Source organism: Triticum aestivum, chromosome 4A (assembly GCF_018294505.1).
Source record: "Triticum aestivum cultivar Chinese Spring chromosome 4A, IWGSC CS RefSeq v2.1, whole genome shotgun sequence".
In the NCBI taxonomy this organism is placed as follows: domain Eukaryota; kingdom Viridiplantae; phylum Streptophyta; class Magnoliopsida; order Poales; family Poaceae; genus Triticum; species Triticum aestivum.
In genome coordinates this window covers 543584108-543656196 of record NC_057803.1, presented here as the reverse complement: position 1 = coordinate 543656196, position 72089 = coordinate 543584108, and the positions used below count along the sequence as shown (strand labels likewise).

At 43.4% G+C, this 72089-nt stretch overlaps 2 protein-coding genes and 2 long non-coding RNA genes across 5 annotated transcripts; all 4 read left to right on the top strand.

Annotated features, from left to right (window-relative positions):
• Positions 1–53638: 53638 nt before the first annotated feature.
• Positions 53639–57821, top strand: LOC123086839 (protein FAR1-RELATED SEQUENCE 5). 2 transcript variants are annotated; one of them, XM_044508656.1, is made up of 7 exons: positions 53639–53893; positions 54004–54258; positions 54785–55049; positions 55169–55859; positions 56000–56457; positions 56563–56850; positions 56940–57821. In XM_044508656.1, exons 4-7 carry the CDS (start codon positions 55292–55294, stop codon positions 57600–57602), a joined length of 1977 nt encoding a protein of 658 aa, XP_044364591.1. In that variant the 5' UTR covers positions 53639–53893; positions 54004–54258; positions 54785–55049; positions 55169–55291; the 3' UTR covers positions 57603–57821. The 2 variants fall into 2 exon arrangements, with proteins under 2 accessions (XP_044364591.1, XP_044364592.1); XM_044508657.1 differs by lacking the exon at positions 54785–55049.
• Positions 57822–57884: 63 nt separating this feature from the next.
• LOC123086840 (uncharacterized) lies at positions 57885–58989 on the top strand. The gene is made up of 3 exons (XM_044508658.1): positions 57885–58189; positions 58292–58378; positions 58470–58989. Exons 1-3 carry the CDS (start codon positions 57971–57973, stop codon positions 58716–58718), a joined length of 555 nt encoding a protein of 184 aa, XP_044364593.1. The 5' UTR covers positions 57885–57970; the 3' UTR covers positions 58719–58989.
• A 657-nt stretch (positions 58990–59646) lies between these two features.
• On the top strand, positions 59647–62639 carry LOC123086838 (uncharacterized). The gene is made up of 8 exons (XR_006441144.1): positions 59647–59843; positions 59997–60168; positions 60313–61203; positions 61328–61462; positions 61549–61633; positions 61751–62008; positions 62113–62456; positions 62569–62639. It is a non-coding gene; the product is annotated as an uncharacterized lncRNA (long non-coding RNA).
• Positions 62640–63507: 868 nt separating this feature from the next.
• LOC123086836 (uncharacterized) lies at positions 63508–66504 on the top strand. The gene is made up of 9 exons (XR_006441143.1): positions 63508–63669; positions 63793–64019; positions 64113–64418; positions 64499–64805; positions 64943–65134; positions 65247–65345; positions 65441–65694; positions 65840–65915; positions 66027–66504. It is a non-coding gene; the product is annotated as an uncharacterized lncRNA (long non-coding RNA).
• The last annotated feature ends 5585 nt before the right edge of the window (positions 66505–72089 follow it).

The following is a 72089-nucleotide window of genomic DNA, read 5'->3' as shown; positions in this document are numbered from 1 at the left end:
GCTTGGGGTTGATCTTGCTAGACTCAAAGAGGAGTTTGATCTACTTGACAAGGCTCAAAAGGTCTTGAAGGGTGCTCATGCTAGCCTCGAAGAGTCTCATGATCAACTCCAAGTAAAGCTAACCAAGGAGAAAGCCACCTTCCCTCATATGGTCTTAATTGATAATGCAAATGCTACTAACCCATGTTGTGAGCATGTGCATCTTGTTGAGGAGAATGCAAAGTTGAAGAAGCAACTTGAGAAAGGCCTTGTGTCATGCATACAAGGTGAGAAGAACCTCAATGACCTTTTGAGCAATCAAAAGGGGGTTGTGGCCAAGGAAGGAATTGGGTTCACACCCAAATCAAAGAACAAGAGGAATGATGACAAGGCCAAATGACCTCCCCTCTCAAGCAAACTTTTGTGAAGAAGGAAGATGGTGCTTCGAAGAAGAAGAAGAAGAAGAATGTGAAGGGTAGTGATGCTAAGAAGGGTAATGCTACCCCTCTCAACAAAGCCAGCGACTTTAACCCTTCTTATGTCTTATGCCGTGCTAGTGATGGACATGTTTATGCCAAATTTGTTGGTTCTTATTATGAGTACATTGAATGGTCTATTTGGGTTCCTAAGACCCTTGCTACTAACATCAAAGGACCCATTACAGAATGGGTACCTAAAACCAAGCATTGATTTCTTGTAGGTGTTTGCTTCCGGTGGGGGATCATGGTTGCTCGATAGTGGAGCCACTAATCATATGACCGGAAGCAAGGACTTGGTGGTGGACGTTCACAAGATTCCATCCATGCCCACCAATGTCGAGTGGGATGATGCCTCGTCCTCTAAGGTATTGGGACTTTGCAAGGTTGTCATTTCTCATGATCTCATGATCGAGAAGGTCATGCTTGTTGAGTCCCTTGCATACAATTTACTTTCCATTCGTCAACTTGCACTCATGGGATTTGCCACTTTCTTTGATGTTGATACCGTGGCCCTCTTGTGGAGCAAGACTCTTAAAGTAGCCTTTGTTGGGCATGTCGAAAACGGTCTCTATGTTATTAACTTTTCGGAGCGACTCACTAAGACCGCGACATGCCTAATGACTAAAGTTGACGTGGGCTGGCTTTGGCATCGCTGTTTAGCCCATGTCAATATGAGATCTTTGCAAAGTCTTCTCAAGGGGTACCATGTCCATGGACTAACAACTGTTAGTTTTGCTACAGATTGTGCTTGCAGTGCTTGTATCGAAGGAAAGCTACATGAAAAGTCTCACCCTCCCACGACTATCATTTACTCGAAGAGGCCTTTGGAGCTCCTTCACATGGATCTCTTTAGGCCTCCATCTTTCGATAGTCTTGGGGGTAGGAAGTATTGCTTGGTGATTGTGGATGATTATTCAAGATACACTTGGGTATATTTCTTCAAGAGGAAGAGTGAGACCCAACAAACCGTCATTGACTTTTCAAATGAAGCTCAACGTCAACACAATGCAAAGATCTTGACGATAATAAGTGACAACGGCACCGAGTTCAAGAACTACACCTTGGATGAGTTTCTTAGTGATGAGGGGATCAAGCATCAATATTCCGCACCTTACACCCCTCAACAAAATGGTGTAGCGAAGAGGAAGAACCGGACGTTGATGGATGCAGCAAGGACCATGATGGCGGAGTTCAAGCCTCCATCCAACTTTTGGGCCGAAGCCATCCATACCACGTGTCATGCATCCAATCGGCCCTACCTCCGCAAAGGCTTGAACAAGACTCCATATGAGATACTCACTGGTAACAAGACCAACCTCAAGTACTTCCGGGTGTTCGGGTGTAAGTGTTCCATTCTCAAGAAAGGTGTTCATTTGTCTAAATTTGAGGCTAGAGCTCATGAGGGCATATTTGTTGGTTATGCTAGAAACTCCCATGCTTACCGTGTCCTCAATAAGTCCACGGGGCTTATTGAGGAGACATGTAACATGGAGTTTGATGAGAATGACGGCTCCCAAGTGGAGCAAAGTGGCACTTGTGATGTAGGTGATGAAATTCCTCCCCAAGCCATAAGAAGAATGGGTGTTGGTTTTATCTAAGTATGGCAATGGGTCGGGTTTGGATCGGGTTGAACAATATCAAATCCATATCCATATCCATGAAGTCAGTCTTTGCCCGCCCATGGAAAAATCCATGGGTGAAAAATTGTGTCCATGTCCAAATCCGACGGATATCCATATCCACCGGATATCCATTGGGTCCTCTCGAGACATATAAATAAAAATTAACACAATATTAACACAAACTCTTCCATTCTTCACCTCGTGGAAGGCTAGGCTTCACTTATGGTAAGTCAACATCCAGTAACAACCTAAGATCATTTAGTATTTTTCTAACAGTTGAGAATGATGAGTCATTTAAGAAGGAGATAAAAATAAGGGAACGGGTGTTGGAGTATGTTACAAAGGGGATTGATTGTCAACTTATAAAAGTTATGATGGGGATTGTGTGATTTCTTATGCATGTTTTAGATAAAAAAGTGTAAAATTATCTTGGGACATGTGAACGTGGGGCAGGGATGGTAGATTTTTTCCCATTAAGTCATACTATCGGGTCGGGTTTGGGTATATCTATGGGTACAAGATTATATCCATGCCCTACCCACGAACAATCTGGTCGGGTTTGGGCGCCGCCCATGGACACAAAAGCATATCCAAACCCTTTCATTTGGGTCGGATATCCATGGATATCCATGTCCATGGATAAAATTGCCATCCTTAGTTTTATCCTACCCATTGAGGATCCCCTTGTGGCCGAAGGAGAAGGACAATGTTCCACTCACGTGGAGCCAACACCAACTCAAGGCCCACACGCTTCCGAAGAACAAAGTGAAGGCCCTCAACCTCATGAACAAGACCAAGGGCAAGATCAACCTCAAGATGGTGTTGAATCACCAAGTGATGCCCAAGGTCAAGTTCTATCATCCAAGCAAGTTCAAGATCAAGAGCAAGCTCAATATCAAGAACGAGCTCAAGATGATGCTCAAGATGATCAAGTGACCGCTCCTCAACTCTCTCCAAAGGAGGAATTAGAGCGTCGTGCCGCCAAGATCGCATCCAAGCTCTCCACCAAAGATCATCTCATGACAAATGTGTTTGGAAGCTTAAGAAAGGGGGTAAGCACTCGTAGACAATTAGCAAACTATTGTGAACATCACGCGTTTGTCTATTGTGTTGAACCCCAAAAGGTCTATGAGGAGCTCGAGGATCCGAATTGGCTTAATGTCATGCACGAAGAACTCAACAACTTCGAGCACAACAAGGTGTGGAGATTGGTGCCAAGGCCAACGGGGAACCATAATGTCATTGGAACCAAGTGGATATTCAAGAACAAGCAAGATGCTCATGGGATTATCATTCGCAACAAGGCTCGTTTGGTAGCTCAAGGGTACTTCCAAGTTGAGGGGTGAAACCTTTGCTCCCATTGCTCGCCTTGAATCCATCCGCATGTTGATTGCTTATGCTTCTAATCATAACTTTATGCTACAACAAATGGATGTGAAAAGTGCTTTTCTTAATGGTCCTATTAATGAGTTGGTATATGTCAAGCAACCCCCCGGGTTCGAGGATCCCTATTTTCCCAATCATGTGTATCAACTCGATAAGGCACTCTATGGCCTTAAGCAAGCCCCACGTGCGTGGTATGACCACCTTACCGAGTTGTTGCAAGATCGTGGTTTTGAAATTGGGAAAATCGACCCACTCTTTTTACTAAGAAGGTCAAAGGGGAGTTGTTTGTGTGACAACTATATGTTGATGATATTATCTTTGGTTCCCCTAACAAAGCTTTCAATGAGGAATTTGCCACACTCATGACCTCCAAGTTCAAGATGTCCATGGGAGAGTTGAAGTTCTTTCTCGGGTTCGAAGTCAAGCAACAAAGAGAAGGAACCTTCATCAACCAAGCCAAGTACACTCAAGACATGCTCAAGAGATTCAAGCTAAGTGATGTCAAGCCGACTTCCACTCCAATGCCCGTTAAATGCCAACTTGACATAGATCCTAATGGTAAAGCGGTGTATCAAAAGGTATATCGCTCCATGATTGGCTCCCTGCTTTACCTTTGTGCATCTAGACCAGATATCATGTTGAGTGTGGGAATTTGTGCACGGTTTCAAGCCACACCTAAGGAAAGCCACTATGTGGCGATCAAGCGAATCTTTCGATATTTGGCTCATACCCCAAACTTTGGCTTATGGTATCCAAGAGGATCTAACTTCAATCTTGTGGGCTATTCGGACTCCAATTCGGCGGGAGACAAAGTGGATAGGAAGTCAACTTCCGGAGGGTGCCAATTTCTTGGTTGCTCTTTGGTGAGTTGGTCTTCCAAGAATCAAAGTTGCACGTCTCTCTCGTCCATGGAAGCAGAGTATGTGGCTGCCGGTGATGTCTACTACACAACCTTCTTCTTGTAGATGTTGTTGGGCCTCAAAGTGTAGAGGTTTCTAGGACAGTAGCAAATTTCCCTCAAGTGGATGACCGAAGGTTTATCAATCCGTAGGAGGCGTAGGATGAAGATGGTCTCTCTCAAGCAACCCTGCAACCAAATAACAAAGAGTCTCTTGTGTCCCCAACACACCCAATACAATGGTAAATTGTATAGGTGCACTAGTTCGGCGAAGAGATGGTGATACAAGTGGTATATAGAAGGTAGATATAGGTTTTTTGTAATCTGAAAATATAAAAACAGCAAGGTACCTAAAGATAAAAAGTGAGCGTAAACGGTATTGCAATGCGTTGCAACAAGGCCTAGGGTTCATACTTTCACTAGTGCAAGTTCTCTCAACAATAATAACATAAATGGATCACATAACTATCCCTCAACATGCAACAAAGAGTCACTCCAAAGTCACTAATAGCAGAGAACGAACAAAGAGATTATGGTAGGGTACGAAACCACCTCAAAGTTATTCTTTCCAATCAATCCGTTGGGCTATTCCTATAAGTGTCACAAACAGCCCTAGAGTTCGTACTAGAATAACCCTTAAGACATGAATCAACCAAAACCCTAATGTCACCTAGATACTCCAATGTCACCTCAAGTATCCGTGGGTATGATTATACGATATGCAGCACACAATCTCAGATTCATCTATTCAACCAACACATAGAACCTCAAAGAGTGCCCCAAAGTTTCTACCGGAGAGTCAAGATGAAAACGTGTGCCAACCCCTATGCATAGGTTCATGGGCGGAACCCACAAGTTGATCACCAAAACATACATCAAGTGGATCAATAGAATACCCCATTGTCACCACAGGTATCCCACGCAAGACATACATCAAGTGTTCTCAAATCCTTAAAGACTCAATCCGATAAGATAACTTCAAAGGGGAAAACTCAATCCATTACAAGAGAGTAGAGGGGGGAGAAAACATCATAAGATCCAACTATAATAGCAAAGCTCGCGATACATCAAGATTGTACCACCTCAAGAACATGAGAGAGAGAGAGAGAGAGATCAAACACATAGCTACTGGTACATACCCTCAGCCCCGAGGGTGGACTACTCCCTCCTAGTCAGGCCGGGATGATGAAGATTGGCCACCAGAGAGGGATTCCCCCCTCCGGCAGGGTGCCGGAACGGGTCTAGATTGGTTTTCCGTGGCTACGGAGGCTTCTGGCGGCGGAACTCCCGATCTATTATGCTCGCCGATAGTTTTAGGGTATATGGATATATATAGGCGGAAGAAATACATCAGGGGAGCCATGAGGGGCCCACGAGGGTGGAGGGCGCACCCAGGGGGGTGGGCGCGCCCCCTGCCTTGTGCTCTCGTCGTTGATCCCCTGACGTGCACTCCAAGTCTCCCGTATTGCTTTCTTTCCAAAAATAACTTTTCCGAAGGTTTCATTCCGTTTGGACCCTGTTTGATATTCCTTTTCTGTGAAACACTGAAACAAGGGAAAAACAGAAACTGGCACTGGGCTCTGGGTTAATAGGTTAGTCCCAAAAATCATATAAAATAGCATATAAATGCATAAAAACATCCAAGGTTGATAATATACTAGCATGGTACAATCAAAAATTATAGATACGTTGGAGACGTATCAGCATCCCCAAGCTTAATTCTTGCTCATCCTCGAGTAGGTAAATGATAAAAACAGAATTTTTGATGTGGAATGCTACCTAACATATTTATCTATGTAATTGTCTTTATTGTGGCAAGAATATTCAGATCCATAAGGTTCAAGACAAAAGTTTAATATTGACATAAAAATAATAATACTTCAAGCATACTAACTAAGCAATCACGTCTTCTCAAAATAACATGGCCAAAGAAAGCTATCCCTACAAAATCATATAGTATGGCTATGCTCCATCTTCACCACACAAAGTATTTAAATCATGCACAACCCCGATGACAAGCCAAGCAATTGTTTCATACTTTTGATGTTCTCAAACTTTTTCAATCTTCACACAATACATGAGAGTGAGCCATGGATATAACACTATAGGTGGAATAGAAGGGTGGTTGTGGAGAAGACAAAAAGGGAGAAGATAGTATCACATCGACTAGGCGTATCAACGGGCTAAGATGCCCATCAATAGATATCAATGTGAGTGAGTAGGGGTTGCCATGCAACGGATGCACTAGAGCTATAAATGTATGAAAGCTCTACAAAAGAAACTAGTGGGTGTGCATCCAACTCGCTTGCTCACGAAGACCTGGGGCATTTTGAGGAAGCCCATCATTGGAATATACAAGCCAAGTTCTATAATGAAATATTCCCACTAGTATATGAAAGTGACAACATAGGAGACTCTCTATCATGAAGATTATGGTGCTACTTTGAAGCACAAGTGTGGTAAAAGGATAGTAGCATTGCCCCTTCTCTCTTTTTCTCTCAATTTTTTTTATTTGGGCCTTCTCTTTTTTATAGCCTCTTTTTTTATTTGGGCTTCTTTGGCCTCTTTTTTTCGTCCAGAGTCTCATCCCGACTTGTGGGGGAATCATAGTCTCCATCATCCTTTCCTCAGTGGGACAATGCTCTAATGATGATGATCATCACTCTTTTATTTACTTACAACTCAAGAATGACAACTCGATTCTTAGAACAAAATATGACTCTATATGAATGCCTCTGGCGGTGTATAGGGATGTGCAATGACTCATGAGTGACATATATGAAAGAATTATGAACGGTGGCTTTGCCACAAATACGATGTCAACTACATGATCATGCAAATCAATATGACAATGATGAAGCGTGTCATAATAACGGAATGGTGGAAAGTTGCATGGCAATATATCTCGGAATGGCTATGGAAATGCCATAATAGGTAGGTATGGTGGCTGTTTTGAGGAAGTTATATGGTGGTTTTATGGTACCGGCGAAAGTTGCGTGGTACTAGAGAGGCTAGCAATGGTGGAAGGGTGAGAGTGCGTATAATCCATGGACTCAACATTAGTCATAAAGAACTCACATACTTACTGCAAAAATCTATTAGTTATCGAAACAAAGTACTACACGCATGCTCCTAGGGGATAGATTGGTATGAAAAGACCATCACTTGTCCCCGACCGCCACTCATAAGGAAGACAATCAATAAATAAATCATGCTCTGACTTCATCACATAACGGTTCACCATACATGCATGCTACGGGAATCACAAACTTCAACACAAGTATTTCTAAAATTCACAACTACTCAACTAGCATGACTCTAATATCACCATCTCCACATCTCAAAACAATCATCAAGTATCAAACTTCTCATAGTATTCAATGCACTTTATATGAAAGTTTTTATTATATCCCTCTTGGATGCCCATCCTATTAGGACTAAATTCATAACCAAAGCAAACTACCATGCTGTTCTAAAGACTCTCAAAATAATATAAGTGAAGCATGATAGTTCATCTATTTCTATAAAATAAAACCACCACCGTGCTCTAAAAAGATACAAGTGAAGCACTAGAGCAACAACAAACTACTCCGAAAGATATAAGTGAAGATTAATGAGTAGTCGAATAATTATGCAACCATGTGAAGACTCTCTAACATTTAAGAATTTCAGATCTTGATATTTTATTCAAACAGAAAGGAAAACTTAAATAAAATATAATGACGCTCCAAGCAAAACACATATCATGTGGTAAATAAAAATATAGCTCCAAGTAAAGTTATCGATGAATGAAGACGAAAGAGGGGATGCCTTCCAGGGCATCCCCAAGCTTAGGCTTTTGGTTGTCCTTGAATATTACCTTGGGGTTCCTTGGGCATACCCAAGCTTAGGCTCTTGCCACTCCTTATTCCATAGTCCATCGAATCTTCACCCAAAACGTGAAAACTTCACAACACAAAACTTAATAGAAAATCTCGTGAGCTCCGTTAGCGAAAGAAAACAAAACACCACTTCAAGGTACTGTAACGAACTCATTATTGATTTATATTGGTGTTAAACCTACTGTATTACAACTTCTATATGGTTTATAAACTCTTTTACTAGCCATAGATTCATTAAATAAGCAAACAACACATAGAAAACAGAATCTGTCAAAAACAGACCAATCTGTAGTAATCTGTAACTAACACAAACTTCTGGAACCCCAAAAATTCTAAAATAAATTGCTGGAAGTGAGGAATTTATCTATTAATCATCTGCAAAAATAATTAACTAAATATGACTCTCCAATAAAAATGGCAGCAATTCTCGTGAGCGCTAAAGTTTATGTTTTTTACAGCAAGATCAACAAGACTTTCCCCAAGTCTTCCCAACGGTTCTACTTGGCACAAACACTAATTAAAACATAAAAAAACAATCATAACACATGGTAGATGATTAATTTATTACTAAACAGGAGCAAAAAGCAAAAAAACAAGAATAAAATTGGGTTGCCTCCCAACAAGCGCTATCGTTTAACGCCCCTAGCTAGGCATGATGATTTCAACGATGCTCACATAAAAGATAAGAATTGAAACATAAAGAGAGCATCATGAAGAATATGACTAGCACATTTATGTCTAACCCACTTCCTATGCATAGGGATTTTGTGATCAAACAACTTATGGGAACAAGAATCAACTAGCATATTAAGGTAAAACAAGCATAGCTTCAATACTTTAAGCACATAGAGAGGAAACTTGATATTATTGCAATTCCTACAAGCATAAGTTCCTCCCTCATAATAATTTTCAGTAGCATCATGAATGAATTCAACAATATAACCAGCACCTAAAGCATTCTTTTCATGATCTACAAGCATAGAAATTTTACTACTTTCCACATAAGCAAGATTCTTCTCCTTCGAAATAGTGGGAGTATCATAAGAGACACGAATACTATAAATTGTTTCCACATTAAAAGAGTAATGTTCAGAAAAAGGGTAACATAATCATGACAAGTTTTATAAATATAATCATCACTACTTTTTATAGCGTATGTATCATCACAATAATTATCATAAGTAGCAACTTTGTTCTCATCATAATCAATTGAAACCTCTTCCAAAATAGTGGAATCATTACTAAATAAAGTCATGACCTCTCCAAATCCACTTTCATCAGTGTAATCAACATAAGTAGGAGGCATGCTATCATCATTATAAATTTGCATATCAAAACTTGGGAGACTAAAAATATCATCTTCAAGCTTGGGACAAACATTAATTGCAGCAAATATATTCTCAAAAACATCATCTTCTTCAAACATAGAATCCCCAAGCTTGGGCCTTTTCATATCATAAGCATAATCACTTTCATCATCAATAGTATGGATAGCACCAATAGTATAGCAATTATCATATTCTTCCAAGCAAGTGCCAAAAATATTTTCAAGATCATAAGAAGTATCATTATCTTCCCAATCATAGTCATCACAACAAGCAATAGGCATAACGAGATCATCATCAAGTGCATCATATTCCACAATTATATTTTCATGAGGCACAACAATAATAGGGGCAGCATTATTTGGGAGAGATATCTTTTTACCTCTCTTCCTTTTTCTTTTCTTCTTCTTCACCACATCATGTGTGGGTTCAATCCTCTTTTTGGAGCTCCTTATTAATGAGATTGGTTGAATAGAAGGATCCTCCTCATTACCTGATTCATCATAAGAAATAATAGGAGGGTATTGGGAAGTCTCTTCCATTTCATTAGTATTCTCTGCATCTTCTATTTGTTTTCTTTTCTTTATGTAGTTGGCAATATAAGGATTTTCAATACAATTCACCGCACAATACATATAAATTTCCTCTAGATCAAAGCCAAGAAGTTTATCACGGGCAAATACTGGAATATAGTTCGTTATACGGTTCATTTCTTCTTAACCCATAAGCAAACTAAGTTCATTATGATGTGCAAGAGAAATCAAGTCATCACAATTTTTGGAAACGATTAGATCATGAAACAATTTGCATCGGATGGTTAAATGACCATGTTCATTGCAAAGCTCACAACTATGGCCAAGAAAATTTAAATTTTCAGCACAAACATCTAGCCTTTCTTGCAACAACTTAGTTTCTAAGTCCTTATGCCTTTTGCAATATCTATCTTCCCTATTTGATGTGTACTTTCAAACCCAATGCACTCCACAAAAATTGACAAGTTTATAGGAGACATTTTCATCATAACTAGTGCAATCATCATTAGTACTATGGATATTCAAGGAGTTCATACTAACAACATTGCAATCATGCTCATCATTCAAAGATTTAGTGCCAAACATTTTAATGCATTCTTCTTCTTCTAACACTTTGGCACAATTTTCCTTTCCATCATACTCACGAAAGATATTAAAAAGATGAAGTGTATGAGGCAAACTTAATTCCATTTCTTTTTTGTAATTTTCTTTTATAAACTAAACTAGTGCTAAAACAAGAAACAAAAAGATTCGATTGCAAGATCTAAAGATATACCTTCAAGCACTAACCTCCCCGGCAACGGCGCCAGAAAAGAGCTTGATGTCTACTACACAACCTTCTTCTTGTAGACGTTGTTGGGCCTCCAAGTGCAGAGGTTTGTAGGACAATAGCAAATTTCCCTCAAGTGTATGACCTAAGGTTTATCAATCCATAGGAGGTGTAGGATGAAGATGGTCTCTCTCAAGCAACCCTACAACCAAATAACAAAGAGTCTCTTGTGTCCCCAACACACCCAATACAATGGTAAATTGTATAGGTGCACTAGTTTGGCGAAGAGATGGTGATATAAGTGGTATATGGATGGTAGATATAGGTTTTTGTAATCTGAAAATATAAAAACAGCAAGGTAACTAATGATAAAAGTGAGCGTAAACGGTATTGCAATGTGTTGAAACAAGGCCTAGGGTTCATACTTTCACTAGTGCAACTTCTCTCAACAATAATAACATAAATGGATCACATAACTATCCCTCAACATGCAACAAAGAGTCACTCCAAAGTCACTAATAGCGGAGAACGAACGAAGAGATTATGGTAGGGTATGAAACCTCAAAGTTATTATTTCCAATCAATCTGTTGGGCTATTCCTATTAGTGTCACAAACAGCCCTAGAGTACGTACTAGAATAACACCTTAAGACACAAATCAACCAAAACCCTAATGTCACCTAGATACTCCAATGTCACCTCAAGTATCCGCGGGTATGATTATACGATATGCATCACACAATCTCAGATTCATCTATTCAACCAACACATAGAACCTCAAAGATTGCCCCAAAGTTTCTACCGAAGAGTCAAGATGAAAACGTGTGCCAACCCTTATGCATAGGTTCATGGGCGAAACCCGCAAGTTGATCACCAACACATACATCAAGTGGATCAATAGAATACCCCATTGTCACCACAGGTATCCCACGCAAGACATACATCAAGTGTTCTCAAATCCTTAAAGACTCAATCCGATAAGATAACTTCAAAGGGAAAACTCAATCCATTACAAGAGAGTAGAGGGGGGATAAAACATCATAAGATCCAACTATAATAGCAAAGCTCGCGATACATCAAGATCGTACCACCTCAAGAACACGAGAGAGAGAGAGAGATCAAACACATAGCTACTGGTACATACCCTCAGCCCCGAGGGTGGACTACTCCCTCCTAGTCAGCCGGGATGATGAAGATTGCCACCAGAGAGGGATTCCCCCCTCCGGCAGGGTGCCGGAACGGGTCTAGATTGGTTTTCCGTGGCTACGGAGGCTTCTGGCGGCGGAACTCCCGATCTATTCTGCTCCCCGATAGTTTTAGGGTATATGGATATATATAGGCGGAAGAAATACATCAGGGGAGCCACGAGGGGCCCATGAGGGTGGAGGGCGCGCCCAGGGGGGTGGAAACTCTCAAGTGTGAGTTCTACTTGTTTCATCTATTTTGCCGAGGTCTTTGCATTGATCCTTCTCGCTTCTCGTGCGTGTTTTTGTGTTTTGTGTCTTAAGTGGTGGCACCGGTGCTCCTGCTCGCCGTTCCAATCCCAGTTGTGACACGGGCTCCAAGCGTCTGCGCAACCAAGACGAAGCTCCTGAGGGTTCCAATGCCCCCAACACAGGACCAAGACCACCGCCACCAAGCTCAAGGAGCCCACCAAGGGCACGGATATGATTCCTCTTCCGAGTTTGCCACTCGAAGAAAAATCAACCCCTATGCGAATCCTCGTGCCAACTTTGGCGGGAATGATATGTTCTGGACCAAGCAGTAGTATCTCACTTATGTGGATGTGATCAAGGCAAAGCAGAACCTCTATGTGGACGTGCACTGGATTGACATGCATCACATGTGAAATGAGAAGCACTATGATTACTTTGGTGAGGCTCTGGACCTCATGGAGCAGTTTGGCATTGAGCATGTGATCTCTTTTCATTTGGATTATGACCCTGAGATTGTGGCCCAGTTCTTTGCCTCGCTCCACTTCCATACTGATGAGGCATGGAGGATGACCTGGATGACCAACGGACAGCGGCTGACTGCTACATGGAAGGACTTCATGGATTTGCTTCAGGTTCCTGATGAGGGGCCCAACACACCCGTTGGTGTACGACCTCATGCCAATTCCAAGTCAACCAACAAGGACAAGCTTCTACCCTACTATGTTGAGAAATCGCTTCCCAATGGCAAGAAGACATGGGTGTTGAACCCCTTCCCCGACATCATGTATCGCATCTTCCGCAACTCTCTCTTTCCCCGCATTGGTGATAAGGACAAAGTGCATGCCAATCTTGTGGATATGATGCTCATCTGTGAGGAGGCACGTCTCTCTCAGACTCAACCACTTGATATCTCACACATCATGTGGTGCGAGCTTCGGTTTGCGGTGTTCACCCGTAAGGTTCCCATCTACGGACCTTAACTGTTTCTGCTGATCACGAGGACTTGGGAGAAGCTCCTTCCCAATGATGAGTTCCTTGCCCCTGACTGGATTTGTCATGACCCCATCAGGCTCCGTATCAAGCCCTAGTGGGCCAACACTACTACCCATGCTGAGGCAACGGCTACTCAGATGGATGTGGATGCAGATGAGGTTGAGGAGGAGGACGCTAATGAGGACAGCTCTGATGGCTACTCGCCTTCATCTTCTGAGCCCTCTTAGGCTAAGAAGCTGAAGAACAAGATGAAGGCTCTGTTCTGCATGTAGGCCAAGGGGCAGTACTTGTCTCATGTTTCTCAGAAGGAGTCGCCGCCATGACAAGCGGATCTTGAGGACGTTTGGTGAGCAGATATCCAGCGGATCTGAGAGGGTCATCATGCCAGAGGCAGCCTAGATGGTGAAGCAGGGCTACAGATGGACTGATTCTGAGGAGGACAAGGACGAGTCCGTCCCAGCTGCCGAGTCTGACGAGGAGCGTGCGAGTGATTACTCCGCTTGAGCCACCACTTGTGTTGTAGGCTTCCTCTCTGCCTTTTTGGCATCTCGATGCCAAAGGGGGAGAGAGTGTAGGATTTGCGAGTCGTGTTTTTTTTCGTGTGTCGTTTGCTTTTGTTCCGTTGAACCTCGTTTGCTTTGGTTTGGTTTGCGCTTGTGAGACCTATCTATCATATGGTGTAAGGCATATGCACTCTATCGTACCTTATTGAGCTTATGCTATCTTGTGCTATTTATATTATGCTCATATGTACTATCTTGCTTAGTGGTAGCCTTTTTGTTGCAAGATATGCCTTGTCTCTAAAATATAGGGGGAGTGTTGATCCTAGTATGTGTGCCGTGCAGTCCAAAGCACTCATCTAGATAGCACACGTCTAGGGGGAGCCCGTCTATATTTTAGAGGTATGGGGTTTGCCCATGTTTTATGTTGTCTCTTTTTATGCAAATCCCGTATTGTCATCAATCCACCAAAAAGGGGGATATTGTAAGGGCATATTTATCCCTTAGTTGTTTTGGTGATTGATGACAATGCTTTTGCAGACTAATCGTGTGCATTGAGTATTTCAGACATTTCATCACTAGGCACAAGACGTTTTGGTGCCCCTCGAAGACTATTGAAGACGACGTTTCTCTATGTTTCTTTTTGGTGGATTTGAGTCGTAGGAAAGCCGTACTATTAAGAGGGGGTCCGCTTTGCAAAGGTTTGGGTGGAATCATCACGTACACATATTCTCCTTTGCACCGCCTTTCCTTTGTCACTTTGGAGCATCCTCCGTCTTTTCTTGTCTATGCAAATTGTCGTGTTGGCTGAGCTTGGGCATGCGGTAGTACTGCTCCTAGGAGCGGTAGTACCGCAGGCCCTAGCGGTAGTACCGGGCCCAGGTGCGGTAGTACCGCAAGCACCCACGGTAGTACCGCTCCTTTGGAGCTGTAGTACCATAGCCCCAGGCCTGGCGCTGCTGCGGCTGCAGTAGTAGGAGCGGATGTTATTTTTTACATCCGTGCCCTACGCGGTAGTACCGCACCTGGTGCGCGGTAGTACCGTGCGTAGTGGTCTGGCCCAGCAGCCTGCATGGCAGTAGGAGCGGATGTAATGTTTTACATCCGCACCCCACGCGGTAGTACCGCCCCTGGCACATGGTACTACCATGTCAGATTTTTGCATTGACTCCAACTCAACGGAAGTTGCCACAGATGTATTTTTATATGTCCGTGCCTTCTCAAAATCTGGAACATCCCTGCCTTGCGGTGGTACCGCAAGGGGGAGTGGTAGTACCATGCCAGCGGTTCTACCGCCCTCTGCTTTAGTGCATTTGGGCTATCCTGGTTTGTGCTGCTCGGGCGGTAGTACGCGGGGCCCTGCGGTAGTACCGGGGCCCTGACACGGTAGTACCGTGCTATGCAGGCTGGGTTGGTGGATAACAATTGGATTTGTTCTTCCACTATATAAGGCGTGTCTTCTTCTCCGAGTTGACTATCTCTTCCATCCCCAAGCTACATTAGTGCTCCAAGCTCCTTTTTTGCCCGATCTCTCTCCCTAGCTAATCAAACTTGTTGATTCTTTAGGGATTGGTTGAGAAGGCCTAGATCTACACTTCCACCAAGAGAAATTTGATTCCCCCACTCATCCCTTGCGGATCTTGTTACTCTTGGGTGTTTGAGCACCCTAGATGGTTGAGGTCACTGCGAAGCCATATTCCATTGTGGTGAAGCTTTGTGGTGTCGCTCGGAGCCTCCAATTAAGTTGTGGAGATAGCCCCAACCTTGTTTGTAAAGGTCCGGTCACCACCTCCAAGGGCACCAATAGTGGAATCATGGCATCTCGCATTGTGTGAGGGCGTGAGGAGAATATGGTGGCCCTAGTGGCTTCTTGGGGAGCATTGTGCCTCCACACCGCTCCAACGGAGACGTACTTCCCCTCAAAAGGAAGGAACTTCGGGAACACATCTTCGTCTTCACTGGCTCCACTCTTGGTTATCTTGTGCCTTTACTTGTGCAAGCTTATTTTTGATATATCCCTTGCTTTCTTGTGTACTTGTTCTTGTTGCATCATATAGATTGCCCACCTAGTTGCATATCTAGACAACCTACTTTGATGCAAAGTTTAATTTGGTAAAGAAAAGTTAAAAATTGTTAGTTGCCTATTCAACCCCCCTCTAGTCAACTATATCGATCCTTTTAGTAGCCTCTTTCGATAAGTAAGAGTGTCGAACCCAACGAGGAGCTAAAGGTAGAAAAAATATTCCCTCAAGTTCTATCGACCACCGATACAACTCTACGCACGCTTAACGTTCGCTTTACCTAGAACAAGTATGAAACTAGAAGTATTTTGTAGGTGTTGTTGGATAGGTTTGCATGATAATAAAGAGCACGTAAATAAAAAGTAGGGGATGTTTAGATGAAGACACAACTAAGTTAGTTTTAGTAGAGAGCTTGTTGTCACACAAGAAAGTTATTTTTCCCTAGGCAATCGATAACTAGACCAGTAATTATTATTGCAATTTTATTTGAGGGAGAGGCATAAGCTAACATACTTTCTCTTCTTGGATCATATGCACTTATGATTGGAACTCTAGCAAGCATCCACAACTACTAAAGATCATTAAGGTAAAACCCAACCATAGCATTATAAGGCATCAAGTCCTCTTTATTCCCATACGCAAACAACCTACTTACTCAGGTCTATGTTTCTATCACTCACACCACCACCATAAGCAGGTCATGAACATACTACAACCCCTACAGTGGGGATCCCTCACCCTTGCGCGACATGGAGAGCACCGTAGGACAGCACCAATAATAAAACATGCAACTCAAACAAATCACGATCATCAATTATCCCATTGGACAAATCGGATCTACTCAAACATCATAGGACAGCCATACATCATTGGGAAATAATATATAGCGTTGAGCACCATGTTTAAGTAGAGATTACAGCGGGTAAAAGAGGGGTTACACCGCTGCATAGAGGGGGGAAGAGTTGGTGATGATGGAGGTGAAGTTGTTGGTGTAGACTCCAGTGATGATGATGGCCCGGCGGCGTTCCGGCGCCACTGGAAGAGAGGGGGAGAGGGCCCCCTTCTTCTTCTTCTTCCTTGACCTTCTCCCTAGATGGGAGAAGGATTTCCCCTTTGGTCCATGGCCTCCATGGCATGGGAGGGGCGAGAGCCCCTCCGAGATTGGATCTGTCTCTCTGTCTCTCTTTGTTTCTGCGTTCCAGATTTTGCCCTTTCACCGTTTCTTATATTCCCGAAGATCCGTAACTCCAATTGGGCTGAATTTTGGACACGAATTTTATCCGGATATTAGCTTTCTTGTGGCGAAAGAAGGGCACCAACCACCTTACGGGGTGGCCATGAGGGTCAGGGGCACGCCTTCCCCCTGGGGCGTGCCCCCTGCCTTGTGGGCCCCTCGAGCATCGTCTCGCGTTGATTTCACTTCCCAAAATTCACATATATTCCAAAAAAATCTCCGTCAGTTATTATCCCGTTTGGACTCTGTTTAATATGGATTTTCTGTGAAACAAAAAACATGCAACAAACAGGAACTAGCACTGGGCACTGGGCACTTGATCAATATGTTAGTCCCAAAAATAGTATAAAAAGTTGCCAAAAGTATATGAAAGTTGTATAATAGTGGCATGGAACAATCAAAAATTATAGATACGACGGAGATGTATCAGCATCCCCAAGCTTAATTCCTGCTCGTCCTCAAGTAGGTAAATGATAAAAAAGATAATTCTTGATGTGGAATGCTACCTAGCATAATCTTGATCATGTAATCTAATCATGGCATGAATATTAAGACATGAGCGATTCAAAGCAATAGTCTATCATTTGACACTAAGATAATAATACTTCAAGCATGCTAATAAAGCAATCATGTCTTTTCAAAATAACATGGCCAAAGAAATTTATCCCTACAAAATCATATAGTCTGGCTATGCTCCATCTTCACCACACAAAATATTCAAATCATGCACAACCCCGGTGACAAGCCAAGCAATTGTTTCATACTTTTGACGTTCTCAAACCTTTTCAACTTTCACGCAATACATGAGCATGAGCCATGGAAATAGCACTATAGGTGGAATAGAATATGATGATGGAGGTTGTATGGAGAAGACAAAAATGAAGAAAGTCTCACATCGACGCGACTAATCAATTGGCTATGGAGATGCCCATAAATTGATGTCAATGCAAGGAGTAGGGATTGCCATGCAATGGATGCACTAAGAGCTATAAGTGTATGAAAGCTCAAACTGAAACTAAGTGGGTGTGCATCCAACTTGCTTGCTCATGAAGACCTCGGGCATTTGAGGAAGCCCATCATCGGAATATACAAGCCAAGTTCTATAATGAAAATTCCCACTAGTATATAAAAGTGATAACTCAAGAGACTCTCTATATGAAGAACATGGTGCTACTTTGAAGCACAAGTGTGGTAAAAGGATAGTAACATTGTCCCTTCTCTTTTTTCTCTCTCTCTTTTCTCTTTTTTTGTAGGCTTCTTTGGCCTCTATCTTTTTTTGGGAGGGGGGCTTCTTGACCACTTTTATTTTGATCATGGGACAATGTTCTAATAATGATGATCATCACACTTTTATTTACTTAAAACTCAATATTACAACTCGATACTAGAACAAAGATATGACTCTATATGAATGCCTCCGGCGGTGTACCGGGATGTGCAATGATCTAGCGTAGCAATGACATCAAAAAATGACAAGCCATGAAAACATCATGCTAGCTATCTTACGATCATTCAAAGCAATATGACAATGAATGCTCAAGTCATGTATATGATGATGATGGAAGTTGCATGGCAATATATCTCAGAATGGCTATGGAAATGCCATGATAGGTAGGTATGGTGGCTGTTTTGAGGAAGATATAAGGAGGCTTATGTGTGATAGAGCGTATCATATCACGGGGTTTGGATGCACCGGCGAAGTTTGCACCAACTCTCGAGGTGAGAAAGGGCAATGCACGGTACCGAAGAGGCTAGCAATGATGGAAGGGTGAGAGTGCGTATAATCCATGGACTCAACATTAGTCATAAAGAACTCACATACTTATTGCAAAAATCTATTAGTCATCGAAACAAAGTACTACGCGCATGCTCCTAGGGGGATAGATTGGTAGGAAAAGACCATCACTCGTCCCCGACCGCCACTCATAAGGAAGACAATCAATAAATACCTCATGCTCCAACTTCGTTACATAACGGTTCACCATACGTGCATGCTACGGAAATCACAAACTTCAACACAAGTATTTCTACAATCCACAACTACCCACTAGCATGACTCTAATATCACCATCTTTATATCGCAAAACTATTGCAAGGAATCAAACATATCATATTCAGTGATCTACAAGTTATATGTAGGATTTTATGACTAACCATGTGAATGACCAGTTCCTGTCAACTCTCTAAATAGATATAAGTGAAGCAAGAGAGTTTAATCCTTTCTACAAAAGATATGCCCATTCTCTAACAAATATAAGTGAAGCAAAAAAACATTCTACAAATGGCGGTTTTCAATGTGAAGAGAAATAGGCAATCCAAACTTCAAATGATATAAGTGAAGCACATGAAGCATTCTATAAAGCCATAGTCTTATAAGTGAAGTGCAATGAGCATTCAATAAATCAACCATGGACTATCTCATACCAGCATGGTGTGTCAAATAAAAGTGAAAACCAAATGCAAAAGACGCTCCAAGATTTACGCATATCATGTGACGAATAAAAATATAGCTCCAAGTAAAATTACCGATGATCGCTAAAAGAAAGAGGGGATGCCTTCCGGGGCATCCCCAAGCTTGGTTGCTTTGGAGTCCTTGAATATTTCCTTGGGGTGCCTCGGGCATCCCCAAGCTTAGGCTGTTCCCGCTCCTTATTCCTTCATCCATCGTGATCTCTCCCAAAACTTGAAAACTTCAATCACACAAAACTTAACAAAAAGTTTGGTAAGACCCGTTAGTATAATAAAGCAAATCACTACTCTAAGTACTGTTGCAAACCAATTCATATTTTTTGCATTGTAGCTACTGTAATATAACTTTTCCATGGCTTAATACACTGATAGAAATTGATAGTTTCATCAAAACAAGCAAACTATGCATCAAAAACATAATCTGTCTTAAACAGGACAGTCCATAGTAATCTGAACATTCACCATACTTCTGGTACTCCAAAATTTCTGCAAAAATTAGGAAAAATAAAAAAAAATTATAGGAAGACAGTGCAAAAAGTTTCAGAACCGTTTGATGTTCCAGTAAAAAAAATGTAAAATTGCGCACTACAGCCAAAGTTTCTGTTCTGCAGCACACAAACCAACAAGCAATGTAAACATCCTAAAGGCAAATCTTGGCCCATTATTTTTATAATACAATGGAATTTTACAAGGGGATACTTATTTTTGTTGAAAAGTTTCTGTAATTAAGATTAATAAAGTTTCCGTGAGCATGAACAAAGTTCAAGGAGCTCCCCCACTTCAACAATGCTTGTCTCTCCCACTTTCACTTTCCTTTTTGAAAAGTTTTGGGTTCCCCTATTTTTTAAACTATATAAAAGCACTCAACTGAAATAAATGACTCTCTAAAACTTCCGGGTTGTCTCCCTGGTAGCGCTTTCTTTAAAGCCATTAAGCTAGGCATAAGGTGCTCAAGTAATGAATCCACCCGGATCCCAAGGTATATCGAAGCCAATTTTAATTAACAATGGTTTGTGATTTAGTAGTGAGCACAAAGCAACATATATCATGTAATGATGTAGTCTAACTCTCTTCCTATGCATCGGCATGTCATAAAAGAACAATTCATGCACACATAGTGAATGCCAATGCATAGTATAACCAGTTTCTTGCAATTTTATCATATTGGAAACATGGAGAGGCGGAGATGTAGTTCCTCTCTCATAATAATTGCAAGTAGGAGCAGCAAGCACATGCATATTATATCTATCAAAATCATCATGTGTAGTAGTGAAACGCAATCCATCAATATAATCCTTAATAAGGGCAAACTTCTCCGATATAGTGTAGTCGGGAGAATTCAAATAGATAATAGGACTATCATGTGTGGGTGCAATAGCAACCATTTCATGTTTAACATAAGGAACTATAGCAAGTTCATCTCCATAAGCATAATTCATATTGGCATCTTGTCCACAAGCATAGCAAGCATCATCAAAAAGGGATATTTCAAAAGAATCAACGGGATCATAACAATCATCATAGCAATTATCCTTTGGTAAGCACGAAGGGAAATTAAACAATGTATGAGTTGAAGAGTTACTCTCATTAGAAGGTGGGCACTTGTAGCTAATCCGCTCTTCCTCCTTTTGTTCTTCGCTCTCCTCATCATCTTTTACATCCAATGAGCTCACAGTTTCATCAATTTCTTCTTCCATAGACTCCTACAAAATATTATTCTCTTCTCGGACAGCGGAGACTTTCTCAATAAATTCATCAATATCATAATTGTATTTATAATTCTCATAGCAATATTTAAGGATGGCTAAATTTTCAGGTCTATAAACTGAATCATCAAAATCTTCAAACTCTTTAAACAAATATTCAATTTCATAAGTACCCATAAAAGCAATGAATTCTTCTATTTGTTACACATCATAATAATCATATATACCATTAGCATAAGAAGCCAAGGTTTCATCATCATTAAATTCACATGAAAAGGGAAGGTGTGGAGCCTTCATCCTAGAGCAACAAGTATAATCATATCTCAAGCATAGTTGCCGAGCATACCAATGCAACATATAAATTTGATCCCATAATAGTTACCCTTTTTGAGTTAAGAGATAATCCCTAAAGTATTCACTTTGATCCAGCGTTACTCCCATTATAAAGTTGAATGGGGTTTTCTCAGGATTATCAAAGTAGTACATAATATCTTTCACATAATGAGCATCGAGGGTTTTAGGAGGTTCCCCATCTCCATGAGTAGCAAGTAAACCTAATTTTTTTGGTATTTCGTGTTCCATATCCATAACTAAAGATAGAGAACAACTTAGAACATCAAATAAAAATTACTTAGTGATAAAGCAAACAAGCACACATGAGAATATTCACCCCACGCTATAACTCCCCAGCAACAGCACCAAAAAATGTCTTGATAAACCCCAAGTATAGGGGATCAATTGTAGCCTCTTTCGATAAGTAAGAGTGTCGAAACCAACAAGGAGCTAAACATAGAACAAATATTCCCTCAAGTTCTATCGACCACCGATACAACTCTACGCACGCTTAACGTTTGCTTTACCTAGAACAAGTATGAAACTAGAAGTATTTTGTAGGTGTTGTTGGATAGGTTTGAAAGATAATAAAGAGCACGTAAATAAAAAGTAGGGGCTGTTTAGATGAAGACACAACTAAGTTAGTTTTAGTAGAGAGCTTGTTGTCACACAAGAAAGTTATTTGACCCTAGGCAATCGATAACTAGACCGGTAATCATTATTGCAATTTTATTTGAGGGAGATGCATAAGCTAACATACTTTCTCTTCTTGGATCATGTGGACTTATGATTGGAACTCTAGAAAGCATCCGCAACTACTAAAGATCATTAAGGTAAAACCCGACCATAGAATTATAAGGCATCAAGTCCTCTTTATTCCCATACGCAAACAACCTACTTACTCGGGTCTGTGTTTCTATCACTCACGCCACCCACCATAAGCAAATCATGAACATATTGCAAACCCTACAGCAGGGATCCCTCACGCTTGCGCGACATGAAGATCACCATAGGACAACACCAATAATAAAACATGCAACTCAAACCAATCACGATCATCAATTAACCCATAGGACAAAATGGATCTACTTAAACATCATAGGATAGTCATACATCATTGGGAAATAGTATGTAGCATTGAGCACCATGTTTAAGTAGAGATTACAGCGAGTAAATGAGGGGTTACACTGCTGCATAGAGGGGGGAAGAGTTGGTGATGATGGTGGTGAAGTTGTTGGTGTAGATTGTGGTGATGATGATGGCCCCGGCGGCTTTCCGGCGCCACCGGAAGAGAGGGGGAGAGGGCCCCCCTTATTCTTCTTCTTCCTTGACCTTCTACCTAGATGGGAGAAGGGTTTCCCCTCTGGTCCATGGCCTCCATGGCATGGGAGGGGCGAGAGCTCCTCCGAGATTGGATTTGTCTCTCTGTCTCTCTCTGTTTCTGCATTCCAGATTCTGCCCTTTCACCATTTCTTATATTCCTGGAGATCCGTAACTCCGATTGGGCTGAATTTTGGACACGGTTTTTATCCGGATATTAGCTTTATTTCGACGAAAGAAGGGCACCAACCGCCTTATGAAGTGGCCACAAGGGTCAGGGGCGCGCCCTTTGCCTCGTGGGCCCCTCGAGCATTGTCTCATGCTAATTTCACTTCCCAAAATTCACATATATTCCAAAAAAATCTTCGTCAGTTTTATCCCTTTTGGACTCCGTTTGATATGGATTTTCTGCGAAACAAAAACATGCAACAAACAAGAACTGGCACTGGGCACTTGATCAATATGTTAGTCCCAAAAATAGTATAGAAAGTTGCCAAAAGTATATGAAAGTTGTATAATATTGGCATGGAACAATAAAAAATTATAGATACGACGGAGACGTATCAAGGCTACTATCTCAGAGTCAAGTCCATATTTAGTGCAAAACTTTTGAAAAGCATCGGTATTCATAAAAGATTTAACACAATCAAACCTAAGCTTAATACCTAACTCTTTACCTTCGTCGAGTTCCCAATCTTCAGAGTTGCATTTAATTCTTTATAAAAGATTCCACCAGAATTCAATAGTCTTCTTCATAAAAGAACCAACACAAGAAGTATCAAGCATGGATCGATCATTATGGGAAAGCCGAGCATAAAAATTCTGGATAATAATTTCTCTTGAGAGCTCATGATTGGGGCATGAATATAACATTCACTTAATCCTCCCCCATGCTAGAGCAATACTTTCTCTTTCATGAGGCCAAAAATTATATATATAATTCCGATCACGATGAACTAGATGCATAGGATAATTTTTTGATGAAACTCCAATTTCAATCGATTCCAATTCCAAGATCCAATATCATCGCATAGCCTATACGTGCCAATGCTTTTCCCTTCAAAGATAAAGGGAAAACCCTCCTCTTAACTTCATCTCTGGGTAAATCTGCAAGCTTAAACAATCCACACATTTCTTCCACATATATCAAGTGCATATTAGGATGTTCGGTTCCATCTCCTGCATAAGGATTAGCTAGCAGTTGTTCTATCATACCCGAAGGAATTTCATATTCAATATTTTCGGTAGGTGCAGTAGGTTGAGGGGTAACTAATTTTGGTTCTGGTCGAGGTGAATATACCCCGAACAAACCCCTCAAAGGATCGTTTTCCATGGTAACAAGTGACAATAAATTTCAGCACGTAGTAATAATTTTTCCTTACCAATTTCCACTTACCAAGAGTGCTTCACTCCCTGACAACGGCGCCAGAAAATAGACTTGATGACCCACAAGTATATGGGATCAATTGTATCCTTTTCGATAAGTAAGAGTGCTGAACCCAATGAGGAGCAGAAGGAAATGACAAGTGGTTTTCAGCAAGGTAATGTCTGCAAGTGCTGAAACTGTAAGTAACAGAGTAGTTTGATAGCAAGATAATTTGTAACGAGCAAGTAACGATAGTAGTAACAAAAGTGCAGCAAGGTAGCCCAATCCTTATTAGGCAAAGGACATGCCGAAACGGTCTCTTATAATAAGCAAAGTGTTCTTGAGGGTACACGGGAATTTCATCTAGTCACTTTCATCATATTGATTCGATTTGTGTTTGCTACTTAGATAATTTGATATGTGGGTGGACCGGTGCTTAGGTGCTGTTCTTACTTGAACAAACCTCCGACTTATGATTAAGCCCCTCGCAAGCATCCGCAACTATGAGAAAAGTATTAATAATAAATTCTAACCATAGCATTAAACTTTTGGATCCAATCGGTCCCTTACAGAATGGCGCATAAACTAGGGTTTAAACTTTGGTCATGATACGTCTCCAACGTATCTATAATTTTTGATCGTTCCATGCTATTATATTATCTGTTTTGGATGTTTTGTATGCATTAATTTGCTATTTTATATGATTTTTGGGACTAACCTATTAACCTAGAGCCTAGTGCCAGTTTTTGTTTTTTCCTTGTTTTAGAGTTTCACAGAAAAGGAATACCAAACAGAGTCCAAATGGAATAAAACTTCCGCGATGATTTTTCTTGGACCAGAAGACACCTAGGAGACTTGGAGTGCAAGTCAGAAGAGCCACGAGGCGGTCACGAGGGTGGAGGGCGCGCCCACCGGGGTAGGGTGCGCCCCCCGACCTTGTGGGCCCCTCGATGACCCCCTGACCTAGATCGTCCTCCTATATATTCTCATATACCCCAAAATCTTCCAGGGGAGCCACGAAACCACTTTTCCACCGCCACAACCTTCTATACCTGTGAGATCCCTTCTAGGGACCTTTTCCGGCATCCTGCCGGAGGGGGATTCGATCATGGAGGGCTTATACATCAACACCATTGCCTCTCCGATGAAGCGTGAGTAGTTTACCACAGACCCACAGGTCCATAGCTAGTATCTAGATGGCTTCTTCTCTCTCTTTGATTCTCAATACCTTGTTCTCCTCGATGTTCTTGGAGATCTATTCGATGTAATACTCTTTTGCGGTGTGTTTGTCGAGATCCGATGAATTGTGGATTTATGATCAACTTATCTATGAATATTATTTGAATCTCCTCTTAATTATTATATGCATGATTTGATATCTTTGCAAGTCTCTTCGAACTATCGATTTGGTTTGGCCAACTAGATTGTTTTTTCTTGCAATGGGAGAAATGCTTAGCTTTGGGTTCAATCTTGCGATGCTCGATCCTAGTGACAGAAGGGGAGCCAACATGTATTGTATTGTTGCCATCGAGGATAACAAGATGGGGTTTTCATCATATTGCTTGAGTTAATTCTGCTACATCATGTCATCTTACTTAATGTGTTACTCTGTTCTTATGAACTTAATACTCTAGATGCAGGCATGAGTCGGTCGATGTGTGGAGTAATAGTAGTAGATGCAGAATCATTTTGGTCTACTTGACACGGACGTGATGCCTATATTCATGATCATTTCCTTAGATCTTGTCATAAGTTTGCGCTTTTTTATCAATTGCTTGGCAGTAATTTGTTCACCCACCGTAATAATTTCTATCTTGAGAGAAGCCTCTAGTGAAACCTATGGCCCCCGGGTCTATTTTCCATCATATAAGTTTCCGATCTACAATTTTAGTTTCTGATTTACTTTCTTTGCAATCTTTTACTTTCCATTCCATAAACCAAAAATATTACTTTACCATTTACCCATCTATATCAGATCTCACTTTGTAAATAACGGTGAAGGGATCGACAACCCCTTTGTCGCGTTGGGTGCAAGTTGGTATTTGTTTGTGCAGGTATTCGGTGGCTTGTTGTGTTGTCTCCTACTATTTTGGTACCTTGGTTCTCAAAACTGAGGGAAATACTTACTCTACTTTGCTTCATCACCCTTTCCACTTCAAGGGAAAAACCAACGCAAGCTCAAGAGGTAGCAGGAAGGATTTCTGGTGCTGTTGCCGAGGAGATCTATGCCAAGCCAAGACATACCAAGTACCCATCATAAACTCTCATCCCTCGCATTACATTATTTGCCATTCGCCTCTCGTTTTCCTCTCACCCACTTCTAAAACAATTTTCAAAAAGATTGCCCTTTTCTTCGCCTTCTCTCCGTATGTCTTTTTGTTTGTGTTTCCACGTGCCTTCTACTTGCTTGCATCTTTGCTTGCTAAAAATCTACAGATATGGATCCACTTAAAGTGTTCTACTTGGATCATCTTCGACTATTTATGCTCATGTTGAAACTCCAGCTAGTTTAGTTGAGGGAAAATGTTTAGATGAGCATGCTCATTTTGTGTGTCATCGTTTGTCTGAAAAAGGGAGACTCTTATGGAATCAAATAAACAGTTTGCTATGCTATGCTTGGAATCTTTGTGAAATTTGTGATTTTGACCTGTTTCTCTAAGAACTCTAAAAACACCTTCCCTACCTATGTGAGTTTAATGATAATGAAATCTTATCTTCTTATGAAAATGGTGTTTATAGTTACTATGATATCGAACAAATTGAAGAATTGTTGCTTTTAAGGGTGCTTATGAAGTTGCTTCTTTGATTGAAAAGTATGATATTACTCTCTACAAATCTGAAAATTTCGACATACTTAAATATTGCTATGAAAACTATGCTCATAATGCCTATGTCAAAGAATTTATTGAGAAAATGACCGTTACTTTGGAAGAAAATAATGATATGCATGAATCTATAGATAGTTATGATTCCGATGATTTGACTGACATATCCCTTGATGAACATGATGCTTTCTACTCTTGTGGCCATGATGCCAATATTTATGAAGATGAATTTGCTATAGTTCCTTATGTTAAACATGAGATTATTGCTATTGCACCCATACTTGATAGTTCCTTGAATCAAAAGCATGATTGCAATGGTTTTACTATAAATTATATTAATGTCAATTGTGTTAATGATATGCAAAACTCTAAGCTTGGGGATGTTAATTTTGCTATGACTATTGCTTGTTGCAATGATCATGATTGGGGTGATTCTTCTTATGATCTTGAAAAAATATTTAAGCCGCATAATGAATATGAGATTGATAATAATGTTTGCAATAATATTGAAAGTGGGTTTGGAAGAGTGTGAACTTTAGATCCCACATATTTGGATAATGTTCAATCTTATGAAGTTTTTGATAAAAGTGGGTTTGGAGAGGTCATGACTTTATTTTATGATAATCCCACTATTTCAGAAGAGTGTCAAATTTGCATGCATGTGGATCATGTAGAGAATATTTTTTGTGATAGCTAAGTATGATCCCACATGTAATTATTATGAGAGAGGGAAATATGGTTGTAGGAATTTTCATGTCACTAAATTACCTCTCGTTATGTTGAGATTGTTATTGTTTCTTTCTTCTTCTTGCATATGGTAGTTTTTGCTTGTCTTGATAATTTGTTTGCTTATAAAATCCCTATGCATGGGAAGCATGTTAGACTTAAACTTGTTTGTCACATGTTTCATGATGCTCTCTTTGTGTTTCAATTACTATCTTTCATGTGAGAATCATTGAAATCTAAATGCCTAGCCAAAAGGCTTTAAAGAAAAGCGCTTGTTGGGAGGCAACCCAATTTTATTTTTTTCTTGCCTTTTAGGTTTTGTTTTGCAATAAATTTTTCATCTAGCCTCTGTTTAGATACAGTTTTATGTTTTAATTAGTGTTTTTGCCAAGTAAAACCTTTGGGATAGCTTACGATGATAGTTGATTTGATCCTGCTAAAAAACAGAAACTTTTGCACCCAGGAGATTAGTTTTCATTTTTTATATAAGCACGATAAAATACTGATTATTTTTGAAGAGGTTTAATAAACAAATTTCCTAGCACTTCCTAATTTCTCAGGATTTTTGGAGTTACAGAATTATTCTAAATATCCAGATTGCTACAGACTATTCTGTTTTTGACAGATTCTGTTTTCGCGTGTTGTTTGCTTGTTTTGATGAATCTATGGCTAGTATCGGGGGGTATGAACCATGGAAAAGTTGGAATATAGTAGATATTTACACCAATATAAATAAGGAATGAGTTCACAACAGTACCAAAAGTGGTGATTTATTTTCTTATACTAACGGAGCTTACGAGATTTTCTGTTGAAGTTTTGTGTTTTGAAGTTCTCAAGTTTTGGGTAAGGATTTGATGGACTATGGAATAAGGAGTGGCAAGAGCCTAATATTGGGGATGCCCAAGGCACCCCCAAGGTAATATTGAGGAAAAAGGGCCTAAGCTTGGGGATGCCCCGGGAAGGCATCCCCTCTTTCGTCTTCGTCTATCGGTAACTTTACTTGAGGCTATATTTTTAGTCACCACATTATATGTGTTTTGCTTGGAGCGTCTTGTATGATTTGAGTCTTTGCTTTTTAGTTTGCCACAATCATCCTTGCTGTACACATATTTTGGGAGAGACACGCATGAATCATGATTTATTAGAATGCTATATGTGCTTCACTTATATCTTTTGAGCTAGGCAATTTAGCTCTAGTGCTTCACTTATATGTTTTTAGAGCACGACATCAGTTTTATTTTATAGAAATTGATGAACTCTCGTACTTCACTTATATTATTTTGAGAGTCTTTAGAACAACATGCTAATTTTCTTTGGTTATAAAATTAGTCCTAATATGATAGGCATCCACAAGGGATATAATAAAAACTTTCATATAGAGTGCATTGAATACTATGAGAAGTTTGATTCCTTATGATTGTTTTGAGATATGAATATGGTGATATTATAGGCATGCTAGTAAGTAGTTGTGAATTTGAGAAATACTTGTGTTAAGGTTTGTGAGTCCCGTAGCATGCATGTATGGTGATCCGTTATGTAACGAAGTTGGAGCATGAGATGTTTTTTGATTGTCTTCCTTATGAGTGGCGGTCGGGGACGAGCGATGGTATTTTCCTACCAATCTATCCCCCTAGGAGCATGCGCGTAGTACTTTGTTTTGATAACTAATAGATTTTTGCAATAAGTATATGAGTTCTTTATGACTAATGTTGAGTCCATGGATTATACGCACTCTCACCTTTCCGCGAATGCTAGCCTCTCTAGTACCGTCTCTGTTGGAAAAGGCAGTGCCTAGGAGGCGCTTAGGCACGCTTAGGCGCTAGGCAATGGCCAAACGCCTCGCGTAGGGCATAAATGGAGGTCTAGGCAAGGCAATCAAGGAATTGCCTACCCAAGCACGAAATCATGCCACATACTGCACTGATATGCCAAACGAGTTATATTCCAATGGAAGTAGATGGTAATTAACTTATTTATATACCCTAAACTAATATCAACACCCATATAATAATCATAAATACACTATGAGTAAAAACTATATTGCCGCCTAGGCCGCGCCTAGGGCGCTTAGGCACCGCCTAGGCACTAGATGAAGGCCAACTGCCTCGCTTACGCCTACCGCTTTTTCCAACCTTGTACCATGAAACTTTCACCGGTACCATAAACCCACCACATATCCTTCCTCAAAACAGCCACCATACCTACCAATTATGGCATTTCCATAGCCATTCCGAGATACATTGCCATGCAACTTTTCACTGTTTCGTTTGTTATGACACGTTCCATCATTGTCATATTGCTTTGCATGATCATGTAGTTGACATCGTATTTATGGCAAAGCCACCGTTCATCATTTTTTATACATGTCGATCTTGATTCATGGCACATCCCGGTACACCACAGAGACATTCACATAGAGTCATATTTTTGTTCTAGTATCGAGTTGTAAGTAAATAAAAGTGTGATGATCCTCATTACTAGAGCATTGTCCCATGTGAGGAAAAAAAGAGAAAGGTGATGTCTACTACACAACCTTCTTCTTGTAGACGTTGTTGGGCCTCCAAGTGCAGAGGTTTGTAGGACAGTAGCTAATTTCCCTCAAGTGGATGACCTAAGGTTTATCAATCTGTAGGAGGCGTAGGATGAAGATGGTCTCTCTCAAGCAACCCTGCAGCCAAATAAGAGAGAGTGTCTTGTGTCCCCAACACACCCAATACAATGGTAAATTGTATAGGTGCACTAGTTCGGTGAAGAGATGGTGATACAAGTGCAATATGGATAGTAGATAATAGTATTTGTAATATGAAAATATTAAAACAGCAAGGTAACTAATGACAAAAGTGAGCACAAACGGTATTGCAATGCTAGGAAACAAGGCCTAGGGTTCTTACTTTCACTAGTGCAAGTTCTCTCAACAATAATAACATAATTGGATCACATAACTATCCCTCAACATGCAACAAAGAGTCACTCCAAAGTCACTAATAGCGGAGAACAAACAAAGAGATTATGGTATGGTTCAAAACCACCTCAAAGTTATTCTTTCCAATCAATCCGTTGGGCTATTCCTATAAGTGTCACAAACAGCCCTAGAGTTCATACTAGAATAACACCTTAAGACACAAATCAACCAAAACCCTAATGTCACCTAGATACTCCAATGTCACCTCAAGTATCCGTGGGTATGATTATACGATATGCATCACACAATCTCAGATTCATCTATTCAACCAACACATAGAACTTCAAAGAGTGTCCCAAAGTTTCTACCAGAGAGTCAAGACGAAAACGTGTGCCAACCCCTATGCATAGATTCCCAAGGTCACGAAACCCGCAAGTTGATCACCAAAACATACATCAAGTGGATCATAGAATACCCCATTGTCACCACAGGTATCCCACGCAAGACATACATCAAGTGTTCTCAAATCCTTAAAGACTCAATCCGATAAAATAACTTCAAAAGGGAAAACTCAATCCATTACAAGAGAGTAGAGGGGGAGAAACATCATAAGATCCAACTATAATAGCAAAGCTTTCAATACATCAAGATCGTGCCACCTCAAGAACACGAGAGAGAGAGAGATCCAACTATAATAGCAAAGCTCGCGATACATCAAGATCGTGCTACTGGTACATACCCTCAGCCCCGAGGGAGAACTACCCCCTCCTCATCATGGAGAGCACCGGGATGATGAAGATGGCCACCGGAGAGGGATTCCCCCTCCGGCAGGGTGCCGGAACGGGTCTAGATTGGTTTTCGGTGGCTATGGAGGCTTCTGGCGACAGAACTCCCGATCTATTGTGTTCCCCGAAGTTTTTAGGGTATATGGGTATATATGGGAGGAAGAAGTACGTTGGTGGACTTCCAAGCTGTCCACGAGGAAGGGGGCGTGCCTAGAGGGGTGGGCGCGCCCCCACCCTCGTGGGCATCCCGGGACTCTCCTGGTCCAACTCCGATACTCCGTGGGCTTCTTCTGGTCCAAAAATAAGTTCCGTGAAGTTTCAAGTCAATTGGACTCCGTTTGATTTTCCTTTTCTGTGATACTCTAAAACAAGGAAAAACAGAAACTGGCACTGGGCTCTAGGTTAATTGGTTAGTCCAAAAAATCATACAAAATAGCATATAAATGCATGTAAAACATCCAAGGTGGATAATATAATAGCATGGAACCATCAAAAATTATAGAAACGTTGGAGACGTGTCAGCATCCCCAAGCTTAATTCATGCTCATCCTCGAGTAGGTAAATGATAAAAACAGAATTTTTGATGTGGAATTCTACCTAAAATATTTATCCATGTAGTTATCTTTATTGTGGAAAGAATATTCAGATCCATAAGATATAAGACAAAAGTTTAATATTGACATAAAAATAATAATACTTCAAGCATACTAACTAAGCAATTATGTCTTCTCAAAATAACATGGCCAAAGAAAGCTATCCCTACAAAATCATATAGTCTGGCTATGCTCCATCTTCCCCACACAAAGTATTTAAATCATGCACAACCCCGATGACAAGCCAAGCAATTGTTTCATACTTTTGATGTTCTCAAATTTTTTTAATCTTCACGCAATACATGAGCGTGAGCCATGGACATAACACTATAGGTGGAATAGAATGGTGGTTGTGGAGAAGACAAAAAGGAGAAGATAGTCTCACATTGACTAGGCGTATCAACGGGCTAAGGAGATGCCCATCAATAGATATCAATGTGAGTGAGTAGGGATTGCCATGCAACGGATGCACTAGAGCTATAAATGCATGAAAGCTCAACAAAAGAAACTAAGTGGGTGTGCATCCAACTTGCTTGCTCACGAAGACCTAGGGCATTTGAGGAAGCCCATTATTGGAATATACAAGCCAAGTTCTATAATGAAAAATTCCCACTAGTATATGAAAGTGACAAAACAAGAGACTCTCTATCATGAAAATCATGGTGCTACTTTGAAGCACAAGTGTGGAAAAAAGGATAGTAGCATTGTCCCCCCTTTTTTTGTTTGGCCTTTTTTGCCTCCCTTTTTTTATTTGGCCTCCCTTTTTTTATTTGGCCTCCCTTTTTTTATTTGGCCTTTTTTGGGACAATGCTCTATTAATGATGATCATCACACTTCTATTTATTTACAACTCAATGATTACAACTCGATACTAGAACAAAGTATGACTCTATATGAATGCCTCCGGCGGTGTACCAGGATGTGCAATGAATCAAGAGTGACATGTATGGAAGAATTATGAATGGTGGCTTTGCCACAAATACAATGTCAACTACATGATCATGCAAAGCAATATGAGAATGATGGAACATGTCATAATGAATGGAACGGTGGTAAGTTGCATGGCAATATATCTCGGAATGGCTATGGAAATGCCATAATAGGAAGGTATGGTGGCTGTTTTGAGGAAGGTATATGGTGGGTTTATGATACCGGTGAAAGGTGCGTGGTATTAGAGAGGCTAGCAATGGTGTAAGGGTGAGAGTGCGTATAATCCATGGACTCAACACTAGTCATAAAGAACTCACATACTTATTGCAAAAATCTATTAGTTATCGAAACAAAGTACTAAGAGCATACTCCTAGGGGGATAGATTGGTAGGAAAATACCATCGCTCATCCCCGACCGCCACTCATAAGGAAGACAATCAATAAATACATCATGCGCAGACTTCTTAACATAACGGTTCACCATACGTGCATGCTACGGGAATCACAAACTTCAACACAAGCATTTCTCAAATTCACAACTACTCAACTAGCACGACTCTAATATCACCATCTCCATATCTCAAAACAATTATCAAGTATCAAACTTCTCATAGTATTCAATGCACTTTATATGGAAGTTTTTATTATACCAATCTTGGATGCCCATCATATTAGGACTAAATTCATAACCAAAGCAAATTACCATGATGTTCTAAAGACTCTCAAAATAATATAAGTGAAGCACGAGAGTTCATCTTATTTCTATAAAATAAAACCACCACCGTGCTCTAAAAGGATATAAGTTAAGCACTAGAGCAACGACAAACTACTCCGAAAGATATAAGTGAAGATCAATGAGTAGTCAAATAATTATGCAACTATATGAAGACTCTCTAACATTTAAGAATTTTATATCTTGGTATTTTATTCATACAGCAAGAAAAACAAAAGAAAATAAAATTACGCTCCAAGTAAAACACATATCATGTGGTGAATAAAAATATAGCTCCAAGTAAAGTTACCGATGGAAGTAGACGAAAGAGGGGATGCCTTCCGGGGCATCCCCAAGCTTAGGCTTTTGGTTGTCCTTGAATATTACCTTGGGGTGCCTTTGGCATCCCCAAGCTTAGGCTCTTGCCACTCCTTGTTCCATAATCCATCAAATCTTTACCCAAAACTTGAAAACTTCACAACACAAAACTCAAAATAGAAAATCTCGTGAGCTCTGTTAGCGAAAGAAAACAAAAAAAACCACTTCAAGGTACTGTAATGAACACATTATTTATTTATATTGGTGTTAAGCCTACTGTATTCCAACTTATCTATGGTTTATAAACTATTTTACTAGCCATAGATTCATCAAAATAAGCAAACAACACACGAAAAACAGAATCTGTCAAAAACAGAACAGTCTGTAGTAATATGGATCAAACATATACTTCTGGAACCCCAAAAATTCTAACATAAATTGATGGACGTGAGGAATTTAATCATCTACAAAACTAATTAACTGAAAAGCACTTTCCAAATAAAAATGGCAGCAATTCTCGTGAGCGCTAAAGTTTCTGTTTTTTACAGCAAGATCAAAAAGACTTTCCCCAAGTTTTCCCAACGGTTCGACTTGACACAAACACTAATTAAAACATAAAAACTCAACCATAACAGAGGCTAGATGCAATATTTATTACTAAACAGTAATAAAAATCAAGGAACAAAAATAAAATTGGGTTGCCTCCCAACAAGCGCTATCGTTTAACGCCTCTAGCTAGGCATGATGATTTCAACGATGCTCACATAAAAGATAAGAATTGAAACATAAAGAGAGCATCATGAAGAATATGACTAGCACATTTAAGTCTAACCCACTTCCTATGCATAGGAATTTTGTGACCAAACAACTTATGGGGACAAGAATCAATTTGCATAGGAAGGTAAAACAAGCATAACTTTGAAACTTTCAGCACATAGAGAGGAATCTTGATATTGTTGCAATTCCTACAAGCATATGTTCCTCCCTCATAGTAATTTTCAGTAGCATCATGAATGAATTCAACAATATAACCAGCACCTAAAGCATTCTTTTCATGATCAACAAGCATAGAAAATTTACTACTCTCCACATAAGCAAAATTCTTCTCATTCGGGATGGTGGGAGTATCATAAGAGACTTGAATACTATAAATTGTTTCCACATTAAAAGAGTAATGTTTAGAAAAAGGGTAATCATAATCATGAAAGTTTTATAAATATAATAATCACTACTCTTTATAGCATAAGTGCCATCACAATAATCATCATAAGTAGTAACTTTGTTCTCATCATAATCGATTGAAACCTCTTCCAAGATAGTGGAATCATCACTAAATAAAGTCATGACCTCTCCAAATCCACTTTCATCAATATAATCATCATAAGTAGGAGGCATGCTATCATCATTATAAATTTTCATATCAAAACTTAGGAGACTAAAAATATCATCTTCATTAAACGTAGCATCCCCAAGCTTGGGACAAACATTAGTTGCAGCAAATATATTCTCGAAAACATCATCTTCTTCAAACATAGCATCCCCAAGCTTGGGCCTTTTCATATCATAAGCATAATCACTCTCATCATTAATAGTATGGATAGCACCAATAGTATAGCAATTATCATATTTTTCCAAGCAAGTGCCAAAAAGATTTTCAAGATCATAAGAAGTATCATTATCTTCCCAATTATAATCATCACAACAAGCAATAGGCATAACGAGATTATCATCAAGTGCATCATCTTCCACAATTATATTTTCATAAGGCACAACAGTAATAGGAGCAACATTATTTGGGAGAGATATCTTTTTACCTCTCTTCCTTTTCTTTTCTTCTTCTTCACCACATCATGTGTGGGTTAAATCCTCTTTTTGGAGCTCCTTATTAATGAGATTGGTTGAATAGAAGGCTCCTCCTCGTTACCCGATTCATCATAAGAAATAATAGGAGGATATTGGGAAGTCTCTTCACTTTCATTAGTATTCTCTTCATCCTCTATTTCTTTTCTTTTCTTTATGTAATTGGCAATATAAGGGTTTTCAATGCAATCCACCGGACAATACATATAAATTTCCTCTAGATCAAAATCAAGAAATTTATCGAGGTTAAATTTTGGAATACCCTCAGTTATACGTTTCATTTCTTCATAACCCAAAATAAGACTAAGCTCTTTATGATGCTCAAGGGTAATCAAGTTATCACAATTTTTGGACACGACTTGATCATGAAACAAATAGCATTGGAGCTTTAAATGACCATGTTCATTGCAAAGTTCACAAGGATGCAGATAAATATTGAATCTTTCAACACAAACATCTAGCCTTTCTTGCAACAATTTAGTTTCTAAATGCTTATGCCTCTTGCAATATCTATCTTCCCTATTTGGTGTGTACTTGCAAACCCAATGCACTCCACAAAAATTGACATGTTTATAGGAGACATTTTCATCATAACTAGTGCAATCATCATTAGTACTATGGATATTCAAGGAGTTCATACTAACAACATTGCAATCATGCTCATCATTCAAAGATTTAGTGCCAAACATTTTAATGCATTCTTCTTCTAACACTTTGGCACAATTTTCCTTTCCATCATACTCACGAAAGATATTAAAAAGTTGAAGCGTATGAGGCAAACTTAATTCCATTTTTTTGTAATTTTCTTTTATAAACTAAACTAGTGATAAAACAAGAAACTAAAAGACTCAATTGAAAGATCTAAAGATATACCTTCAAGCACTAACCTCCCCGGCAACGGCGCCAGAAAAGAGCTTGATGTCTACTACACAACCTTCTTCTTGTAGACGTTGTTGGGCCTCCAAGTGCAGAGGTTTGTAGGAAAGTAGAAAATTTCCCTCAAGTGGATGACCTAAGGTTCATCAATCCGTAGGAGGCGTAGGATGAAGATGGTCTCTCTCTAGCAACCCTGCAACCAAATAACAAAGAGTCTCTTGTGTCCCCAACACACCCAATACAATGGTAAATTGTATAGGTGCACTAGTTCAGTGAAGAGATGGTGATACAAGTGCAATATGGATAGTAGATAATAGTATTTGTAATCTGAAAATATAAAAACAGCAAGGTAACTAATGACAAAAGTGAGCACAAACGGTATTGCAATGCTAGGAAATAAGGCCTAGGGTTCTTACTTTCACTAGTGCAAGTTCTCTCAACAATAATAACATAATTGGATCACATAACTATCCCTCAACATGCAACAAAGAGTCACTCCAAAGTCACTAATAGTGGAGAACAAACAAAGAGATTATGGTATGGTTCGAAACCACCTCAAAGTTATTCTTTCCAATCAATCCGTTGGGCTATTCCTATAAGTGTCACAAACAGCCCTAGAGTTCGTACTAGAATAACACCTTAAGACACAAATCAACCAAAACCCTAATGTCACCTAGATACTCCAATGTCACCTCAAGTATCCGTGGGTATGATTATACGATATGCACCACACAATCTCAGATTCATCTATTCAACCAACACATAGAACCTTAAAGAGTGCCCCAAAGTTTCTACCGGAGAGTCAAGATGAAAACGTGTGCCAACCCCTACGCATAGATTCCCAAGGTCACGGACCCGCAAGTTGATCACCAAAACATACATCAAGTGGATCATAGAATATCCCATTGTCACCACAGGTATCCCACGCAAGACATACATCAAGAGTTCTCAAATCCTTAAAGACTCAATCCGATAAGATAACTTCAAAAGGGAAAACTCAATCCATTACAAGAGAGTAGAGGGGGAGAAACATCATAAGATCCAACTATAATAGCAAAGCTCGCGATACATCAAGATCGTGCCACCTCAAGAACACGAGAGAGAGAGAGATCAAACACATAGCTACTGGTACATACCCTCAGCCCCGAGGGAGAACTACTCCCTCCTCGTCATGGAGAGCACTGGGATGATGAAGATGGCCACCGGAGAGGGATTCCCCCTCCGGCAGGGTGCCGGAACGGGTCTATATTGGTTTTCGGTGGCTACGGAGGCTTCTGGCATCGGAACTCTCGATCTATTGTGTTCCCCGAAGTTTTTAGGGTATATGGGTATATATGGGAGGAAGAAGTACGTTGGTGGACCTCCCGGCTGTCCACGAGGTAGGGGGCGCGCCCAGGGGTGGGCGCACCCCCACCTTCGTGGGCAGCCCGGGACTCTCCTGGTCCAACTCCGATACTCCGTGGGCTTCTTCTAGTCCAAAAATAAGTTCTGTGTAGTTTCAGGTCAATTGGACTCCATTTGATTTTCCTTTTCTGTGATACTCTAAAACAAGGAAAAAGCAGAAACTGGCACTGGGCTCTAGGTTAATAGGTTAGTCCCAAAAATCATATAAAATAGCATATAAGTGCATGTAAACCATCCAAGGTTGATAATATAATAGCATGGAACAATCAAAAATTATAGATACGTTGGAGATGTATCAAAAGGCCAAATAGAAAAAGAGAAGGCCCAAAAAAGGAGAAGAAAAAAATGGGAGAAAAAGAGAGAAGGGACAATGTTACTATCCTTTTTTGCCACACTTGTGCTTCAAAGTAGCACCATGATCTTCATGCATTATAAAGAGTCTCCTATGATATCACTTTCATATACTAGTGGGAATTTTTCATTATAGAACTTGGCTTGTATATTCCAATGATGGGCTTCCTCGAAACGCCCTAGGTCTTCATGAGCAAGCAAGTTGGATGCACATCCACTTGTTTTTCTTTTTGAGCTTTCATAAACTTATAGCTCTAGTGCATCCGTTGCATGGCAATCCCTACTCACTCACATTGATATCTATTAATGGGCATTTCCATAGCCCATTGATATGCCTAGTTGATGTGAGACTATCTCCTTCTTTTTGTCTTCTCCACGACCACCGTCTATTCCGCCTATAGTGCTATGTCCATGGCTCATGCTCATGTATTGCGTGAAAGTTGAAAAAGTTTGAGAACATCAAAAGTATGAAACAATTGCTTGGATTGTCATCGGGGTTGTACATGATTTAAATATTTTGTGTGATGAATATGGAGCATAGCCAGACTATATGATTTTGTAGGGATAAACTTTCTTTGGCCATGTTATTTCGAGAAGACATAATTATTTGTTAGTATGCTTCAAGTATTATTGTTTTTATGTCAATATTAAACTTTCATTTTGAATCTTACGGATCTGAACATTCATGCCACAATAAAGAGAATTACATGGATAAATATGTTAGGTAGCATTCCACATCAAAATTTCTGTTTTTATCATTTACCTACTCGAGCAGGAATTAAGCTTGGGGATGCTTGATACGTCTCCAACGTATCTATAATTTTTGATCATTCCATGCTATTATATTATCTATTTTGGATGTTTTATATGCATTAATATGCTATTTTATATATTTTTTGGGACTAACCTATTAACCTAGAGCCCAGTGCCAGTTTTTGTTTTTTCATTATTTTAGAGTTTCGCAGAAAAGGAATACCAAATGGAGTCCAAACAAAATAAAACTTTCACGATGATTTTTCTTGGACCAGAAGACACCCAAGAGACTTGGATTGCAAGTCAGAAGAGCCACGAGGCGGCCACAAGGGTGGAGGGCATGCTCCCCCGACCTTGTGGGCCCCTCGGTGATCCCCTGACCTAGATCTTCCTCCTATATATTCTCATGTACCCCGAAAACTTCCAGGGGAGCCACGAAACCACTTTTCCACCGTGATGTCGCTTGAAGCTACCTCGGTATTTCCCCAAAGAGGAAGGGATGATGCAACATAGAGGCGGTAGGTATTTCCCTCAAATATGAAACCAAGGTTATCGAACCAGTAGGAGAACCAAGCAACACAACGTAAACAACCCCTGCACACAGATAACAAATCCTCGCAACCCGACGTGTTAAAGGGGTTGTCAATCCCTTTTGGGTAACGGTGCCAGAAATTGGTGCTTGACGGGAGAAAGTTGTAATAGATTGAATAAATAGATCGCAAATAAAATAAAGTGCAGCAAAGCATTTTTGGGTTTTTGGATTCATAGATCTGAAAATAAAAGCAAATAAAAATAAATCCCAAAGGCAAATAATATGAGAAAGAAGATCCTGGGGCCGTAGATTTCACTAGTGGCTTCTCTTGAGAAAAATAGCAAATGATGGGTAAAAAAATTACTGTTGGGCAATTGATATAACTTCAAATAATTATGACGATATCCAGGCAATGATCATTATATAGGCATCACGTCCAAGATTAGTAGACCGACTCCTGCCTACATCTACTACTATTACTCCACACATCGACCGCTATCCAGCATGCATCTAGTGTATTAAGTTCATGGAAAAATGGAGTAATGCCATAAGAACGATGATATGATGTAGACAAGATCTATCTATGTAGAGATAGACCCCATCATTTTATCCTTAGTAGCAACGATACATACGTGTTGTTTCCCTTTCTGTCACCAGGATCAAGCACCGTAAGATCGAACCCACTACAAAGCACCTCTTCCCATTGCAAGATAAATAGATCAAGTTGTCCAAACAAAACCCAAATATCGGAGAAGAAATACGAGGCTATAAGTAATCATGCATATAAGAGATCAAAGTAACTCAAATAAATTTCATGGATATAAAAAGATAGATATGATCATAAACTCAAAGTTCATCGATCCCTACAAATACACCGCAAAAGAGTTACATCATATGGATCTCCAAGAGACCATTGTATTGAGAATCAAGAGAGAGAGAGAGAGATGAAGCCATCTAGCTACTAACTACGGACCCGAAGGTCTACAAAGAACTACTCACGCATCATCAGAGAGGCACCAATAATGGAGGTGGTGAACCCCATCCGAGATGGTGTCTAGATTGGATCTGGTGGTTCTGGACTCTACGGCGGCTGGATGAATATTTCGTCGATGCCTCTAGGGTTCTGGGATTTTTGCGGTATTTGTAGAGCAAAGAGGCAGTCTGTGGGGCACCCGAGGTGGGCATAACCCACCAAGGCGCGCCTGGGCCTCCTAGTGCGCCATGGTGGATTGTGCCCCCTCTGGGCACCCCCAGGCACAGCCAGGGCCTACTGTGTTCCTTCTGGCCCATAAAAATTCTCCCTAAACTTTTGTGGCATTTGGACTCCGTCTGATATTGATTTTCTGCGATGTAAAAACACGGAAAAATAGGAACTGGCACTGGGCACTATGTCAATAGGTTAGTACCAAAAAATGGTATAAAATTACTATAAAATGATTATAAAACATCCAAGATTGATAATATAACAGCGTGGAACAATCAAAAATTATAGATACGTTGGAGACGTATCAGCATCCCCAAGCTTAATTCCTACTCGTCCTCGAGTAGGTAAGTGATAAAAATAGAATTTTTGATGTGGAATGTTGCCTATCATGTCATATCATATTCTTTTCTTTATAGCATGGACAATTGGACTTTTATGTGATTCAAAGAAATAGTCTAGTTCTGACATATAATTTAGATACTCAAGCATATCAACAAGCAACCATGTCTTTCAAAATATCAACGCTAAAATAAGTTATCCCTAGCCCATCATGCTCAACCATTGATCCATTCATGAAACACACCCGAATATTAGCTACACCCAACACTTAAGTAGGATCATATTGCCTCCTAGTTGGTGCTTTTGTAAGAGAGGATGGAGACTCAAATTCAAAATAAAAATTGCATAAAGTAAAAGAAAGGCCCTTCGTAGAGGAAAGTAGGGATTTGTAGAGGTGCTAGAGCTCAAAGCGAAAAATTAGAGATAAAAATATTTTGAGAGGTGTATCCATCCCACCAACGAAAACGCCTTAGAGTTCCCAATACTTTCCATGCATAGATATATCATAGGCAGTTTCCAAACAGAAAATAAAGTTTATTCCTTTTTCCACCACACTTTCACTTTCCATGGCTAACCGTATCCACGGGTGCCCTTCATACCAACACTATCCGAGGAATTTATTATTTGACAACATAAAGTAAATTCATTTTTGCATTTCGGGACTGGGCATCCCTAATACCTTTGCTTTACTCTCGTGCAATGACAAGTGAATAAACACTCATCTTGAGAATAACACATCTAGCATGGAAAATATTAGCCACCCCTCACCGCACTGCGAGCGAAACAAACACACAAAAGAGAAGTTTATTTTTGAAAATTAGAGATGGCACATGCAAATTTGCTTAGAACGGCAAAAGAATACCTCATATAGGTAGATACTAGCAAAAGAGCCCGTGCGTTGCAACGGGAGAAATATTTATCACGCCCTTAAATTTGTTGCAATGGAAGAAAACTCCATCACATTTCCCTATCAGATACTCCCTCTGTTTCTAAATATAAGTCTTTTTAGACATTTCAAATGGACTACAACATATGAATGTATGTAGACATATTTTAGAGTTTAGATTCACTCATTTTGCTCCGTATATAGTCACTTGTTGGAATCTCTAGAAAGATTTATATTTGGAAACAGAGGGAGTAGCAAGTATGGCTCAAAATACAACTGATGGCTTCATTTCCCATATCAATTATTCCCAACATGAAAAAAGTTTGTGCTTTCAACAGGACCATTTTTGCAAAACGACTGAGAAATGTATGTTTGTTCAATTCGGGTCTTTCCTAGTTGTATTCCCACGTCAACTGTTTGAGGTGCTATCTAGTCATGATGGTGTATTAATTGTCTGAGATTAATTCAAGACATCTTAATCTGATTAGGTTAACTGTTGTCACTGGCTCATTAAGAAATAATCACAAACATGGATAAATATTTTCCCTAAACCTGGGATATTTTCCTCATGGACTTGGAACAATTCTTGGAAGCTAGAACAACTTTATCCTAAACCTTAAATATTTTTTTCATAAATCTGAACATTGTTCTGCTTAATAAAAGATATATTAACTTGATAAAAGATGATGTTCATAAAAAAATGCCGTCTAAATATACTTACATGCGATATTGTTTTGAACATTTTGTTTTTCTTTTCCGTTATTTGGGATTCTATTTGTGTACCAACCCAAGACATGCTTATTGTTCTTTATGTATTAACAACTGAAAATCGTCGAGGTATGTGTGTGAATAGATATAATAGTAGAATTTAATTTAGACATTTCCATTTATAAACTCTGACTTTAAGAGTAGGAATTGCAAGAAAAATAGTTTCATAGAAGACTCCAATTTACAGTTTTTATGGTAATAACATTTATGCATGATGCTAATCCACAAATTATTATTAAGAGTAATGACTAATGTTCACCTTTTTGGATTTAAAACTGGATGAATATAGCAAGGAAACATGTGAAATAGATCAAATAACAATTGCATGCATAATTATGAAGTTATGGTTATAACACTGGCGGGAATACATATCTCATTACCTTCCAGCTTCCACGTTTCTCTGAGAGAGAGAAAATCAAGGTTCAATGGTGCAACTCGATGGTGAACACATGATGGTCACATGCTCTGAACATCAGGACTACCCTCTCAAAATTAGTAGCTTCCCAATACACTCTCACGGTGCAACTCGACAACTCTGTCATTGAGAAAAAAACAATAATCCAACCCATGCGTTGTGCAGCCAACTGTAACTCCTTCAGACTACCACAAATTATTTTACTTACTGATTTTTCATTTGGTTTTTGGCACCAAAAGAGAAGAAAAGCAAATACCATTAGAATTTCAGTAAGAGCTCAGTAGAGTACTACATATATTTCCCAGGCAACAAACAGAAAGGTTTAGGGATCTTCTTTCCAAATAATGTGAAGGATTGCTATATTGTAACAAAAAAACAGAAAGTACAAACAAGAAATACAGCAACAACTACCATGTTGTAATCAAGTTGTTTATGCCATGTCGAAGTAATTGGACACGGATACCCCGAAGACGGTGAGACGATATTTTAAGACATCAGGGCTAGCAAAGCCCCTCAGCCCGACTGCCCGGCCGCTTCTGCCGGCTCCCCGTCCGACTGCTCTGCCCGGCCGGCTGCCGACTGCTCTGCCTAGCGGGCTGCCGACTGCGCCAACCAGTCGGCTGCCGACTGCAGCCCGACTCGACATCGACAAGACACCTACAAAACATCGACAAGACAGCCACATCGCAGCCATACCTGGCCACTATTGCTGCATTGGCATACACTATTTATCCATCACCATCAACAGTGTGCAGTACCATCAATAATGTAACTTGTCCCCTGGGCACTAGTATATAAAATGACCCAGGGGAGCAAGCCATCGGGCCATGGCCACAAGGCCTCCCACAGGCTAGCAATCTAACTAGCTATCCATCCATCCATCCATCCATCCATCCAGGGGAGTCACCCTCTCACGCATGCATGCTAGCTAGCAAGATAACTAGCTAGCTCACACATACATCCATTCACCCAGGGCCAAGCATACACTTGTGCCCATATGCATATACCAAGTCAGATGCACTTGGCACTGATCTCAGATACAACTCCAGAAGCACTCTGTACAAATATACCAGATATACTCAGACATACAGAAGTAGGGGTGTTATCTCTCTGGATAGCCCCGAACCTGGGTAAACTAGCGTGTGCTACTCGCATACCCGCTCCCGGTCCTATCAGCGGCAGTCTTACCCTCACACTAAGCCCTTGTGGCATCTGTCGACTCGCAAGCCCCCCATGAGAATACCACGACAGTTGGCGCCCACCGTGGTGCGGTACTATGCTACCGCGCTGCTGCTGGTTTCGCAGTCCGGGCGGGACCATCTTTGTCATCTCCGCCACGACGTCGCCTTCGTCTCTCCGGTAGCGCTCGGGGGCTCGACATCGACACGCCGCCGGAGCGGCCGCGAGGGGCGGCGCGTCCTTGCTGCCGGCGTCGCCATCTTCATCATCACCGCGACGTTGCCACCTCTCCGGCGCCGGTCGAGGGCTCGACATCAGCACGCCCTCGGCGCGTTCGTGAGGGGTGGTGCGTCTTCGTCATCACCACCGCAACGCCGGCGGTCCGTTTGCGCGCGCCGCACGCGGGGCCTTGCTTTGGTCGGCCGTGTCGGTCCACATGCCGCTCACGTCTGCTCCCCTCCGCGTTGTGCCTTGCTCCGCCGAAGCATGCATTTTCCACTCCATACCATCTACAAGCTAGCTAGATGCTAGTCAACAATGGTCAAACTGTAGCTATATGCAAGCCAGATAACGCTTGCACACTGCTCATACACTACCTGGGCACTGCCCGTATGCTACCCAGTCAACGCGTCGTTTGTTGCTATCACCTGCGTCCGGCCTCCGCCCGCTGCTACCGCTTCCATGCTGCCCGCTCTTGTGCATGTCCGGCCGCCGCACTCCGCCCTACCGAGTCTTCGCGGCCGCCCTCGGCCTCGTGGCGCAGCTCCACCCCAGCGCGTGGCTCCGCCCGCGTTCGGCCTCCCTTGCTCATCTCTGGGCTGCTTTTCCCCCGGCTGCCCATACGCTGCTCCACCACCATGGTCGTGGCTACCTCAACGCCATGGCCCTGAGCTCCCTTCTCGCTCTCCGCCTCATCGTGCTGCTGCAGTCCATGGCGTTCTTATCCTCCTGCCGCCCCATCTCGCTGCTCGTCTCCATCCACGCCCGCCTGTCCGAGCTCCCTCCTGCGCTGCTCCGGCCATCGTGGCCGCGCCCCATCCGTCCAGCTCTTCCTACCGAGCCTGGCGCCGCGCTCACTGCCTCCTCCGCCCGCGCCTCCTCGGCCGAGCCCGCGGCCAGCAGCGCCGCCCCCCCTCCACTGTAGCTCGGCCGCAGCTTGCCCCGTTGTCAGCGGCCGCGCCGCGCTGCTCCATCCTCCACGCACGCACGTGGCTCCGCCCGCTCCGGCCCAGCGCCTTGCAGTCCGCCCTCTGCGTCACCTACTCCGCTTTGTCCCGCGCGCATCGGCTCCACCTCCTGCGTGCCCGCTCCGCCGCGTCCCTGCATCGTCCCGCGGCGCCTCCGCCTGCGACGCCCGGCCCTGCCCCACGGCCGGCTTCGTTGGCCCAAACTGCGCCTACAGCTGCACGCCCGCGCCGGATTCCCCGTAACCCGGCGTGCCAGCTTCGCCCGCGCCGGATTCCCCGCAACCCGGTGTGCCGGCTTCGCCCGCGTATGATTCCCCGCAACCCGGCGTGCCGGCTTCGCCTGCGCCGGATTCCCTGCAACCCGACCTGCCGGCTTCCCCGCAACCCGGCCTGCCGACTTCGTCCGCGCCGGCTTCCCCGGCGACCCGGCCGCTTGCCGGCTCCTCCCGCCAACCCGGCAACCCGGACGCTTGCCGGCTCCGCGCGCGCCCGGGCTGCGGCGTCCGGCCGGCGCCTACCTCTGGCCCCGCCCGTGCTCCCGGGCCGCCCATGGTCGGCCGCTGGCTTGCCGGTCCCCGCAGCTCCGGTCTTAGCTCTCCCAGGCCGGCTGCCCCGCGCTGTGACAGAAAGAAAAGTAAGATATGCTGGCTGGAAAAAGAAAAAGAACCCGGCTGGTCAGGCCGGATGTGTAAAAAAAAGAAAGAGAGAGAAAGGAGAGAGATGTGCGTTCGACTGCACGCGGCCAGCTAGAATTGGCGTCCGACTGCCAGATGTGCGTCCGACTGCCCATATCAGGCTTAAAAATTGTGCCTAACTGCCAGATGTGTGTCCGACCACCTGCTGTAAAGAAGGTGTTGGCCGCCTGCCGGCTACAAAGAGTCCGGCTGCTGAGTCGGAATCCGGCTGTCCAGTCAGATGAAAAAGAAATGTCCGTCTGGTTGAGCCCACACCCGTACAAACAGAAAAAAAAGAATCAACTTCAACAAAGAAGACAAAGTAGTTGCCGGAAGATCCGGCCCGACTGCTCATCAGTCGGCCCAGATCTCGGGGGCTACACCCAGCGGGTGCGCTGACGCGCCCCTGTGAAGAAGAAGACAAAGTACTTGCCGAGAGATCCGGCCCGACTACTCAGCAGTCGGGCCGAATCTCGGGGGCTACACCCAGCGGGTGCGCTGGCGCGCCCTCGCGAAGATTGCAGACAAGAGAAGAGTTTTGTCCGGTTGCCAGCAGCCGGCAGAAGAGAAAAAGAAGAAAAAGGGCGTTGTAAGACGCCTCGCCGCCTGGCTGGTCGAACCTGACCGGCCGGGACCCCCCCTTCGAGCACCCGGGGGCTCGAAGGCTACACCCGGCGGGTGCGCCGACGCACTCCGCGAGCGCCGAGCCGCGCCGACTGTCTTCGACGATCGTGACTACACACAAATCAATGTGAGCCCTTCACCCTCATATTTTTGCACTACGCAAGCACGGATAACCCCGAGCGATGCTCGGGGAACTATCTCCGCTTTTTTCACAGACGACTTAGTACCATGCGCGGTACCAAAGGCTCACTCTTAGTCACAGACCGCAGAGCGGCTGTCCGGCTAGCAAGGGTGAACGCTGGAGGCCACCCACACGAAAAACGTCCGGGAAGAAAAACACTTCGAGCGACCCGACCGTTTCCTTTATGAGTATTTGCTCTGTTAAATCTGCTCCCAGATTCTAAATACTGTACACTCCGCTTCACGGCCCACTCTCAGCCACAGACCGCAGAGCGGCTGTCCGGCGAGCAAGAGCACAATCCAAAAAGCGGAGGGAACATGAAAAAGATTGAAGGCGGCTCGGACGAAACCGAGTCGGCACCCTCCGCATAAAACTTGCAATGCTAAAAGCAAACATCTGATATATTTGCGTGGACTAACTTTGTCTTTTTCATGATCATTTCCATGAACACTCGCCAAAAAAACCTCCGCCCAACTTTGCCAAGTTGTCTGAAGGCTTGGGGGCTACTGTCGGAGTAATTGGACACGAATACCCCGAAGACAGTGAGACGATATTTCAAGACATCGGGGCTAGCAAAGCCCCTCAGTCCGACTGCCCGGCCGCTTCCGCCGGCTCCCCGTCCGACTGCTCTGCCCGGCCGGCTGCGGACTGCTCTGCCCAGCCAGCTGCCGACTGCGCCAACCAGCCGGCTGCCGACTGCAGCCCGACTCGACATCGATAAGACACCGACAAGACATCGAAAAGACAGCCACACCGTGGCCATACCTGGCCACTATTGCTGCATTGACATACACTATTCATCCATCACCATCAACAGTGTGCAGTACCATCAATAGTGTAACTTGTCCCCTGGGCACTAGTATATAAAGTGATCCAGGGGAGCAAGCCATCGGGCCATGGCCACAAGGCCTCACACAGGCTAGCAAGCTAACTAGCTATCCATCTATCCATCCATCCAGGGGAGTCACCCTCTCATCGCATGCATGCTAGCTAGCAAGATAGCTAGCTAGCTCACACATACATCCATTCATCCATTCATCCACGACCAAGCATACACTTGTGCCCATATGCATATACCAAGTCAGATGCACTTGGCACTGATCTCAAATACAACTCCAGGAGCACTTTGTACAGATATACCAGATATACTCAGACATGCAGGAGTAGGGGTGTTATCTCTCCGGAGAGCCCCGAACCTGGGTAAACTAGCGCGTGTTACTCGCATACTGCCACGACCGGTTTTTCCGGGTAATAAATTTCCAGAAAAGACCGTCGTGCTCATCAGCCCCAGGATTACTGTTAGCTGATGAGGCTCCAACTGGATACAGAAATTCCAAGCAGAATACAACATATGTAGTACAAGACCATTCTGGCCTATGAGTACAACAAATGGTTTCTAGTGGTTGATGGCGGAAGCGGTTTGTGAAACATCAGTGTCTATGGGACTCCATTTCCCACGGGAACAGCTGACCAGGTTAACTCCTATCTTCGCGAGGCTGCTATCTCCATTGTGTGGGTTCCGGGGCTGGCATCGCGTCACTCCTCTCCGAGCAAGAAAATCTGGCCAAGACAATAGCCAGGGACAAGCCAGTGAGTATTTTGAATGTACTCGCAAACATTATGAACACATGTATAATATAACAATGATGTGCTAAAAATATTTTATACTCATGACGTCAGTCACAAACGATAAATAAAACTCTGATGCGTGCAAGCAAGTTATTTATAAAAATGCAATAACATGGTAGTATTAAAATTTATGAAACAAATAACAAGCAATGCCACAGTCGGGCGTCTGAGCGACACCGCACAAAGGGCTTTAAAAGAAATGCCACAGTCGGGCGTCTGAGCGACACCACATAAAGGGCTTTAAAAGAAATGTCACAGTCGGGCGTCTGAGCGACACCACATAAAGGGCTTTTAAAAGAAATGCCACAGTCGGGCGTCTGAGCGACACCACATAAAGGGCTTTAAAAGAAATGCCTCAGTCGGGTGTCTGAGCGACACCACATAAAGGGCTTTAAAAGAAATGTCACAGTCGGGCGTCTGAGCGACACCACATAAAGGCTTTTAAAAGAAATGCCACAGTCAGGCGTCTGAGCGACACCACATAAAGGGCTTTAAAAGAAATGCCTCAGTCGGGCGTCTAAGCGACACCACATAAAGGGCTTTAAAAGAAATGCCGCAGTCGGGCGTCTGAGCGACACCACATAAAGGGCTTTAAAAGAAATGCCACAGTCGGGCATCTGAGCGACACCACATAAAGGGATTTTAAAAGAAATGCCACAGTCGGGCGTCTGAGCGACACCACATAAAGGGCTTTTAAAAGAAACAATCATAGTGAATATCCTGGAGGTAGAACCATCCCAGAGATACTCGATAATAACAATAATATCACGGGTTAGTCAACAATAATAATAATCATAGTTATCACAAGTCACGAGTAGTAATTCCATTTCTGGTTAACCGTTTCACCTCCGAAGACCGACACTAAGACCGACACCTGACCCATCCCAGACTGTAATCCTTAACCATGGACACGGCTATTCGAATAGGTTTATTCTCTGCAGAGGGTGTACTCTTTACCCACGAATAACGGATTTCTTTAGTCCATCGGGACTAATTCCGTCTACGGTCTTTTTGTTGAAAACACACCTAACTTGCACACACCAGCTTATCTCACATGTGTCTGGAATCACCCACGACACCTGTTAAGCAAACTCTAAGTGGGGAGGCTACAACCTCGCGTAGCATGGGATCAAATTTATATCGCGCGCTCTAAGGGGTGGCCTCCCCTCTCGGTCCCAACCAGAAACACCCATGCCCCCGGGCCAGGTGGCTTGCCTACCAGCTACAACTGGTACCTTCCACCATGGCCTCTCTGTACGGTGTGTGCTAGAAAGAGGTTGACAACTTACTGAACCGTACTCTACTTGCTGTAGAGACGAGTGGTAGTACGAAACAAGTATGGGGGTTACTGGAACAAGACTCGATCTACGGTCGACTCAGGAGGTTTAAGTATTCCCTGCATGATTAGTAAAACGAATATATTTCAACCAACAGAGTCACCGCTCATATCACCTTACCATGCCATACCAGACATAACCGTCCCGACGGAGACCGACGACAAACTCATGCCTACCCAAGGCATAGGTTTTCCCGGGTTCCTGCCGGTATGCATGCAAGGCACATGAGGGTGATTATTATCACAAGTGTGTTCATTTCCAACAGCCTGGAAATCACTAATATGCACTCATGCATATGATCACACCACATGAAATAACGAGTCCTTCGAAATGCAGTGGTGTTATAATGTATCCACGATCACACCAAAAATATTATGCCGGGATTCAGAATGCTTGCCTTCAATGTAGTGGAGGGGTGAGGTGCTCTCCAAAACTTTTGAAAGTTTCTTCTCTCTCCCCAAAATCCTATTTAAAAATATATTTGAATTAACACACATTTCAAAAACAGTACAAAAAAGTTGTTTGAAATTTTTTCAAATAAATCTTAAAATAAACTAGACCAAATTTGAGGAAGGTAGGAAAAAGAATCAACTCATTTGGACTTATATTTAAAAAGCTATAGGCAGTCAAAGATTTGGTCAAATCTGTTTTTAAAATAAAACAGAAAAGAAAACGTTTCAGATAGAAATACGCTTTCGGTGCAGAGGAGGCGTACTTGAGGCTTTACGCCTCCACTTAACCACGTGGACAGACACGGGGTCGCTGACAGTGGGTCCAGAGGGCCCACTGGTCAGGTTTGACCAGTCTTCTCCCTCCTCTTTCTCTGTCCCGAGCGGAGGCGGGACTCCGGCGATCACCGCCGGTGATTGGCGGCTCCGTTCGAGAAACCAAAGTCATCCACGGGTTCAGGGGGTCGAGGCGGTCCCGCCGGTGGGTGCTACGGTCTCGGGAGTGGACGGGGTCGTCGGCGGTGAGCTTCGCGGCGGACGGAGAGCTTCGGGAGCAGAGTGGTTTTGGGGCTACGGTGGTCCTCCATCAAAATCAAGTAGGGGGTATGGTTTACGGGAGGATGAGGGGGCTCTTGGTGGAGAGAACAGAGATTGGGAGGCCCTGGTGGTGCCGAATTGGCGGGGGCAGTGGTGGCGGCTGCAGTTGCCGGAGGTGGGGAAGAAGACCTCCCCCGGGTCGATTGGCTGCCATGGGAGGACTAGGGGAGCATTCTAAGGCTTACTGTGTACTCGGGGAGGCTCGGGGGCCTCCTTTTATAGCTCGTCGAGGTCGGTTCCGCGGCGGCCGGATAAGCTCTCCGGCGAACCGCCTCTCTGTAGCTTGCAGGGCAACGTGGCGTGGCTTTGGCAGCGCCTACATGGGCAGAGGCTGTCGGGCAGCGGCGGCGGCTAGCTCTTGGCTTGCCGGGCGTGGCGAGGGGCGGCTTGGTGCGTAGCGGTGAGAAAGGGAGTGCGTGGCAAGGTTCTGCAGTGTGGGCGAAGACAGGGGCGCGACGCGGCGGCTTGTGTGTGCGGCTGCAATATGCGCGCTCTGGGCGCGCCCAGCGCACGCACACCAGATGCTCGGCGAAATGCCATGGCACTCCAGAGCGCTTGGTTGAGGCTGGGAGTTAGCAGGTCTAGGTTTGGGCTCGCAAGGGGATCAGTGGACAAGCTGGTTTGGTCAGAGGTGCAAGCTCACAGTGCAATGCCACAACTCATGTCAAAACAGATCATGCACTCCAGGTGTTTGACAAAATGCCAAGGGCACTTAGGCAAGTCTTGGAGTGGTCAAAAACTCCATATGGAAGTCTCTTTAGATGCAAGAGAGAGTGGTGAGGTTATTTGGCCAAAAGCAGAAACTTGCTAGTGCAAGTTTTGCAAAACTTCAATTCTGGACAGGAAATAAATAGCATTATTTCATGAACCAAAAATGATCCAAAAGGTGCATGCTCCTGGACTTAAGGGTTTAACAAGGGGGACTACCAGTAGGAGAAATAATCAAGGGTTAAAGAGCAAGTAAAATGGTGGTTGCTGTACAAACCATCAAGTTGGTCCAGACTGAAGATGAGGTTGATTCACTCAAAATTTTCAAAGAACAACCCTGGATTTTTGCACGAAGTGGAATAATATGCTCCTACTGACCTCCCCTAATTTTGGTAGAAGTTTTAAAGAAATATATTAATGGGTTGCAGTGCAAAATGCACTCTAGACCAGAGAAGAAAGATTGAGTGTAGGGCTCAAAATATTACATGAATTAAATATATTGCTGCACAACAGTGATTTAAAAACATCACATGACATCTCCAAATTTTTGTGGAAATTTTAAGTGAATCTATCAAATGGTTGTAGTTCAATTATGGCCATTTAACCTTGAAAAACTATTTTCAAGAAAGTAAAGATCAAGCAATTAAATTAGTTAATTAGTTACACTGATAGAAGGAAAGTTTTTCTTGAGAGGTTAAACAAGTCCAAAAACATATTTAAAAAGGAATTTTCTCTTTGGGAAAAACTCATCAAAACAGGGAAAGAAAATAAAATGGAGCTCAGAAATCCAAAGTTTTAATTCCTGACAAAATTTTAATCCATTAAAACAAGGCCAAAATTTTGGGGTGTCACACATACCCGCTCCCGGTCCTATCAGCAGCAGTCTTACCCTCACACTAAGCCCTTGTGGCATCTGTCGACTCGCAAGTCCCCCGTGAGAATACCACGACATGCCACGAATATTTTTGCATTCTTCTATGCTCATGTAAATACTCTCTACACACATTGGTATTCTGCTATCTCTTTGGAAATGTTTTCTGTACTTTGTATTGTCTACCGTTGCTTCTGGATCATGATTCTCCCATGCACGAACTAATCTTCAGTGGCTAGCTCTTTGCTACAAGTCAGTTTATCCCCGCGACCGTGAGCAGCTTGAGAGGCCGATGTCATTAGTTGTGTAATAGAACAACGACATGGCGGGCACGAGAGGACAGTTCCATATTTTGGCTGTGGCATGTACAGTTCCACCATACCTTTAATCTATGTAAACTCCTAACTCAGCCCACAAATAAGAAAGTGAGCAATCAGAAACTAAATAGGCTAGAATAAGGAGAGGGGCGTTTTGGAGCTCGAGCTCAGCTGCACCCATAATCTGAGTCGTCGATATCTGCCTTGGGATGTGAACAAAACCTGCTGTGCTGTCAGATACGAGCGTCGCATAAATAGGGAATCTCGGAAATACAGTAGGGAACAGTGTGCAATACGTGGGGTCGGGGCGACGCAGACGGACGGACGGCGCGACTGCTCGGTCTGGGCCGTGGATCAGCACGTTGGGTTTCCATCTAGCCCGTGGTCCAGGAAGGTACCTTTTCTAGCCTGGGCCTTGGTTCAGATAATGGGTCCTGGACGGTGGGCGGATTCTGCGCCGTCGTGCCGGTCCAAGGGTAACGACCCGTGCGCACGGGCAACAACAAAAAAAAGATTTGTCCATCCCCTTCCCCAGCTCGTTCTGGAAGAGCCGTGACCGGCGGCGTAACCTAGAGTGCGAGCGACTTGAATGCGCTACTGCTGCCGGGCGGTGCCGGGCGGAGTTCCTGGTCGGCGGTCGGTGCGTTTGCAAGGCAGGATACCGAACTATGGAGGCGGAGGGAATGGAGTTCCTGCTCGACGCGGTGGATAGGTAATTTCCGGGCAGATCTCTGCATTTTTGGTTATCCTTTTAATTTTTCTCGGCCTGCACTGCATACGAATCTGACCTCTATTGCCGGCTAATCGACTTTCCTCGCGCAGATTTCCCGCAAGGGAAGAATTTGCGGACAGCCTTGAGCACCCAGATCTAGTGCCGCTCCTGTATCTGCTGCAGAATGGGGAAGCAACTGAAGATCGTGTTGAGGCCAATGGGGAATCTGGGCTAGCTCGGGTGGACGATGAGGGCGTAGGTGCAGACCGACCACATGGTGAACGTCGTCCCCGTGCTGAATCTCTGACGAGGTCTGCCCAGTCAACTGATAGGGTGAATCCGCAAGCCCCCGGGTGGACAAAAAGGTAAGAGCACGTGATCTCCTCCCTTGGTCTTTGTCATTGAACAGATGAGTTCTCATGAGCATCACATGTATGTGCGAAACGTATAGACTGAGATAGAAAACAACCAAATAGGTTCTGAATGATGTCATGATCACTGTTGGTCGATTGAGCAATACCTCTTGAAAAATAACCTGAATTGAAGGAGCAGCTATTTTTGCAACTGGTTTGTAGAATGTAAAATACACCTGATGGCGTTGCAATATTGTTGGCAATGACAAAAAATAATTCAGATAGCCATGTTAGGAAAATGGAAGTTGACAACAGAGATGTCTTCCTATTATGGTGATAATATGAAATCAGTGAAAACCGCGTCAATTGGCATATCATTGAACCATACTTCTGTTTGTGTATATTCTTTTTTGCCGATGTGCGATATGGAAATGAAATAATAATGAGAATGGAGAACTAGGTAGATGAAGCGTCGCATCTCAGTTGAAAATTTGGATTGAGTGGATACTGTTAACGTTTACTTTTGGTCAAAATTCAGGCTACGCCTAGGAAGCGCGCCGCCCGACCGAGTCCCGTGCCCCTCAAGGATGAGTGCTCTAGAGATTTCTATACGCAAATATGCAGAGCAGCCTGACAAGAGTGTCGTTAGGCCTGAACTGGGGCTCAGTTTCGATTCGCTAGGCGAGGCATATGACTTCTACAACCTATATTCTTGGGAAGTCGGTTTCGGAATAAGATATGGAAAGAGCAGACTCAACGCCGAGCGAACTAAAACCATGTAGGAAATTGTTTGTGGTTGCTCGGTGAGTTCGTAATTTGATTCCAGCAAAGAAAATTTTAGATACTAGTGTGTGTGAGCAAGATTTCGTCTGGGACATGGTGCACTGCTGACTGTTGACATGTCTTCCTTTGTGGTGTGTAGGGGAAACCTGAATCCGAAAATAGTAGGTCCTGCAGATGTGAGTGCCCTGCTTTGATCAGGCTGCTGTGTGCATCGGACAACAGCTGGTACATAACAGAGCATCGAGCGAGTCACAACCATTCGATGTCTTTGACAATGGGAGAGAAGGTGCACTGGCCTTCTCATAAGCACATTTATGTATACACCAAGGATCTGATTAAGCAACTAAGGGAGAACAATGTTAACCTTGGTAAGGTTTACAGCATTATTGGGAGCTTCTTTGGGTCAGTCGAGAAGGTACCTTTCACAAAAAGGACGTTGAGAAACATTTGTGGGAAGATTAGCCATGAGCAAGCTGAGGACGATGTCCGAAAAACACTTCAAGCCTTTGCTGACATCCAGGCGAACGATCCAGGATTTACGTATGTAGTGTTGGAAGAGAAAGATAGCAAAATCAGAAACCTCATGTGGGCTAATGGCAGCAGCCGGATGCAATACAAATTCTTTGGTGATGTAGTTACATTCGACACGACTTACAGGACCAACCTGTACGACATGCCATTTGGGCTATTTGTCGGAGTTAACAACCATTACCAGAGCATCATACTGGCAGGGGTTTTGATGCGCGACGAACAAGAAGAGAGCTTCGAATGGGTGTTCGAAGAATTTGTACGGATGATGGGCGGGCCAGCGCCGAAGACAATACTCACAGGTATTGTGGGCGTGGTGCGAATCTTATTTGTCCTGATCCTTGTAACCTAGGACATTGTGTTGACAGAAAAAAATGACATTCACCAACTCATAATTGTGCAGTTGATATGTCTGATTCAAATCTTCTTATTTTGTTCACAGATCAATGCAGAGCCATGGAGGTTGTAATCAAGAAAACTTATCCTGATACAGTACATCGTTGGTGCAAATGGCATGTCCTAAAAAAGGCGAAGGAAACACTAGGACCACTATACACCAAGAAGAGTGACTTCCAGGCTGAATTTCACAAAGTTGTGAACCACATGCTAACTGAAGAAGAGTTTGAATCAGCCTGGCAAGCTCTCCTCGACAAGTACAATTTGAGGAATCATAACTATATGACCCAAATTTATGAAACCAGAAAGAAATGGGCGAAACCATATTTCCGGGGTGTTTTCTGTGCAAAAATGACAAGCACCCAAAGAAGCGAGAGCGCAATCCACATGCTGAAATCATACATGCCACCAGCCAGCCCAATGCATGTTTTCGTCCGACAATACATGAAACTGCAGTTTGATCGAGAACGGGACGAAAGCTATGAGGAGAAGAGGACTATGATTGTAAGTAGCTTCATGCCGTACACAATATGCTGATCTTGGGTCGTTGTGTCGTCTGGGGACTTAGTGGATGAGATTCTTATGTATACTGCTGTGTTTTCATTGCAGGGCGGTGCTGTCAGACGTACTAACCTTGCTATAGAGCGTCATGCCAGCAAGGTTTATACAAGGAGCATGTTTGAGGAATTTGGACGACTACTTATCGAAGCAACATCATACAATGTTACTAAGGTGGAAAAGAAGAGGAAGTACATCACCACTCACAACAATGCGGCGAAAAGAGAGAAGTGGAGCAGAGTTGAATATGAGGTTACCATTAATGAGGACGAATCAAAATTCACTTGCGAGTGCGGCCAGTTTGAGCACACAGGGATGCTGTGCAGCCATGCATTGCGGGTAAAAGAGCCAGAAAACACGTAGCGTTTAATATAAAAAATCCAGTAACTGAAAAAACCCTGACTAGCTAGTGGTTTTTTCTCGTGCAGGTTATGGAAATTCTGCATGTAGAAGAAATCCCTAAATGCCACGTCGTAAAACGGTGGACAAAGGATGCAAGAGACATAATACCAGGTCACCTAGTCCAGTACCAGAGAGACAATTCACAGAACATGTCATTCACTTGTAGGCATGCGACACTATACTTCAAAGCCATGGAAGTCGTGCGGATGGGTGACGCAAGTGCAGCGTGCTACGAGCATGTCAACGCTGCACTTGATTCGGTGATTCAGAGTGCAGCGCCTTTGCCAGAGAAACGTGATGGACTGGCTTTTGAGGATCGCGTGATTCCAATGACTGATGTCAGGATATCTGCCAATGGCGAGCAAGAAAATGCTGAACGAGAGGCCGACCATTGCGCAAGTGCCGGAAATTCATTCAGCACGAATGCCATGCAGTGCCTCACAGCTCCAGAGAAGCGTCGAGGTCCTGGCAGGCCTACGAACAACAGGGAGAAGGCGCCGTATGAAGGACTGAGTAAGAGAACAAGGTTCTGCAGCATATGTCGGTGCGAAGGGCACAAGAAAACGACATGCCCAGAGAGAGGGGATATGCCGAAAAAGCCACGGAAGCCTGGTAAATGCAAAAACTGCGGAATAGAAGGGCACCGACGAACGACGTGCACGAGACCACTAGGGTTTGCAAAGAATTGATATAGGTTTCTACGCTTATGTGTTTTTCGAGATGGCTTGTAAACTATGGTAGAGTGGGACGCACACGATTAGTGTTGAACCCTTGTATACCGCTCTGCTGAGGTTTTCTGTGCTTATCGTCCGGGAAACTTGTTTACTAATGTGCTAAAGTTAGAAAACTGAAATTGCTACTGGCTGTAACATTAATAATAAGTTGCTTAGTTGGTCGTCTGTGTCATACGGATACATTTTTGCTTACAGTGGATGGCGACATAAATGGTGGCCTGGATAGGCTTACGACTTGTTTGCCTCTCGACGGCAAAGTCGCAACGTTAGCCTGTGGTATCTATGGCCGTAGCAACCAATTCAAAATTCAAAAAAGGTACCGTATGCAGGGAAAGGGCGCCCTTGGAGCTGGCAGATGGCACGGTATAAATAGGAGGCCAAGGCTGAGGTGGTACACTTCAGACACACCACTTCCCACAGTGCAGTTCGAAAAATTTCAAATCGCCCGCCTGCATCCGATGGGAGGCTCAGTCGCTGAATCGAGGAGTAGTGGCACAACCAGAGGCGAGGGGCATAATGCGTTCCTCCACCTGATTACTCCTGTGAGTTCCTCAGATCTTTTTCTGAAAAATTGTTTTGTAATCTATGCATATGCTTCAGCCGCACATCAATTTCTGAAGGGAGCAAGAAACTACATGTTGCAGCCTTCATCTCCATCGCCGGCGGAGTCCGTATCTACCGCCTGGAGCACGAAACACCAGCCAGATGATTTGGAGCTCGGGAATGGAGAGGTCAGGATTTCAAACTGTACAAAACTGTCGCGTAAACAACTGAACCTTACATCAATCCATTCTTATACAGTTATGTCTCGGTTCTCTTTAGGGGGAGGTCGTCCAAGACGATGCGTTTTACGAGCAGCCTCTCGTTCATGGTTTGGATGCCATGGTGGGGCAAGAACCCTTGAAAGAAGGGTTTGGCGATTACGATCCAACTGCTGCTCCTGACTCTCCTCGAAGCACTGGTAGCTCTGCCGTCGACGACGAATCTAGAGTCGTTTGTGGAGGCCATGTTGTAGACACTGAAGATGAAGAAGACATCATCAGCATGCCGCCGAAACGCCATCGTATTTGAGAGTAGAAAACGTAGCTTGAGGACAAGTGCTACTTGATTAGTCTGGTAAAGAGATGACGGTGATTTAGTTCGTAGCAGGCGTTCCACTAGGTTCATCATTGAATGTAGAATGTAGTTTCCCGTTTCGTGTTCACTCATTATCCGTCAGTAATGTTGAACTCCACGGGTCATGTGCTGGGAGTACGGGGGATAGGGCATGGTATGGGGCCGATCTATATTTTTTGCCTGACTTATTTCTCCTTGTCGTGAAGCTGCGTGTGTTCTTGCCGGTCAATAAATATAATTGGAAAAGGGACCGAAACGGGCAGCGGGTAGAGAACCCATGATATAAAATTAGTTGGTCCGATTTGCCTCGTGGTGTGAGTGGGAGAGATATCTCGTGAAATGCAAAAAAACATAATAAATGCGTGGGTGGGTGGATGTTGGCAGCAAGAGGGAGGACCGCTGCTCCCGTTTATTCCTTCCCCTTGGCATTGACCGGACTGAAACAGTGAATGAACTGTTCCGACCGGGGAGCATTTCAGCTAGTACCGGTCTGGTTCGGGAAAAAAGGACATGTGTACATCTCCTGTGTCCGTCCACTATGGGCAGCTTGCGCAGGTGGGCAATTTTAGAAACCGGGTTCAGATGGACCACGTAGTAAACAACCTGAATAAATTTTAAAAAAGTGAGCATATACACTCCGTGACAGGTGATATTTTGCAACGGGGTCATGATCCCAGGAGGCAAGCTACGTCCACGGTGTGGTATGCTAAATTCATCCCATGGCGAACCGTGCACCACTCCAAAACGCGGCAACCACGACCATCGATTGCAGAAAAATTCGTAGTATACATGGCAAAAAAATGCTGCTTTAGACATTTTTGGGCGGCGTGGGCAGCTAGTAGTAAAGATGATTTGACCTCTCACTGTGGCAAGGGGGGGTGAGAGACAGCTCGTTGCCTCATTTACAAAAAGGCTACCCGGGCCAGCGGCTAAAGTACTACTTTCTCCATCCCAGCTGCTTCACTTCCTCCTCCTGCACTGCTCCATCCCCCATAACCACTGTTGAGGAAGAACTAGATCTGGCGTCCGAGTGTTGAGACGACGACGAGATCATCTGCGCCCCTGCAGATAGTGCTCAAGGTGAGGTTCCCCGGTTCGGCAGCAGAATAAGTGGCAACATTGCTTTCTGAGCTGCACTTTTCTCTTTTCTTTGGGCTGCACTTTTGAGGTTGATTTTCCATTGGTTGGTGGTGCTGCCCTTTTCTAACTCCTAATCCATGATTCCTTGGGTAGGGCATTGAGCATGGAACCGCCGGATCGTCCATGCAAGAGGAATCTCCCATGTGGGGAAGGTGATGGCGATGGAAAGAAGAAAAAGCCAAGATCCGTCGGACCTAGCGAAGGATCCATCGATGGAGCGCGTGCTGGAGGCGAGGGCACTTCTGCAGCCACCCCCAATGCCTCAGTAAGCTGATATGCAGCAGTTCATCTTATCCGCAAAACTCATCTTCGCCGCGACCGTCGGGATTCGATTCGAATCTTTCTGCCGTGTTCTAGATTTGCAATGTTTTAGTGCGACGGATTAAGCCTGACTGGTGTGGTCGTTCAGAAACAAATCTTGCAGGGAGGAGCTGTTGCCGTTTGAGAGTCGCCCAACGATGCTACAAGGAAAAGGAGGGGAGAGCTGGTCAATGACAACAACCAAAGGTCATCGAGACGGCGTGTATCTCGGCGTACACTTGTGTTGGTTCATGGGTATCCACACCATGCCGGTCAAGTAATACCATTTGTGCCGCCGGGCCTGCTAGCCGAATCGACAGTACTTCATGGTAGAGTTGTAAGGTGTACTTGGAGCTGTCAGCATGTCCTCCGACTAGGGTTGACTCGCTACCCAATAGTGCATAGAACCGGCATGGCCAGCTTGTTGACTGCTGCATGGACGGGGGAGGCCGATAGAAGGTTCTATGCATGGCTGCTTAGTAGATTTAGGTGGCAAGACATGAGATTCACTTTCCCTGATGGCCAGCATAGATATTTCACTCCAAGATCCATTGTTAGAACATTGGGTCTGAGTAACAGTGGCCGCCAAGTCAGTATGATAAAGTTGCCTCCAAAACGTAGGCAAAATTTGGCACTCCATATTAGAACAATCCTAGGAATAGAGACTAAGAAGCATGCCAGGGATGGGGGTTTGACAATTCGAGCCGTAAGCAACGCTATCAACAGAATGATCGCTTTAGGAGATCTCTGTTATAGAGAAAGAGCTTTTGAGATGGCTTTCTCACTGTTAGCGGCTGGTACATGTGTTGGTCCTAAGCAGTCGTACACGTCGATACCTTAGGAGATGTTTGCTTGTGTGCTCTGCGCTGAGGGGACTGGTGAGTATGATCTAGCAGAATGGACATTTGAGATCATCAGAGCAGCTGCGAAGAAACTACAAAAAGATTTGGCGGCCGGTGTGAGAACTCTGATTGTTGGCGGCAGCCATTTGGCACTCATTGTAAGTGCTCTCGAGATAGTAATTTACAACATGTATGCATTGAATCATCATGTGAAAAAGAAAAGAAAACTGAATCTCTAACACGTTCGGCCACTTCCTTGTTTTCTTGATTGAACACTTGCAGCCATGGTTCTTCGACTAGATGAACTTCGGTGCAGATAACGTGGAGCCGCACACCGTCCCCCGCATAAGCGTTTACACCGGGGAGATATACATGAGGCTGATATATCTCACAAGGGAATACCCCTCTGTTTTTAATGTAAGACATGTTAATAAATGAATGTGCTTTCTGTCCATGCAAAATGTGAACTAACACATAAAAATTTCGTTGCTTGACGTGTGCAGACCAAGTCTTATGATGAGTTCAACCCGCTAGATGATGTGTGGCACGGGGTGGTGGGCGAGCCTAGTGGGATCCTGCGACATCCAGGTAAATAGAAACGAGCGTTAGTGATTTCCATTGAAAAATAAGAAAGTGCTTGTGAAGATATCAGAATAGTTTATCCTATCTTACTGAAACAATGCTCTGTTTTCGGGTTGGAAACAGATCAACTGGAAGCGCCACGGGTAGTTTAGGATATCATTGCAGCAAACCAACAGGCTGCCATGGACTGTTCCATAGATGTAGGCGATGAGGATCCCAGGGTTGAATGCGAGGACGATGAGAAGCATAGGGAACGCACAACTGCTAAAGGTAAATGGGCCGCAGAAGAGAGTTCAGAAAGCTCAAGCAGCGACAGTGATGAGGAACCAATTGACCCTAGTGTGCGACTAGGCAGAAGGTTGGAACGAGCTGACATAAGAGGTTCACATCGTAGCACTTACCATTCGAACCGATATCACACACTGCTAATAATAAAAGAACGAGGGCACGGTGACTAACTAATGTTTTTTTAAATGTCGCTGCAGGAGAAAACATTGATCCACCAAATCCCAATGCCAGCTTAAGAATCAGCAATGATGTCTGGAATGCCCGTGTTACACGCAATTATTGACAAACAAAATTGCATTAACCATTATCAAAACCGAGAAGAAATTGTGATATGGAGCTTCAACATGATGCTGTTGCCATGCAGGGCCGCGCAGAATGAACCGGATGCGGGCATGTCTGCAGCCTAGAATTGGTGATCAAGACGCTGGGGGGAGTGCAGCAAGGGGAACTGCTAGAGATCCATCTATGCTACGTAGCAGGGGAGAGAGCCTGAGAGCAGAGCTGACAAAACTTGAGGCCCAGGGAAAAGCAGACCTAGAATGTGAGTATAATGACATTCTTGAACAAAGTAAATTTCATTTGTGGTAGCGTCACGGGTTGCACTACAAATAAGGAATTGGTACGATTCTGAAAATTATTCATGTGTGTAATAGATGCGCAAATCCATGGAACTTTCCCAGATAGGGAAGGAACTTGTAAAGATGATGCAGTGATTGTTGACGAGGAGAGACATGAGTGTCTAAGAACGTTATCTGCAGCTGCACTTGCTGTTGTGGAGCAAGCTATGGATAATCCAGAAGTTTTTGAAGGTTTGTCATGCAACACAAAAAAAGGCTATCTTGTTTTGGGAGTGATAAGTAACATAGTAGGGGAAATTTGATGGCAGGCATATTTGATCAAGCTAGAAGACTTCTTTCAAATGTTGGAGCTGACGGAGACACCGAAGGTAAAAATAAAGAAGACCAATCACCAGCGTTGGTGTTTGCATATTTAGCATTCTTACTCTGTAGTAACAGTGTTTGTTTTGTTTAATATTTCCAATTGTGACTATGCAGATGCTGGAGCGGACAATCATGCATATGGCAACAGCCGATCCAATGGTAACAATCACGAACAGATACACTGGGCAGAACTAGAGAGGGAAGGCCAAGATGACCAACAGGAAAAAGGAGGTGAAGCTGCAGGGGATATCCAAACTGACGGCGAAGTTAGGGACAATAACTGGAGGGAGCTACTGAATGCAAGCCAACAGGCGGCTGCAAACATGTCTCCACTCGCCACCAACGGTGAGCGTATGGTCGGCAGGGAACAGGACTGCTTGCGTCATAACGAGGGTACAAATTGCTGCCTTACTAAAATGCTGCAGCCATTCCCAAGAAAAACAAAAAAGTCAGTCTGATCTAATGTCAAACTATATTTCCGGTGTTTCAGATCTAGATGATGAGTTCTTTGGGGGTGCATCATGGTGGGTACTGACTATTCTGCTGAAGACGATGAGTTGACAGGTATGGTCGTACTAAGACAATCCTCCAAGGTTATTATGAAATAATATTTGTTAACAATGATCCTGAAAAAAAATCTGTGTTTTGCAGAATTGGATGATGAATTTCTGGTAGTAGCATCGCAAGTCCCAGTCAACTACATGGGCGAAGCTGAAGCATTGAATGGAGAAACAACTATGCCGGGATTGAATAACTTAAATGATTTGCTAGCCGCCCTGAACACATGCGTCCGGTGGATCGCATGGATAGGAGGTTTACTTCTGAATTTTAGCAAAATATCCGTACATGACTACATGTTGAATTAAAAAAGCAAATAATACATCGAAACAACTCAGCAGATGTTTAAAACTAACCTTGTTACTCCGTGTCAATCAGTAATACTGGTGGTTGGTAGCGCAAGGGCAGGAGATGCTGACGATGAAGACCCCCCCCCCCCATCAGCGGCCCTATATTGCCGGGTTGGCACGGTGTTCCAGATGCACCGGGAGGGCCAGCAGCAATGGGAGAGCAGCGTTCCAGGCAGCGCCAAAGAGCCCGTCCACATGGATTAGATGTTCCTCCAACATGTCGGCCTGGTCCTTCCTTCAAACATGACAACGGAGGTAACAACAACACGCCAAAGATAGCTTGATTCAAACACTTTTGCTTTTGTTTCTCATGAGTTGAACCGAACATCATATGGATGTGTCCTGTAGATTCGGATGATGGTGAACCTCGTAGACATGGACTACAAGCTGTGAATGATGGGTCAGCCGCACGCTTACATCAAGCAGTTATCACGTATCTTCATGCCTGTGATGCTGCCAAAAATGGTAAAACAAACACAGTACCTGCAGACGTGATCGATACAGTAGAAATGTGTGCAGCAGTGGAGCAAGTCGGTTAAGCTGCAGATGTGGTGGTTGAGCAAAATGGAACGAGAAAAAAGACGGCTCGTCCATCTGTGCTAGATGTGCAAACATACTGCAATCCTGGTCCTTATTTCCGGCGTGACGAAGCAGGTACTTCAACATGATTGTATGTACAACTGTATATCTTGGTAAACCTTTTCTACCCATTGAGCAAAATATGTGTTCTACAGATGGCGCCGACGGTGAAGCTCGTGCACATGGTTTTGCTTTAAACGGGACTGGCTCACTAACTAACTCCCAACAAGTTGTCCTCGCTTACCTGAAAAAATGTGGGATTAAGCACACTGTGACACACGGCAGCAAGAGACAAAATGAAGCAGCAGGGACTGGTGTGGTAGGTGAGAAAACATCTTCAAGGAGGGATTGGGGGGATAAGTACCCGCCGTCAATTGGGTTGAACCATTCCCATCCCTCTCCTGAAGCAATTTCAAGGTTCAATGCTAACATGACTGCCTGTGAGGGTGGAATTTTAAAGAAGTAAGCGAAAAACGGATGCAATTCATCGTTTATTCCTTTTGTTTACAAAAAAACATGGATGAGAAAGAAAGTTAAGAAGAAAAATAACAGTTTAGAATTTCCCAAAAAAACTATACTAACTACCGGGGCTTTTGCAGGAAATGGGTTAAGCACTTCCATCCAATTTTGGCGGTTGCATCAGGACAAGACATCAGAGATGAGTTGATGCCAGGGGGGAGGTGACCATGAATGTTTGGAGGTGTATTCAACACATGCTACGTGAAAAGGATAATGGAATATACGTCAAGTGGCTCGACAGGTTCAGGGGGCTGTTCGACCCACGCTTCGTTGTAAGTCACAACATATTCGAAAATATGGACAAAAAATTAATGTTAGCAGCACTGATTGTTTTGCTTGTTGATGGGGAATAACGCATGTTGTGTGTGGCATTTATATTTTCAGGAAGAGGTTTGCAGGGATGACGGTGACACAGACTAGGATTACATAGAAACTATGATGAATTCAGAAGTAATTGGATATAGGATTGATTGGCTGAAGAAGGTAAATTTATTCTGAGAGTTATTGCAAGTAAAAAAAATGTGTCGCTTCCTGTGACTAACCTGGAGTTTTTATTCTCATGATGTGAACAATGACAGTTCTGGTTCCCAGTTGAATTTATGGACTGCTGGGCAATGTACCTTCTGGACAAGGATGAAAAGACAGTGATGGTGCTTGACCCAACTGAGACCGATGTCATGGATGAGATGAAAATTAAACACGAGAGCCATGCAAAGAAGTTCCAGCGAAGGTTCTGCTCTCTATTCAACAACTATTTCGGCAACGGGTTGGTTGAAACAGAGGGTTGGAAATTCCTCTACCCATTGGTGGCGCAGCATGAACCGTGCAGCAGGTGCGTGTCACATAAAACCCATAACATTCCGTTCCCGAGAACACACAAAATCGTGCCTTAAATTCAGTAGCACCACATATGGGTCAAATGTAGTGAGCAAAGATAAAAAATTATGATGTTAATAAGTACAGTTTGTTTCTGACAGGGAAGACAGCGGAGTGTACATCACACACTACTACACTGACTTCACCGGGTTGTACCTCCGTTCAACACAAAGCTAGGTTGGTAAACCTGACAAATATAGGACCATATTTTAAGATAGCATGAATTTTGTTGTGAGAAGTCTACAAAAGAGATTGTAACACCTAGTTGGTTCCGGTGTCGCCATGCAGGACCAGATTGATGGTTTGCGTGCAAAGCTAGCCTATGAAATTGTGACCATGAAGGGGAACAAGGGAGACGTTCCAGAGTTCGCATACGACATGATCATAGATTGATGGCCTGAAGATGAGCATGCAAGCAGGTCCCTGGGGAGACCGACTCTAGGCTCCGCTTATCTTTTGTTTATCCTCGTGGTACTAATAGTTGCGCAACTGAAGGACTAAGGTTTCATTTTGGATCGCTCGAAAATCCACTAAGGCGAAACATACTAGTTTTTATCAGCGATGTAACCCCTAAGTATGACCTTAAGACCAATAAGCTAGTGTCTGACAGCAGGGCGGACGACTGTTGTCATGGGCAAGTGAAAACTTATCACTATCGCTTTATGGCCGCTGTCAGTCGTTTTGCTTGTGGCGCGATTAGTAAATTTGATAGGTCTTCACTAGTATTTGATTTTGAAAATCGAAGCACGTGGATCAGTTTTACAAAGCGATTTACCTGATGTTGTTTGTTGATGGGGAAAGTTCCTTCAGCATAGTGAATGGCGGTAGTAGCATGATTTCCATACTCATGTTCCCTTGCAGTACAACTACCATTGCAGTCTAATAGAAATTGTTAGTAAAAATTAAATACTCAGAACGTTTAGAAGGCAGAAAAACATAAGTTTAAAAAAAAACTACAAATGAAAGAAGATTCTTTGGGTAGTTGAGTTTGCTAGATTTATGAACCCATGCATCCTGGTAAAAATATACATCGTTTGAAATACATGTATGTGCTCGAACTTTGAACTTTTCAGGCGACAAAGTCACACAGTTATCAGCTAGAAATGCATCCTCAATTTGGGGAATGCTACGATCGGTTGCTACATAATTGATTGTTGTCATATTAGAATATTTGGTGAGGGGTATAAAAAAATCATGGTTTAGCGGTCAAAACTTTAAATTTTACAGTTGTGGATATGTGGGATGGGGTGAGGGGGCGTGATACAGGGAGCTAAAAATAGATTGAGCAGAACTTCCGTTTTCTTTGGGTGAAGCTATTTCCCAAACCCGTCTAACATGTATCAAAGCTGGTTTCAAGAGTAGATGTCATATGGACCTTGTTGCACATAAATTGATTGGCTTCACGAACTTACAAACGCCGATTTGAGAAAATTGGATCCTTAAGTTGGTAGACGAATGGGATTTGGTTCGGCAACTATGTTGGATAATTTTGTAAAAAAATGTTGTCCATATAAGAAAAGAACATTCCAAACAACCTAGTGAGTATGAGTTTCAGTAGATAAAGGGGATCGATTTCCGATTGAAAAGCGATTTTCCGTTTCGGTAGGACTTACAAACAAGTGGTTCATACTACATTCCTAAAACAGATTTCTTGATGAAAACCTGCCGAATACCATGGTTCACACGTCTACTGTGGCGTTTACAATACTCGATAGATCATAAAACAGAGTAAAAAAGCAAGTCGAACATCTAAGCGATAAACGATGCGTTCTGATACACCGAAATCAGCAGGAGATACATATTAATTCGGACGAAGCAGTTCCCCCAACCCGCTGCCCCTCTAACCGGACTGGTTTGACCCAAGCCAGGAGTCGGTAGGTGCTAGTACCGTCCACAGAGCCTCATGCGCCAACTTGGAAGAATTGCCCTGAAGTTTGACACACTCATGCAGTGCCTACCTTTTGGTTTTGCCCACATTGTACTATTGTCAGGACCCCGACTCGATGTCACATCGATCTAGCCGGTAACACCTCATATCACTTTGCGGCCTCACGCACGGTATCCCCACGGGTGTCGCCTTACCTTTGCTCGGAACCGTTTGCGCCTTTTGGCTCACGTATATGATAGTGTCGCTAGCATCCATATGATAAGGAGCCCGGGCTGACATGACTAGTCGTAAACCCAAAGTGGCACAGACTTACAGGGACAGGCATCCATGACCCAGCTTCGAACGTGTCGGTCATCAGCAAGTGGGTCCGGGCTGTAGCACTGGGCTAGCAGGACTCCGGTAAACCGGGCTGTAGCGGGCTAACAGGACTCCGGTACTCAAAGCGTGACATTTCCCCGAAGGGACAGACACAGGAACGAAGAAGGACACATGCCGGCCAGCCTAAGTGTTCCGGAGCAGTAGCAAGCTACCATGGCTCAGTGGAAACACTAGGAGACATTTCCCGGTAAGAGAGGCTACTAAAGATAAACAACTAGATGGTCAGATCCCACACATACCAAGCATTTCAATAACATACACACAATATGCTCGATATGTGCAAATACAACATGGCATCACAACATGTCTCTACGACTCAAGTAATTATTCATTAGGCTCCGAGGAGCGAGACATTACAAACATGGGTCTCACGACCCAACAATCAGAGCATACAAGTCAAAGCACAAGCGGAAGCTATCATGTCTGAGTACAGACATCTATAAATGAAAAAGGCTGAGAAGCCTGACTATCTATCAGATCCTGCCGAGGGCACAAGATCGTAGCTGAGGTATCAAGCTAAACGTCGAAGTCCACGTGGAACTACTAGTGAGACTGAAGTCTCTCTGCAAAAACATAAAATAGGCAAACGTGAGTACAAATGTACCCAGCAAGACTTACATCAGAACTATCTACATATGCATCATTATCAACAAAGGGGATGGTGGAGTTTGACTGCAGCAAGCCAGCTTTGACTCGGTGGCTATCCTGAACTACGACTGCAAGTAACTCTTTTGAGGTGGCGCACACGAGTCCACATATTCACCAACCAATACACCACTATGGATCCGCTCCCGTCTCCCTACGAGAACGCCATCCATAGCACTCACGCTTATCTTGCGTATTTTAGAGTATCCACTTTCACTTGTCTATGAACTGTACAAGGGGTCCACGTTTCCATATCCGAGGAATCCGGCTATTCGAATAGATGATGTTAACCCTGCAGGGGTGTACTTCTTCACACACGCTCTCGCCACTTACCGCCCTGTACACGTCATGTACCTCGGCAACCTTCAAGCGGAAGCCGGGCGAGGGAGTCGGCCACGACCTGACTAACCGAACAAGTCTCTAGTCCAGGTTTATCGCCTATTCGGGTTCCATCCGCAAGGAGATCCGGCCGGGGTGTCGCTTACGGCCCCAAACGATGTGTGCAGGGTTCCCAAGCCCACCAACCGGGTGCCACTTGGTACACCGGGCCACTGTGCCTAGTCTGTCCCAAGCCCACCTGTACCGGGTGCCACTTGGTAGACTACTAACACTACCTACAAACACCAGAAACTAGTTGCAACTCCTGGACAGAGATCATGTTGATTAATAAGTCGAGAGGGGCACTTAAGCATTCCAATGTGTGGTAGTAGCTGGTCATGGATCACAAACACAGAACTCAGTTCCTGAGGACGGCTGCAATGAGACAACCCACCATGTACTCCTACATGGCCTCTTACCGCTACCTTTTACCAAATCGTGTTCACACACTTAGCTCACACACATGGGGACATGTTCACACGCCTCTGATTCATCCCCGATGAATCAGACCTGACTCAACTCTAAGCAGTAGCAGGCATGACAAACAAGCATGAATGAGTAGGCACATCAGGGCTCAAACAACTCCTACTCATGCTAGTGGGTTTCATCTATTTACTGTGGCAATGACAGGTCATGCAAAGGATAAAGGGTTCAGCTACCGCAGCAAGTATCAAATATGTCGTTGTTGTCCTAATGCAGTAAAAGAGAGCAGGAGCGAGAGAGTAGGATTGTATCGGAATGAACAAGGGGGTTTTGCTTGCCTGGCACTTCTGAAGATAACATTGAGTCTTCATCAGTGTCAACGATCACATCATCGGTATCACGTCTATCGAGAGGGGACAAATACCGGCAACACAGAAGGAACACAATCAATGCAATGCACAATATGATGCATGATCATGACATGGCAAAATGAATGTGTTTTGAGCTAATGCAACTAGCAACAGATTAAATGAAGTTGGTTTGAATACAAGATTCAAATTCAAACTCCATATGTGATTATTTAAATGCCCTTTATATGATTTGTGCTAAACAGCACCTATAAGTTGTTCTAACATGCATGAAAATGGTACAGATGGATTCCTTGAATTTTTCTGATAATTTTTCATATATAAATTATTTAATTTGGAGTTACGGTTAATTTTCTATGATTTTTAGAAGTTTTAGGCATTTTCTGGAATTTAATAAATCATTTCTGATTTATTTAAAACTCCAGAAAACAATTACTGCATCAGCCTGACGTCATGATGACGTCAGCAGGTCAACAGGGCGCCTCCAGGTCAAACCTGACCAGTGGGGTCCACTGGTCAGTGACCCAGTCAACTAACCGGGTTAGTTAGCCCTAACTAACTTAGTTAGCCGGGCGGGGCCCGCATGTCAGTGGCTCACCTAATTAACTAAATTAATTAACACTAATTAACCTAATACTAATTAAGCAGGCGCCTGGGCCCACACGTCAGGGGGTCAAACCCCGGGTCAAACCCGCCGGAGTTGACCCGCGGCTTGTCGCCGGCGACGCCAGCAACGGCGGAGGGCGTCGGAAACGCTCCTTCGGCGACCAAAACGGCGACTGAGGGGCTCTACGCGTAGCTGGGAGTCGCCCGCATCCATTTGTGCAAGCGGCAGGGGCTGAGGTGGCCCGAGCTCACCGGAACGGGGCCCGCGGCGGCGACCGGAGCTTCGGGTTCGAGCGGGGCGAGGCCACAGAGGACGGGAGGGATGGTTAAGGGGCTCGCCGAGCTCCTGAGGATGCTAGGAGCACGGTGCCATGCTCGGTTTCGAGCCTTGCTGTCTGCAGTGACGGCGGCGACACCGCCGGCGGAGCCGAGCTCGCGGCTCCGGTGGGATCGGGGCTACAGGGCGCAATCGAAGGGGGAAAGAGGGAGGGGAGGCGTAGGAGCTCACAGCGGTGCCGTAGAGGAGGTCAGCGAGCTCGGGGAGGGGCTGGTGACGACGGGAGGTCGCCGGCGATCTCGGTGGCCCGAGGAGGAAGAAGACGTCGGGGACGGCGCTCCGAGGCTTCCGGCGTCACATGGGTTGGTGGAGACGAAGAAGAAGGCGCGGCGGTTCTTCTGGAGGCATCGGCGAGGCGAGGGGTGGCCGGTGGCCGCGGCGAACAGCGTCGGTGGCGACGGCTGCGCTCGGCACGAGAGGGAGAGAGAAACAGAGGAGGGGGGAGAGCTCGGGAGAGAGTGAGGGAGTTCGTGGGGCCGCGTGGCGTCTCCAGGGAGTAGTGGAGGCAAGCAGGGAGGCAGGAGGTGGCCGAAGCAGGGAGGAGGTGGCCGGGGCGCGTGGCCGCGCGCGCCGGGCGCGTGCCCGTCCTCCTGCAGAGGAGGAAGGCGACAGGGGAGGCGCTGGTGGGCTGGGCCGGCCAGGGGGGGGGAGCTGGGCCGGCTCGTGGCGCCAGGTAAGCTGGGCTTCTCTCTTCTGTTTTGTTTATATTTCTGTTTTCTATTTTGTTCTGTTTTATTTTAATATCTTTTGCCATTGTTTGAATTTAAAAATAATTCAAACAATGCCAAAACTCCTCTGAATATTTTTATTTTGCTAGATGGACTTTTCCAAAAGCTCATAAAATAATTCAGGGATATTTGAAATTATATTCTAATTATATGAATATAATTCAAGTTCAAATAGCTAATGATTTAAATTCAAAGTCCCAAAAATAAATCCTTAAAAATGTTCAATATTTTGGTTGGGACCAGAACCCTTACCAAAAATTATCAAACATTTAAGAAGAGCCTTTTGGGGCAATGAATAAGATTTCTAGGGTTTTTGCCCCTCTTTTATTTAGGGTTTTGAGGCTTCCAATAATTCCTCAATTCAAGTTTCAAAATATAGACATGATGCACACATGAAGCTAGGCTAGAGCAATGCCAGAAGCTAGGGATGTGACAACTCACCCCCACTAAACAAGAATCTCGTCTCGAGATTCAAGCGTAGGGTAAGGTGAAGGGGAAACGCAACTAGTATAATCTTCACGATCCAGGGTGCACTTCAGTTGAACGTTGATTTGAACACCATCTTGGTCTTGTCGTCTTGCTCTGAGAACTTCAGCTAAT

Excerpts from the sequence above, each read along its gene's own strand:
- LOC123086839 (XM_044508657.1), top strand. The coding sequence starts at position 55,292 with ATGTCTTTGACAATGGGAGAGAAGGTGCACTGGCCTTCTCATAAGCAC. Across the intron at positions 56,458-56,562 it reads AGGAGAAGAGGACTATGATT|GGCGGTGCTGTCAGACGTAC; the intron begins GTAAGTAGCTTC and ends TTTTCATTGCAG. Across the intron at positions 56,851-56,939 it reads TGTGCAGCCATGCATTGCGG|GTTATGGAAATTCTGCATGT; the intron begins GTAAAAGAGCCA and ends TTTCTCGTGCAG.
- LOC123086840 (XM_044508658.1), top strand. The coding sequence starts at position 57,971 with ATGCAGGGAAAGGGCGCCCTTGGAGCTGGCAGATGGCACGGTATAAAT. Across the intron at positions 58,190-58,291 it reads TCCTCCACCTGATTACTCCT|CCTTCATCTCCATCGCCGGC; the intron begins GTGAGTTCCTCA and ends TACATGTTGCAG. Across the intron at positions 58,379-58,469 it reads TGGAGCTCGGGAATGGAGAG|GGGGAGGTCGTCCAAGACGA; the intron begins GTCAGGATTTCA and ends GGTTCTCTTTAG.